General features: G+C 45.0%; 4 protein-coding genes across 4 annotated transcripts in view; 2 read left to right on the plus strand and 2 right to left on the minus strand.

Moving 5' to 3' along the window:
- LOC309351951 (olfactory receptor 13H1-like) overlaps positions 1-3,256 on the plus strand; it is a 13,322-nt gene extending 10,066 nt beyond the window's left edge. The window contains exon 2 of the mRNA XM_081880174.1: positions 1,913-3,256. Coding sequence (XP_081736300.1) covers positions 1,922-2,854 — 933 coding nt within the window. The 5' untranslated portion in view covers positions 1,913-1,921 and the 3' untranslated portion in view covers positions 2,855-3,256. The remainder of the gene's footprint in view (positions 1-1,912) is intronic.
- Positions 3,257-11,951: 8,695 nt separating this feature from the next.
- On the minus strand, positions 11,952-12,887 carry LOC309351151 (olfactory receptor 13H1-like; the record flags this gene model as incomplete). Its single annotated transcript, XM_081878519.1, has 1 exon — positions 11,952-12,887. One exon carries the CDS (start codon positions 12,885-12,887, stop codon positions 11,952-11,954), a length of 936 nt encoding a protein of 311 aa, XP_081734645.1.
- A 16,637-nt stretch (positions 12,888-29,524) lies between these two features.
- Positions 29,525-30,448, minus strand: LOC309351037 (olfactory receptor 10R2-like; the record flags this gene model as incomplete). The annotated part of the gene is made up of 1 exon (XM_081878349.1): positions 29,525-30,448. The coding sequence occupies one exon, from the start codon at positions 30,446-30,448 to the stop codon at positions 29,525-29,527; it is 924 nt and encodes a 307-aa protein (XP_081734475.1).
- A 4,817-nt stretch (positions 30,449-35,265) lies between these two features.
- On the plus strand, positions 35,266-47,512 carry LOC309352014 (lysozyme C, milk isozyme-like). The gene is made up of 4 exons (XM_081880271.1): positions 35,266-35,459; positions 38,874-39,035; positions 41,573-41,651; positions 47,198-47,512. The coding sequence occupies exons 1-4, from the start codon at positions 35,324-35,326 to the stop codon at positions 47,262-47,264; spliced, it is 444 nt and encodes a 147-aa protein (XP_081736397.1). The 5' UTR covers positions 35,266-35,323; the 3' UTR covers positions 47,265-47,512.
- Positions 47,513-71,504: the final 23,992 nt, after the last annotated feature.

Below are 71,504 nucleotides of genomic sequence, written 5' to 3' on the forward strand. Positions count from 1 at the left end.
GAACAGGAGAGTGGGAGAGGACATCCAGGTGGGGGACTGGGTATGGTTAGCGGCCCAAGCGATGCCAGCCAGGTCGTTGGCTAAGAAGAAGCTGGGACACAGGCAGCTAGGGCCATACCAGGTGGAGGCTAGGATTAACCCTGTAGCTTTTCGACTGGCCCTCCCCGAAGGTTCCAGAGTGCACCCGGTCTTTCATAGGTCGGTGCTCACTCCCTACAAGACCCCGCACAGGTTTCAGGAGTCTGAAACAGTACCGCACGCACGCACTCAGTCACCCGAGAGGGAGGGGGTGCCCAGGGCCGAACCACTCAACGAGGTCACTGAGATCCTGGACTCAAGATGGGGGGTAGAGGGAGTAGAATACTTTCTAGCCAGAGAGGGTACCCCGGCCAGTGCCAATATTTGGGTGCCGGACTAAGCTTTAGACGAACCTCTTCTGAAAGACGAGTTCCATGCACTTTTCCCGCATAGACCCATGCCAGCCGAGTATTTTGATGACTGGCTCTTTACGCCCACACTTTCAGACAGTACTTTCAGGGGCTTTTCTTCCGCCGAGGAGAGAACGCCAGACTCAAGCCCGCCCAGGGGATCGTGTTCGGGGGTAGACACAGAACCCTCTTACTGGTGGGACGAGCAACCAGAGGACGACTGGCGCAAGAAATGGCTGACGGGGCCTTGGCAGGCAGCACCAGACGAAGTAGCAATGGAAGAGGGAGCCGAGAACACCTTGGGTGAAGAACCCGCATTCGAACACACATACACCGAGCTGCTAGCAGAGGACATTGAAGCAAACGAACTGTATCCTGCATCTACCTCCGAGGAGCTGCGGCTCCCACGACCTGCCTCCGAGGGCCGGGAGGGGGGAAGGGGGGGCTTCGAGGGGGGGATGGATGTCAGGGGTTCAGGGAGAGAGACGCAGAGTGAGGGGGAAGGATTCCAGACTGACGAGGAAGAGGATGACAATGACCCAAGATTGTCCATGAGTCCATCCAGTGAATCGGAGGACTCCCAAAAGGGAGCCCCTCTGGTCAAGCCAAGGGGAGCTAGAGGGGGAAGCAGTCAGGAGCAGGGGAACGAAGGGGGAACCCCCAGTGGGAGTTGGAGAGCGAGACCGGCTGCTCCGCTGGAACGGAGTGAGGGGGGAGGAGTGACCAGTGTGTCAGAAGGAGCAGAACAGGAAGCAGAGAGGGGAAGGAGATCAGGGCAAAACGTCCTGCCGGAAGGGGAGGAAAGTAGTATTGAGGGCAGTGTAACTGTCGAAAGGAAGGTCAGGAGCAACGTACACGCGCCAAGTTCAAAATGGGAGGCGCGCGGAAATGAAGAGAGTTCTGGGGAGGAGCCTGGTCCCAAAGCCCGAAGGAGGGGGGAGGAGGCGGCAGAGGATTCAGCCTCTGGAGAGTCCCGAAGGGAGAGAACACAGGGGGGCAGAAAGACCCTGCGGAAAAGGAAAGAGAGAAAGAGGTGGACCAGTACAAGCCTCTTAAACTGGTGTCGAGGCGGGAGTGACTCAGAGGGGACTTCAGCGGTCTAAGGGTAACAGACGTAGGGTCACGGACCTCGGATGTAAAGCTACTAATGTTCTTCAATAAAAGCTTTTGTACATAAGCTGGAGTGGACTTTGGTCTCTTGTGAGCTGGGACCACGGGTGACTCTGACAGTAGTAGTCGTAGCAGTCATTGTTATCATCTTCTTAGGGCAATATACCATAAAAACAGCATAAGAAAAATTGAACAACACACAGCAGATATCTTCAAAACTCAAAGCAAAGCAAAGCAAAATAGGCACCCATGGTCCATACATTTGTCTTGGCTAGGTCTTCTGTCTTGGATAGAGCAGTTTTTTAGGAATGACCAAAACTGCATACCTCCCGCTGTGACATGTTTCTAATTATTTCATTCTTTTCACCCTGCAGGAAAATGTTATGGCTGCTGAAAATGAGACTGTGGTGACTGAGTTCATCTTGATTGGATTATCCGAATACCCCAGAGCTCAGGCTGTATTCTTTTGGTTCCTCTTGCTTGCCTACCTCATTAGTGTGCTTGGCAATGGACTTATTATTCTGCTGAGTATAAAGGATCCTGACCTTCATACTCCCATGTATTTCTTTCTTTGTGTCCTCTCATCACTTGACCTTATCCTTACTAACAATGCACTTCCAAATATCTTGGCCAACTGCTTCATTTACATGCCCACAATTTCCTTCTCCGGATGCCTGACGCAGATGTACATTGGTTTGTTAGTTGTCGCAACAGAATGCATCATCCTGGCCATCATGGCATATGACCGCTTGGTGGCTATATGCCAACCCTTATACTACATGCAGATCATGAGCTGGAGAGTTTGCATAGCCCTGGTGGCTGTCTCTGTAACACTTTGCTTCTTCTGCACCGTAGCCACAGCCCTGTTGCGGCCTACTGACTTCTGTGGCCGACACATCATCAACCACTTTGCATGTGAGTTACAGTCATTCCTCAAATTGGCTTGCTCAAATACACGTATCAGTGAGTTATTTATGCATATTTCCAGCCTTTTTCTCCTAATACCACCCTTTGGTTTCATAGTTGTGACATATGGGCGCATAGGTCTGGCTGTACTGCGCATCCGTTCAGCACAGGGTCGCAAGAAAGCCTTTTCCACCTGCAGCTCTCACCTTGTTGTTGTCAGTGTCTTCTATGGCACAATCATGATCATGTACTTGAACCCACAAGGGAAATCAGTTTCTGAAAAGGACAAGCTCATATCTCTAATGTATGGAGCTTTGACACCTATGCTCAACCCTTTGATCTACAGCCTGAGAAACAAGGATGTGAAGGGTGCCTTTTGGAAACTGGTTGGAAGGAAAATATCAGAATAAGTATCAAAACATGATGATAAGGCCATAGCTTTCAATTACTTTTATTAGCATAGGTCTGATCTGAAGATACTCGAGGGAAAACGATGTCCTTCACCCATATTTTTTTGTTAATGACATTTAACCAGCCCCTGTTCCATTATAGCTTTCAGTTCTGTTAACCAGTTTCCCTCCCAGAGATTCATGTCCTCTAGAAGTGCCCCCCCCCCACATCTACATCCTGAATTGAAGGAAACTGCAGCAAGCGGTGACAGCTCTGGACTTGACCTAATTTGAAACCTTTTCCAAATCATATAAATGTTTGGAGTGACAGAGTTTCATTAAAAAACTGTATGTTCTCTCCTATTTTTATGCCATAGGGATTTTTTTATTTCAGCAGGTGAACCATTTTGTTTTATTTTTGTTGACAGCAAATTTTGCAAACCATTTTTTTATATTCTGAGCATGGCTGTGTTGTAATAGCATTATACTGTATGTTAGGAAATATCAAACCACCTGATATTTGTTGACAAAATGTTTTTGATGTAATTCTGAGTTTCCTGCATGCCCATAAAAAACTTAGATATTCCAAAAATAGAGTGCGAGATTGGCTTCATTATTACCAGATAATGGAGGCATATAATTTGGACAAAAAAAAAAAATGGCTTCCAGGTGGAAAAATCAAAATTGGAAACAGAACTGCTAGATCCTAAAATTAAGAACTTGTCAGGAATGCATAACTTGCTGTTGAAATGGAATACTCAGGATGAAATGGTGAAATCTGTTATGATTAAATGGGCACAAGACATTGGACATAATATTATGATGGCTGACTGGGAACAGTTATGGACCACAGGTATGAAATTCACGGCATGTAAGCCTTAAGAGAGAATATAATGAAAATGATATACAGGTGGTACATGACACCAGTCAAGCTTGCAAAAATCTATCATCTGCCCGATAATAAATGTTGGAAATGTAAAGAGACCGAAGGTACATTCTTTCACCTTTGGTGGACGTGCCCAAGGATTAAGACCTTCTGGGAGATGATCTATAATGAAATGAAAAAGGTATTTAAATATACCTTTCTGAAGAAATCAGAGGCCTTTCTCCTGGGCATGGTGGGCCAATTGGTGCCAAAGAAGGACAGAACTTTCTTTATGTATGCTACAACAGCAGCAAGAATACTTATTGCAAAGTACTGGAAGACACAAGATCTACCCATCCGGGAAGAATGGCAGATGAAGGTGATGGACTATATGGAACTGGCGGAAATGACTGACAGAATCCGAGACCAGGGAGAAGAGTTGGTGGAGGAAGATTGGAGGAAATTTAAAGACTATTTACAGAAACATTGTAAAATTAATATCTGTTAGAAGGATGTTGGAATAATATTATATGATTTTAGCAGGAATGATATAAAGGATTTGGGAATAACTGACTGTTAATAGGTGAAAGGAGGAAAAGTAAAATTACATTATATTAAGACAATTTACAGGACAAAAATTTTAAAAGAGGGAAAGGATTTGCTGAAATAGATAATCGACCTAGAATACAAAAAAGGGAGGTGTGAGGAGGTCAAGGAAATAAGCTAATGAAAGAATAGTAATGAGGAGATCTGATGCATTTTCTTTTTTGCATTTTTGTTTAATGGGTTTTATTTTTATTTATTTTTTTCTTTTTTATATATTGTGGTGTGTTGTTTTGTTTTTGTTTAACGTGGTGTGTTTATTTTTTCTTTCTGTAATTGTTGAAACTTTAATAAATATTATTTTTTAAAAAACTTAGATATTCCTATTTTCCATTCATTTGTCACTCCTTGTCAGGGGAGTGCCATTGGGACAGGGGAGGGAGGGAGGCAGGGGGATGCAGAGAGCCTCCAACGCTTCTGAGGAGCAGCTCCTTGTCCAGCGGTGGGGAAAGCCAGACCTCCAGTGGAGCAGAGGGGGAAGGGGGAAGCCAACGGAGAGCCCAAGCGCCTCACCTAGCCTGGCCAGCCAGGAAACAGGCACTCCCTTTCCGTCGCCCAGTTTGAGCAGAGGGGTGAAGTGTAAGGAGGGGAGGCAGAGGTTGGGGTGTCTAAGTATTTACGCTGAGGGAGAAACCAGAAGGGGCCACTCCCGGAATCTGCAATAGACTAAGACGGACATGAACTTTCGGGTTCTGCACTGTAAATAGTTGCACAAATAAAAACCTGCAAAAGACAGGTTGGAATCCTGCCTGGTTACTCGTGAGCAACCACATCACCATCTGACACTCCTGTTTAATATAATAGTATTAGAAACAGAATATCTTTATTTTTTTATAAAAGAGCTTCTTCCTGCCCCTGAGAAATTTAAACGTTCCCAGTTTGATAGATCTATTTTTATTTCTCTAATTGATTTGGAATGATTGACTTGACTTAGATCTTCCAAATCTCCAGATTCTCAGATATCCAGCTGGGGTCTCCTTTAATCTACGCTTTCCCATGTGTGTTACAAAGCTAACTGGCTGGCGCTGTCCACCTCCAGCCACATCAGGCCCCCAGGGAACAGTGGGCAGTGCCCACTTAGCCAATTGGAGGCAGGGGCTTGGGGGTTGCAAGCAGTCTGCCCCTACCCTACTTAAGAGGGCGGCCAGGTGTGAGGATCGTCGTGGGATTTTTCCACCCACCCACCTAGTCTTTAAGGGCCCGTCCATGGGGGGGGGGGAGTGGGCACGTTGCCTATGAGCCTTGCTATGGTTTATTCAGTCGCCATATCCAGGGCCAAGGGAATTTTCTCCTGCAAGCAAATAGGCCAGCTTGCAGGTTTTTGCCTAGCTCACATCAGCTTTCACAACTTTGGCAAATAAGGCATTGGTCTGGATACTTAATCACAGGGGTCCTACTTCCGGGTTGATGCGATCGGTGTAATGGCGGATTCCCTCCGAGCTCCGGAGGGAATCGGCTCCTCTGAGGACGGGTCTTGCCGCGCCGGCGACGCGGGGACCCTTAGAAACCACAGGTGCGGATACCTGTGGACCTGGTGACTCGGTGGGCACCTTAAGCGCCCCCCCTGACAGTCGAAGAGCCTTTTTAAAGGCTGCGGAGAAGGTACGGGGGGTGGCGTGGTGCTGAGAGTAAACCGCTACCTCAGTGGAGTGAAGCCGCAAGCCATTCACCGGAGAGCGTCAACTTTCTACCTGAAAACTCGATTGGATACAAACACCCCGTGAGTAGAAGAAAATTTGGACTTTTAAAAAAACCGTTATCCTTAAATCGGGCAAACGGGGGGATGTGCTAAAGGGAAGTCCGCACCCCCCCTTCATACAGGCAATTGGAAGCAAGGAGCGAAAATCTAAGATCGGGAAAAAGATTTTACGTTTACGGAAACTGGTAAGAGACTTTAATAACTTTTAAGAACAAGTTTTATCTTGTCAAGTTGTGCTGGAGGGAAGAAACGAACTTTGGAAACTTTTGTGACCCCCCCCCTTGGACCTGGGAGCGTCCTGCACCAATCTAGCCTTAAGGAATCGGAGTTTGACAGCTGTCAACTGAGCTGTCAAACAGCTGAACAAAGGACAAAACTGTATTACTATATATCTCTTTGGTTTAAAGGTGTTACATATAAACAGACGTGTTTTGAAACAAAGTAAATAAACAATAGGGTAAAGGATTGCTGGCGTAGAACTGTGAACAATGGAAATCCCCCTAGGGGAAACCAGTGACACTACAATGGCTGCAGAAGGAAAATTACTAGCACAAATTGAGAGAGCTTCTTTTCTCGTGGGAATCTTACAAGAACAATACACGACCTTGATTTTCAAAACAAACAATCTTGCTGACGGAACTAGAGACTTGTTCTTGAGAGACTCTGTAGCTCAACCAAATATGACATCTTTGGAGGGAGTGAAGGAGGAAGTCGGAGAAGAGAAAGTGTGGAAACCTATGGTGCCAGAGAACAAAGAAATCGTTTGGATTACAAAGTATGAAGACATGAGACTGAGGAGAAAAGTGAAGGAGGAAGCCCTTGGAAACTGTGGAATTATGAAAATTAAAGGAGTAAAGAAATATAACTGGGACTTCCTCCTCTTTTCTGGCCTTTATTATCTGCAACCTGGAGGACTTTTGGAAGAACCCTGGCAACAAGTTTTCTCAATTAGGTTTGAACTGGGAGAAGAGGAAGTAACTGTAACAGACACCCTTCGAGACCTGGAAACCAGCAAAAAGGAATATCAACAGAAAAACCGGAGAGAGACTGAAATAGACTTGAGGGCTGGAGATGTGAGGAATCCTGGCTAGGAATTTTATGGAAGGATAACTACTTGGGAAGGGACAGATACCCGGGCAGGGAGGGAGGGGGGAAAACAGATTTTTGAAAAACTTTATGATTTTTGGCTATTGTAAATTCGATTTATACTTTAATATAAAAAAAGGGGAGATTGGTATATAAATTTTGATTGATCTTAGAAACAAGGATTTATTGCATATAAGAAGATAGGGTAATATTATGGGGTTTAATAAGATGAACTAAGTTGGAGAATAAAGAGATTAAGTTTAGAGAGAGGAATAAGAACTTGCTGAATTAAATGGGGGAAGTGGGATGTATGTGGGGGGGTGGGGGGAAGTCATATATGTTGTGTGTTGTTAAAAAATTTGAAAACCCAATAAAAATTTAATAAAAAAAAAAATAAAAAAAAAAAAATCACAGGGGTCCTGTGAGAGGGGTCCAGGAGGGGTGACTCTGTCCGAGAGTCCACTGGGGGACCAAGGAACCAAAACACCCCTCCCAATGGCAGCCTGTGCAGGGTGGGGGCATCCAATCCATGTTGGGGGGTGTCTCCCCAGAATAAGTTCCACCCCACCAGGTTCCTATCAGGAATTTGGATGCTAAGTTCAATACCTTTTCCTGTTTAGTGCTGATAGATTGTAGTCTTAGCACACTTAATAGGCACAACTCAGACAGTAGATCTGCTTCATGTTCAAAAGGTACAGCAGTACCTCAGGTTACAGACGCTTCAGGTTACAGACTCCGCTAACCCAGAAATAGTGCTTCAGGTTAAGAACTTTGCTTCAGGATGAGAACAGAAATCGTGCTCCAGAGGCATGGCAGCAGCATGAGGCCCCATTAGCTAAAGTGGTCTTCAGGTTAAGAACAGTTTCAGGTTAAGTACGGACCTCTGGAAAGAATTAAGTACTTAACCCGAGGTACCACTGTATTGGCTTGTCCACGGGAGGTGAATCAACAAGGCTTCATGGTAACATAGTGGCTTCAATGTTCTCTTGTTGAGTTGCCCTCACCTCTTGAGTTGCCCACTACTCTGCCAGAAGTCTTCTTCTTTGGTGATCCCTCATAGCCGAGTAAGATTGTCTTCCATAAACATGGTTTTAACAACGAGTCCATAAGTGATTGTGGAGGCCAATTCTGGATCCACACGTCCTTCCACAGTGGGGACATCGGTTTCCAGGCGGGCGTTGATCACAGTGTGGATTTGCCAAGCGTGCCTTCCTCTTGGCATAGTTCTCCCTTGCGTCCTGAGTTCGAGCATCTTCAAAGCCCATGACACCTTTGGTGAAGGCTGTTCTCCAACTGGAGTGCTCACAGGCCAGTGTTTCCCAGGATTGATAATTTTGGCATCCCTAAAATCTGCTGGGATCGCTTCTCTTTCCCAGATTTTTTTGATTAGCTTGTGAAGTTGTTGTGCAAGTTCAATTCCACCCACTTTGAAGATTTTAGCAGGTATCCCATCAGGTCCACTGGCTTTGTTGTTTTTCATTTGGTTAATAGCTGTACACAACTGTCAGGGGCTCAGGAGCAGAGGCACAGGGAAGAGAGGGAATGGAGAGCGAAGGGGAAGAATCTGAGGGCAGCGTGGGAGAAGATGACAGTGGCCCGAGAGATTCCATGAGCCTCTCCAGCGAATCAGAAGATTCCCAGAGGGGGGCGCCGATGGCCAGGGCGAGGGGGGTCCCAGGGGGGACACGCCAGAAGCAAGGGGCCAGCGGGGACTCCCAGAGCAGCGGCTGGAGATCAGGACCAGCTTCCCCACCAGAGCGCAGTGGGGGGGAAGAATCCCAGGTATCAGGGACAGCGTCTCCTCCAGGAGGGAGAGAAGATGAGTTAGGGTTGACCACGCCTCCATCGGAGAGCGAGGGAACGGTCAAGAGGAAGGTTGCCGGCTGGGCGCGCGCGCCAAGTTCAAATGTACAGGCGAGCGGCACAGCAGGTAGCCCGGATAGGGAACCAGGTCCTAAAGCCCGCCGGAGGGAGGGGCAAGAATCAGGGGAGTCAGCATCAGAAGAGTCCAGAAAGGGTGAAACCCCAGCGAGCAGGAGGGCCCAGAGGAGGAAGGAGCTAAGGAAGAGGTGGAGCAAGGCTAGAGTCTTAAACTGGTGTGGAAGGGGAGGAGATTCAGACGGAGCTTCGGCGGTCTAGGGTTTAAGACGTAGAGCTGCGCGCTACGGCTTTGAAATGGAAACTGAACTTCAATAAAGACTTTTGTATATAACGACGACCTGGCATTGGTCCTCTGTGAGCTGGGACCTCGGGGCAGCTCTGACAACAACTCTCCTAGATTCTGCAAGCTCGTCTCTAATTTGTTTTTGTGGAATTTGTGAGAGGACCTCAGCAGCAACGGGGGAGATGCAGTTAAGGAGGTGTTGGTAGTGTTCTTTCCAGAGCAATGCAACAGCTTCTTTATCTTTTAGAAGTGTGGTACTATCTGCTGAGTGTAGGGGGCATATGCCATGATTTATTGGCCCATAGATGGTCTTTGTGGCTTTAAAGAAACTCTGTACATCATGAGTGTTGGCTAAGTGCTGGATCTCTTGAGCACTTAGGTAAAGGTAAAAGGATCCCTGATCATTAGGTCCAGTCGTGGCCGACTCTGGGGTTGCATGCTCATCTCACTTTACTGGCCGAGGGTCATGGCGAACCAGAGCAGCGCACGGAAACGACATTTACCTTCCCGCTGGAGCAGTACCTATTTATCTACTTGCACTTTGATGTGCTTTCGAACTGCTAGGTTGTCAGAAGCAGGGACCGAGCAACGGGAGCTCACCCAGTCGTGGGGATTCGAACTGCTGACCTTCCAATTGGCAAGTCCTAGGCTCTGTGGTTTAACCCACAGCGCCACCCGTGTCCCCTTGAGCACTTAGTATAAGTATTACCTATTGGATATAGGTAACCCAGATCAGAGGAAAGGTGTCCCACAATGAAGTCATCTAATCTGCTTTTTTTGGAATTGGGCAGATTACTCAAGCTCTGTGATGAAGCAATCCTTTCCCTCCTTTTGATCATATTAGGGAACAAACAAATGCAGTGGCAGAGCAGTAAAACAGTAAAATTAAGCAAGAAAACAATAAAACACCAAAACCAGTCCATAAAACAATAAAACTTAACTATAAAATCGGAAACTCATTTGGGGCTGCTGGCGCTGTCACCATCTGACTGGAAGTCTTGCATTTTATGATTCTAATGGCAGAGGTTCACACACACACACACACACAGAGAGAGAGAGAGAGAGAGAGAGAGAGAGAGAGAGAGTGTTATATAGATAGATACTGTAGATTAATTGATATTTCTTTCTTTGATGGTGTCTGTATGGTTCTGTCATGGCCTTGGGCTAGTAAAATAAAGCTTATCTTCTGAAAGGTTCTTATCAATATTGATCGATATTGATCCAGAGTAGATTCCAATGTATAGCTAGCAGAGTAAAAACTTAAACACACTGCAGGAGTCCCAAAAAAATAGACCAGAGGCAATTATATTTCATTCAGCAGAGCTTTACTGCTACTGAAGGCAAATGAGCATCATGGTCACAAATTCAGTACAATCAGGATTGGCCCTGTCCATAAGAAATCCAGTTGCAGCAGACTTAACTTAAATTTACAACTTAACTTATAATAAGACTAAAGCTAAGCATACTATATACAGAACACTACACCAGAAGGAAAGAGAGGTAGAAAGTGAAACCCAGACTCTTTCTGGCCTTATTATTATAGTCAACATGACCTTGACAGAAAGAGATAACAGAACTAATCTAACCCACTTGTACTCAGCTTCTTTGAAGGAATAACCCAAACATCATGAACCTTCTGCTTGCTTCTTTCACACAGAGAAGCTTCCAGTAGCTTCCAGAACCATCTCTACACATCAGATCAATACTTTCTGTACTAAGAAATGCAAAGTGACAAATTCAACCCAATGACAGTCTCCTTGTGGCATTCTTGTGGCCCTCCCTTCATGCTGTGACCATTATGCACCTGTGCGGGAAATACTGGATAAGTCTCACACAGTGCTGTTGGGGACTTCAATATCCATGTCAAGGATGCCTCAAATGGGCTGGTTCAGGACTTCATGGCCTCCATGACAATGATGGGGCTGACTCAGGGCATCGATGGTCCAACGCATGTAGCTGGGCTTACCCTCAACCTGGTCTTTGCCTTAGAGGGGATTGGTAATACTCCATTGACTGTTTTAAAACCATTGTACTGGCTGCCAGTTTGTTTCTGGGCCCCATTCAAGGTGCTCACATTATTCTTTAAAGCCCTAACTGATTTAGGCCCCAAATATCTGAAAGACCACCTCCTTCCCAGCCAGTGTGGTGTAGTGGTTAAGAGCGGTAGTCTCGTAATCTGGGGAACCGGGATCGCATCTCTGCTCCTCCACATGCAGCTGCTGGGTGACCTTGGGCCAGTCACACTTCTCTGAAGTCTCTCAGCCCCACTCACCCCACAGAGTGTTTGTTGTGGGGGAGGAAGGGAAAGGAGAATGTGAGCCACTTTGAGACTCCTTAAAGGGAGTGAAAGGCGGGATATCAAATCCAAACTCTTCTTCTTCTTCTTCCCTACTGACCCTCTTAGGTCCTTAAATGGCAGCTCCTCCTCCACCCCACTCTGCATGGCCCCTAGTGAGAGATGAGGGGAGCTGATTTGTTTATGCTTATTTTACAAATTTATAAACCACATCACAGCCTAAGGCTACAAAAGCAGTGTCTGTGACAAGATTTTAAAAAGATGAAATACAAAAAAAGAAATAAGCATTCCAAAAACTGAACCATTTCTACAAATTTTATTTCTAAAATACGAAGTATTACATTAAAGGAATTCAAAAGAGCATTCAGGCACTCAAGAGGTGTATTCAGATATATTTAAAGGGGGCTAGGGATCCATTTTCCTGCCCATTACCCTCCACAAGGCTCCTTTCACATCCTTGTTCCTCAAACTATAGATCAGAGGGTTCAGCATTGGAGTGACCACACCATAGAAGACAGCAACAAATTTGTCCTGGTTTGAAGATCTGCCTGGCGACCTCAAGTACATGGCCATAGCTGTGCCATAAAAGATCCCAACCACTGTAAGATGGGAGCCACAGGTAGAAAGAGCCTTGCTCCAACGCTGAGCTGAGCGAATCCTCAGCACTGCCAGACTAATGCGAACGTAAGTCAGCAAAATGAAGGCAAAGGGTACTAAGAGAGTGAAAACACTGCTGCCTAGTGAGAAACCTGCATTGGCTGAGATATCAGAACATGCTAGTTTCACAACAGCCTGAACTTCACATGCAAAATGGTTGATGACATTGTGCCCACATAGTTTGATCTTCATGGTGAAGGATGGTACAAGGGTCAACAGGGAGGCCAAGACCCACGAGGAGACAGCCAGACAGCCACACAGCCTTCTGTTCATGATCAGCGTATAGTGGAGTGGCATGCATATCGCCACAAAGCGGTCATAAGCCATGACAGCCAACAGAATGCATTCCGTCGTCCCAAGGAAGAGCGAGATACACATCTGGGCAAAACATCTGGCATTGGAGATAGTGGGCCTCTCCGTGAAGCTGTGGGCCAGCATCTGTGGGACTGTGCTGGTAGTATAACAGATGTCAAGAAGGGAGAGGTTGCCTAGAAAGAAATACATGGGGGTGTGGAGGTGAGGATCTGCTATGATCAAGAGGACAATAAGGCCATTCCCAAGAAGAGTCATTAGATAGAGGAAGAGAAACACGACAAAGAGCATCCTGCGCATGAGTGGCTGGCTGGAGAGCCCAGTCAGGAGGAAGATCTCTGGTGTCGTTTCATTATCATCTTCAGGAACCATGGCGTTGTAAATCCTTCCCAAGATGTGGAATTATCTGCCGGGATAGTAAAGATGCCCCCAAACTATATTAATTGGAGTGTGACTCAATCCCATTACCATTATTGTTGGTGAAATGATAATTTTATAATGGTGAAATGCTTATTTTATAATGTTATCAAATAATTCATGTTTCTTTGAACAAGGGATGGATGAATATTTCAGATTCAATTTCTCACTGTTTCTAAACCTTTTCAGTTTTAAATTCAGTTCTCCATATATCAACATTAGTTTGTGATTGATTGATTGATTGATTGATTGATTGATTGATTTAAAAGCCCTTGTGAAATTTCATTAGCATCTTGGCTCTAATTTTTCCTAATATACACATTTTCTATGTGAAGAAAATTACACTCTGTGTGGAAAATGTATCCTTGGAGCAGAGCTATGAAACCCCAATCTTGCTACATACAAATCCACCCCCTATGCAAATATCATATATACAGTGTATTTAAATGTTCTAGAGAAATCTGTGACTCTCCAGATGTTGCTGGACTACAACTCCCATCATCCCTGACCATCCTGGCTAGGGCTGATTTCCAACCATATGCAGGAGGGCCATGCATTTGTGCCACCACTGTAAGTAAACTGTGCCAGTGCTCCTTGCAAATTGAAGTGACCCAGAAAGGAGTTAAGTGCTAAGAACTTAACATCTGAAGGAGGATTCCCACTCCTTTGCTGTTTTATATTACCCTTCTCCTAGAGCAGCATTCATTGCTTTCTCTCCAAACATGTTGGTACCATCAGATGTAACAAGCATGATATTTGACGAATGTGTTCTTGTTAATTGTCCTGTTTTATGTTGTACTCCACATGTAGCAGTGGACATACCATTCTCTAAGTTTTATTTGCTGCCACAAAAATTCTTAGAGTCATAGGGGTCACATCCAAATACAGATGGAAGAAATTGTCATGTTTGGTTCTCTCAGGTTCTCATTTTCCCCATCTTAAAGTCAGTTCTCCACATGTCTGCTACAATTTGCATTATTATTATTTTAACAATCCTCAGGAAAAAAAATTCAGCATTTTAGTTTGAATTTCTCCTAAAAAATAAATTTTATATGCAGTTTTGACTGACGTTCACATTTGTGCAAGCACCTTCCCTATATATAATGCATTTTTGTATGTTATTATCAGTTCCATATTCTTTTTACATATATTTTCTCCTAATATATGCATTTTTGTGAACATTGCTTGCTTAGAGAACTGCACCATAAAATTTGGATAAGTGCAAGTTCTGGAAGATGGCTGTGTTTCAGTTCTCATATTGATTCAGAAAGTGCAAATTTTTTGGGGGGGGGGTATAGCCAGGTGGCGCTGTGGGTAAAACCTCAGTGCCTAGGACTTGCCGATCGCATGGTCGGCGGTTCGAATCCCTGTGGCGGGGTGAGCTCCCGTCTTTCGGTCCCAGCTCCTGCCCACCTAGCAGTTCGAAAGCACCCTTAAGTGCAAGTAGATAAATAGGTACCGCTTTATAGCGGGAAGGTAAACGGCGTTTCCGTGTGCTGCGCTGGTGCTGGCTCGCCAGAGCAGCTTTGTCACACTGGGCACGTGACCCGGAAGTGTCCTCGGACAGCGCTGGCCCCCAGCCTCTTAAGTGAGATGGGCGCACAACCCTAGAGTCGGACACGACTGGCCTGTACGGGCAGGGGTACCTTTACCTTTATAGCCAGGTACTTTAAATGTATGCTGTGGGTGTGACTATAGTATGATATTGTGTGGTATTAATAGGATGGTGAACATCTCTAATGGAAAAAAAATATGGGTGTTCTCCTAAAAGAATCAATTACTAAAGTCAGCTTGCTATATTACAGTTTAAATTTTTGACAAAAAATGTAAAATACATACAAAAGAAACTTGAAATATTTACCTTATGGGGTGTCCTGTTGGATAACATTTGTTGAAAGGGAAAATAGGTTGCCTGATGGATCTGAAACAAATAGCCTTGTGCAGCCTAATCTCACACACATTTCCTTACAATTAAGTTCCATTAACCTCCATGCGGCTTCCTCCCAAGTAAATGTGCCTATAATTGCAGCTTTAGGAACACTTCTAAAAGAACATAAGAAGATCTAATCCACTAACATCGTGAGGGGATTTCAAATGTTTTGATTAAATTAAAGAATAAATAAAACACCTTTCTGGTTATGACACCAGTCTAAGAAACAGCAAATGTTTGATAAAACCATGAAAACCCAAAACGCTTCTTATATCATCTGACTTAATTAGGCTGTTAACAATTTTTTTTTTGGGGGGGGGACCAGAATATCTCTGCTGATTCAAATGGCAACAATGGAAAGTTGAATCAATCTTCTCAACCAAGCTTCTGATCACAAGTGGTTAATTCTTGTCTTCATGGCCTGAGGAACCATCAGGTCTAGGCCCCCATCTGAACAGAATAAAATCCAATCTCTGTGTGTGACTAGAAAATAACAATTTTTATAATTAAAGCTTGAAAACTCATTATCATGAGTCTTTAGATCCCTGAGAGATTTCAAAAGTTATCTGTACAGACTTCATACCTCTGAGAATATATTAAGAGCAAACTTAGCATGGGTTATTTATTTATTTATTTGAATGGATTTTTAAAGACATATTTTTGTCCATATGGCATCGAAAGCAGCATACAACAAAGCAGTAATAGAGCAGAACACAAAAAATGGCACCTCATAACATTGAAATTGGGCATATTTATAAAAATTATACCAGTTCATATATGTAAAAAGAAATCTTTAAGCAGTTTACACAAGATATAACCAGGAAAGAAAAAGTCAATATGAATTCATATAAAAATAAAAGCAAAGTGTCATTTTGTTGTTGACATTTAAAGCCCTTGAGTAACTTGAGACCAAAATACTGTACAATGGTACCTCAGGTACTTAATTCGTTCCGGAGGTCCGTTCTTAACCTGAAACTGTTCTTAACCTAAAGCACCACATTAGCTAATGGGGCCTCCTGCTGCCGCCGCGCCGCCGGAGCATGATTTCTGTCCTCATCCTGAAGCAAAGTTCTTAACCTGAAGCACTATTTCTGGGTTAGCGGAGTCTGTAACCTGAAGTGTATGTAACCTGAGGTACCACTGTATTGGAAAATCATGAAAGACCATTGTTATCTTGGGGAGATTTGAGTCAAGCCCAGCGATTGCCCCTCACACGCCCAGACAATTCCTAGGCATGAGTCAACTAAGCAATTCATTCTGTTTCTTGTTGTCAGCATGATTCTGTGAAAGAGAGTACCGCTTAGTACCACCTGTCAAATTCTGGGCTATTCTTTATGCAGAGTCTGACACTAACACACTGGATGGCACCAGATGCTTGTCAGGCATTTAAGAGCATCTAGATGGAGAGCCAGAGAGGGATCTCCTTTGGCCCTTGCCGCCTCCTCTGGCCTTGCCCTCCAAAAGGGGCTCTCAGGCAACCATGTTACCTTACAAACAGCCATAAACACAATCTGATTTCCCTAACTCTAGTTATAACCCTAAAGTCAAAGTTTTTTATTAGAATTACTTGTAACTTTTAAGAGATCACATATATCTATAGTTTTAATTCTATTAATGTTTAATTGCTTTTAATGATTGCTTCCCCACTATGCTTTTAGTTGTTTCTATTTTATCTGTAAAGCCATCTTGAGTCCCTGTCAGAGAAAAGGGGGGGATATAAATCACAATAATTATTATTATAGAGTCACTGACCTATGTCCATTTACCCATAAAATACACCTTCCAGCAAAGTTGATTTTGTACCCTAAGATCTCACCTTGCTCTGCACATCCTTTGTGTGAGTTCCTCTGCTCATCTGTACATGCCAACTGTTACATCTTCAATTCATCTTTGTTGGTATTTGGTTAATATTATTGCAGGGCAGCAGCTGAAGAAGGAGCAAAAAGGGTTTTCTCGTGTGTGTGTTTCTTTGTGTTTGATCCATCTTTTAGATTTAGGGGAGCTAGTCTCAAACGTTTGTTGGGGGAGACCTAGGGGTTTTTTTGGGGGGGAGTTATTTGTCCTGTCTGCACGCTTCTTATGATGGAGGACCGCTGTAGCCACCCCCAATGACACGTTCTCAAGATGGAGAGTGAGGGAACAGCTGCAGTCGCCTGCGGTTCCTGCGCAATGTTTGCCATCTTGCCAAAGGTGGCAGGCAGCTTTACCTGCAGCAATTGCATGTTGATTGCCCTCTTAAAAGACAAAGTCCAGCAACTGGAGGAACGTGTAGCTACACTCCAAAGAATTAGAGAGCTGGAGCTCTTCTTGGAAGCAACAGAGCACACCGTCTCCACCAAGGAGGAGACAGGGGACTCCCCTGAGAAGGAGGCTAGTTCACCAACACAGGAGCCAGATATATGGAGAAACGTGACTCAAAGAAGTAGGAGGCCCAGGGTTCGCTCTGATTGTTTAGAAATACACAATCGCTTTGAGGTCCTCTCCCCTAGCATGGAAGACAAAGAGCAGACTCCATTTGAGGATCTCTCCCTCATTACAGTTGATCAGGTATATGAAGACGAGCAGCAAAGTCAGTCCTCAGGGAATGTGCAGGCGACCTTGGAACGGACAGCTCATGGAAGAACCCCGACCAAACCTAAGAGGAGGCGTGTAGTGGTGATAGGGGATTCCCTACTGAGGGGAACAGAAGCAGTGATCTGTGGGCCTGACAAGATGTCTCGGGAAGTGTGCTGTCTCCCCGGGGCTAAGATCCAAGATGTAACTGAACGACTGCAAGGAATCATAAAACCCACTGACAAATACCCCTTCCTCTTGGTTCATGTGGGAACCAATGACACTGCAAGCAATAGCCTCCAGAAGATCAAAAGAGACTATGAGGCTCTGGGCAGGAAATTGAAACTGTCAGACCTGACAGAAACAATTAAATGCACAAATTGTCATCTCATCTGTCCTCCCAGCTGAAAGACGTGGCCCAGGGAGAGAGGGAAAAATAGTGGAAGTGAACAGCTGGCTTCGCAAATGGTGTAAACAGGAACGGTTTGGATTCTTAGATCAAGGACTGCAGTTTCTTGAAGATGGACTTCTGGCAAGCGATGGGTTGGGAGGAATGTTCTGGCAAGCGATGGGTTGGGAGGAATGGTTTTGCCAAAAATCTCAGAAACCTCATCAGGAGTGCTTTAAACTGACTAATGTGGGGGAGGGAGACAGTGCTCCTGAAGGTAGGAGTCTATCAATTGATGAAGATGATCATCCAAATGTCATAGACCAAATGGAGCAAACAGCACGCAGACCTAGTGGTGGGAGGAAAAAATCCTTAAATATGAGACATGGGGGAATGATTAATGGACTTCAATGTCTGTACACTAATGTGCAAAGCATGGGAAATAAACAAGATGAGCTTGAGCTCTTGGTACAGCAAACTAAATATGACATAATAGGCATCACTGAAACCTGGTGGGATAAGTCCCATGACTGGAATGTAATAATGGAGGGATACAATCTATTTCAGAGAAACAGACCAGACAAGAAAGGAGGAGGAGTGGCGTTATATGTCAGGGATGTGTATACCTGTGAAGAGATCCAAGATTTAGAACCTCAAAGCCAAAGTGAGAGCATTTGGGTCAAAATTAAGGGAGAGAAGAATAACAGTGACCTCATTGTGGGAGTTTACTATAGATCCCCAAGCCAAACGGAGGACATAGATGATGCCTTCCTGGAACAGATGGCCAAGCATGCAAAAGGAAGGGAGATAGTAGTAATGGGGGACTTCAATTACCCAGATATTTGTTGGATGTCAAACTCAGCCAAGAGCATAAGGTCAAACAGATTCCTCACTGGCCTTGCATACAACTTCATTGTCCAGAAAGTGGGAGAAGCAACAAGAGGAACAGCCATTTTAGATCTGGTCCTAACCAATGTTGATGACCTGGTTAGTGGGGTAGAAGTGGAAGGATCATTAGGCGCGAGTGATCATGCTCTTCTGAAGTTTACTATACAGCGGAAAGGAGCAGCCAAGCATACTAGGACTCAATTTCTTGACTTTAAGAAAGCTGACTTCATAAAACTTAGGGAAGTGCTGGGTGAGATCCCATGGACAGTAATACTAAAAGGAAAGGGAGTTCATGATGGCTGGGAGTTTGTTAAGAGGGAGATAGTAAAAGCACAACTTCAGGCAATACCAATGAGACGGAAACATGGAAGGTGCCTAAAGAAGCCAGGGTGGCTATCTAAAGAACTTTTAACTGAGTTAAGATTAAAAAAGGATGTGTACAAAAAATGGAAAAGGGGGGAAACCACCAAAGAGGAATTCAAACAAATAGCCAGCACATGTAGACACAAAGTCAGAAAAGCTAAAGCACAGAATGAACTCAGGCTTGCTAGAGAGGTTAAAAGCAACAAAAAAGGCTTTTATGGGTATGTTCGTAGCAAAAGGAAGAACAAAGAAATAGTGGGGTCACTCAGAGGAGAAGATGGTGAAATGCAAACAGGGGACACAGAAAGGGCTGAACTCCTCAATGCCTTCTTTGCCTCAGTCTTTTCCGATAAATAAAATAATGCCCGACCTGAAGAATTTGGAGCAAATGGTTCAGCAGAGGAAACACAGCCCAGAATAACTAAGGAGATAGTACAAGAATACTTGGCTAGTTTAGATGTATTCAAGTCTCCAGGGCCAGATGAACTGCATCCAAGAGTATTAAAAGAACTGGCAGATGTGATCTCAGAACCACTGGCAGTCATCTTTGAGAATTCCTGGAGAACAGGCGAAGTCCCAGCAGACTGGAGGAGGGCAAATGTTGTCCCTATTTTCAAAAAGGGGAAAAGAGAGGACCCAAATAATTACCGCCCAGTCAGTCTGACATCAATACCAGGGAAGATTCTGGAGCAGATCATTAAGCAAACAGTCTGTGAGCACCTAGAAAGGAATACTGTGATCACCAATAGTCAGCATGGATTTCTGAAAAATAAGTCATGTCAGACTAACCTGACCTCATTTTTTGACAGAATTACAAGCCTGGTAGATGAAGGGAACACAGTGGATGTAGCCTACCTTGATTTCAGCAAGGCATTTGACAAGGTGCCCCATGATATTCTTGTAAAGAAGCTGGTAAAATGCAGACTTGACTATGCTACCACTCAGTGGATTTGTAACTGGCTGACTGACCGAACCCAAAGGGTGCTCATCAATGGTTCCTCTTCATCCTGGAGAAGAGTGACTAGTGGGGTGCCACAGGGTTCTGTCTTGGGCCCGGTCTTATTCAACATCTTTATCAACGACTTGGATGATGGACTCAAGGGCATCCTGATCAAATTTGCAGATGACACCTGTCAGAACTGCCCTAGGTCCCAGCTCACAGAGGACCAACGCCAGGTCGTTGTCATATATACAAAAGTCTTTATTGAAGTTCAGTTTCCATTCCAAAACCTTGGCGCGCAGCTCTACGTCTTAAGCCCTAGACCGCCGAAGCTCCATCTGAATCTCCTCCCCTTCCACACCAGTTTAAGACTCTAGCCTTGCTCCACCTCTTCCTTAGCTCCTTCCTCCTCTGGGCCCTCCTGCCCGCTGGGGTTTCACCCTTTCTGGACTCTTCTGACGCTGACTCCCCTGATTCTTCCCCCTCCCTCCGGCGGGCTTTAGGACCTGGTTCCCTATCCGGGCTACCTGCTGTGCCGCTCGCCTGTACATTTGAACTTGGCGTGCGAGCCCAGCCGGCAACCTTCCTCTTGACCGTTCCCTCGCTCTCCGATGGAGGCGTGGTCAACCCTAACTCATCTTCTCTCCCTCCTGGAGGAGACGCTGTCCCTGATACCTGGGATTCTTCCCCCCCACTGCGCTCTGGTGGGGAAGCTGGTCCTGATCTCCAGCCACTGCTCTGGGAGTCCCCACTGGCCCCTTGCTTCTGGCGCGTCCCCCCTGGGACCCCCCTCGCCCTGGCCATCGGCGCCCCCCTCTGGGAATCTTCTGATTCGCTGGATAGGCTCATGGAATCTCTCGGGCCACTGTCACCTTCTCCCACGCTGCCCTCAGATTCTTCCCCTTCGCTCTCCATTCCCTCTCTTCCCTGTGCCTCTGCTCCTGAGCCCCTGACAACACCAATCTGGGAGGGGTGGCTAACACCCCAGAGGACAGGATCACACTTCAAAACGACCTTGACAGATTAGAGAACTGGGCCAAAACAAACAAGATGAATTTTAACAGGGAGAAATGTAAAGTATTGCACTTGGGCAAAAAAAATGAGAGGCACAAATACAAGATGGGTGACACCTGGCTTGAGAGCAGTACATGTGAAAAGGATCTAGGAGTCTTGGTTGACCACAAACTTGACATGAGCCAACAGTGTGACGCAGCAGCTAAAAAAGCCAATGCAATTCTGGGCTGCATCAATAGGAGTATAGCATCTAGATCAAGGGAAGTAATAGTGCCACTGTATTCTGCTCTGGTCAGACCTCACCTGGAGTACTGTGTCCAGTTCTGGGCACCACAGTTCAAGAAGGACACTGACAAACTGGAACGTGTCCAGAGGAGGGCAACCAAAATGGTCAAAGGCCTGGAAACGATGCCTTATGAGGAACGGCTAAGGGAGCTGGGCATGTTTAGCCTGGAGAAGAGGAGGTTAAGGGGGGATATGATAGCCATGTTCAAATATATAAAAGGATGTCACATAGAGGAGGGAGAAAGGTTGTTTTCTGCTGCTCCAGAGAAGCGGACATGGAGCAATGGTTCCAAACTACACGAAAGAAGATTCCACCTAAACATTAGGAAGAACTTCCTGACAGTAAGAGCTGTTCGACAGTGGAATTTGCTGCCAAGGAGTGTGGTGGAGTCTCCTTCTTTGGAGGTCTTTAAGCAGAGGCTTGACAACCATATGTCAGGAGTGCTCTGATGGTGTTTCCTGCTTGGCAGGGGGTTGGACTCGATGGCCCTTGTGGTCTTTTCCAACTCTATGATTCTATGATTCTATGAAAAAGAATTTCCCAGAAATCTTAAATCACAAAAGCAAACAGCAAAGAGAAGTGACTTAACATGACTAAGTTAGGTCCATTAATTTCAGTGGGTCTACTCTGAGTAACAGTTGAATACCACCCATATTCTTCCCACTTGCCCTTCTCCCCATTGTATTCAAGTATACATTATGAGCCCCTCTGAGCAGAGACCTGACATTGAAGAGTCTGTAAGCAACATGTAGCAATTAAAATTTTAAAAGCCCAATCATGCTGCTCCACTTACAGTGTAGTTTAAGACTAAGTCCAACATGCCATGTAAAAAAATTACCCTGGATGTTCTATGGCTATTTTATTTTTCCCCCTGCACTGTCATGTATTTGTATATGATTAAACATTAGAACCGTAACCTATTTATTTGTTTAGAATATTCATATAATGTGGGGGACGCGGGTGGCGCTGTGGGTAAAAGCCTCAGCGCCTAGGGCTTGCCGATCGAAAGGTCGGCGGTTCGAATCCCCGCGGCGGGGTGCGCTCCCGCTGCTCGGTCCCAGCGCCTGCCAACCTAGCAGTTCGAAAGCACCCCCGGGTGCAAGTAGATAAATAGGGACCGCTTACTGGCGGGAAGGTAAACGGCGTTTCCGTGTGTGCTGCGCTGGCTCGCCAGATGCAGCTTTGTCACGCTGGCCACGTGACCCGGAAGTGTCTCCGGACAGCGCTGGCCCCCGGCCTCTTGAGTGAGATGGGTGCACCAACCCCAGAGTCTGTCAAGACTGGCCCGTACGGGCAGGGGTACCTTTACCTTTACCTTAAATATTAGAACCGTAACCTATTTATTTGTTTAGAATATTCATATAACTACTTTTCAACAAAAAGTGTTCCAAGTGGCTTATATCGTAGAACAGAGGGACTTTGGAAACATTCCAAAAGAGGTTTCACCTACATGATGTCCACTCCCAGTTGGGGCTGGACTACATCTCCCTCCAGCTCTCACTCTTACCCATACTGGCTAGGGCTGATGGGAGTTGTAGTCCAAAATAGCCGGAGAGCAGCAGGCTGAGGAAGGCTGTTTTAAAACATTTTAATCTTAATTATAGTTCCCTCTAGTGTCTCACTCTACCTTGAGCCTTGTGGATTTCATGGAGCAGATGGTATCAACCACTTACGCCTCACGAAACTAGGCAGAGGAGGTAGTGGGAAGTGTTATGTACTGAAGTTCTCACCCTGGGCCAGCAGGGGGATACTGTAGATAGTTATGAAGGATCGAAAGTGACGTTCAGTGATTAGATAGTTTTAGAAAATGGCAACAGTTACATTGTTCTGGAGCTCTATATAAGCAGGCTGACCGAGCTCCTCAGTCAGTTCTGTTCCAGCTTACAAATAAAGAGCTGCTTTTGGAAGAATCGCTGTGTTGTCTGATATGTTCGCCCACAACTTAACACTGGCGACGAGGGTGGGATCGATGGACATCAGAGCACAGCCAGATGCGGCCATCCTCTGAACTGAGCTGAATCACTGAGCTGAATCACTGAACAGAACCAATTCAGAGCTGACTGTTCTGGCTAGAGCACTGTGTTCCATCCATCGCCCTTCACGCCAGCATCGGAATCATGGCTTCACTTGTGCCTCTACCGCCGTTTGCACCAGCCTCTGAATCATGGGACTCCTACCTAGCTCGGTTCAACTGCTACCTCCAAGCCAACAAGCTGACAGCAGTATCAAAGGAACGGAAGAGGGGCCTATTCCTCAGCCTCTGTGGGCCTGAGGTGTTTGAGATGGCCTGAGCATTGGTTGCGCCTGAAACAGTCCAGGCAACACCATGGGACACGATCCAAGAGAAGCTCCGCAACCACTACGCAATCGAATCATCTGCGGGGTCCGGGACATCCATCTGCAACGGCGTCTCCTCGCCAAGCCAGACCTCACGCTGCAGAAAGCCATTGAGGAGGCTGTGGCCTCAGAAGCTGCTGAACGCTCCGCCCAGGAGATCCGCAAGGCCAGCAGCCCGCGTCTTGCTAGGAAGCCAGTTCCAGTGCATCACGAAGAGGCCAGCAGTGATGAGGCATCCTCCAGTGAAGACGATGACGTGCACCAGACAAAGCGGGAGTGCAGGAAGTTCCAGCAGAAGTCCAAGGGCCAACCGGAATGTGCCGGCTGCAGAGGCAACCATTCCCGTACCAAGTGTCGATTCAGAGATGCCATCTGTCGGACGTGTTCCAGAAGGGGCCACATCGATAAGATCTGCCGATTGTCCCCGTCTGACAACCCCCCTTCACCGACTCGCAAGTCCAAGTCTTTACTCCAGTCTGCCAAGGAAAGCTGTTTCGCTCTCACCAACTGCCGCTGCCCGTCTGGAACCACGATTGGCCAAATTGACTCGCCTACAGGACGCAAGCTGAACATCACGGTGCTCATCGAAGGAGCTCCATGTGACATGGAGATCGACACCGGGTCTGTCCTGTCCATCGTGTCTTGGAGCACCATCAAAAGACTGGTACCCAGAGTGCCCAAAAGGCAACTCGACTCTCACCGCGTACACCTGAGAGACTACCAGGGAAATGACATTCCCGTGGTAGGCGTTGGCCGGTTCCGGATCTCCTTCAAGGATTTTTCGGGCCTGCTCCAACTGGTGGTGGTCGAAGGTCAGCGGCCAAGCTTCCTAGGGCTAGACTGGTTTGATGCCCTCGGCCTGGAAGTCACCGGCATCAACTGCATCTCTAACGCAGAGACTGAGGATCTGGTCAAAGACTTTGCCGAGGTTTTTGACGGCACTTTGGGGCAATATACAGGTACGCCCATCTCCTTTAGCCTTGATCCACAAGTCGCCCCCATCAAGCTAAAGCCACGCCAGGTTCCCTTTGCTCTCAAGGCTAAAGTGGACGAACAACTGGACAAGCTGATTGCCCAAGGAGTTTTGGAGCCGGTTGACCACGCCAAGTGGGAAACCCCCATCGTCACACCTGTCAAGCCAGACGGGTCGGTGAGAATCTGCGCTGACTACAAGTGCACGATCAACAAGGCACTTCAGCAGCACGCTTATCCGGTTCCTGTTGTCCAACACCTGCTGAATTCCCTGGGTGAGGGTAAGGTCTTTGCTAAGCTGGACCTTGCCCAAGCCTATCAACAACTGCCCATCGATGATGCCACTGCTGAAGCCCAGACGATCGTCCCACCACGATCGATCGTCCGTTGCCGCCGGTTGCAGTTTGGGGTGAGTGTGGCTCCTGGCATCTTCCAAAGCCTTATGGAGCGTCTCCTGCAAGGGCTTCGGGGCATGGTACCATATTTTGATGACGTCTTGGTGTCCGCAGACTCACACCAGCAGCTGTTCGAGCGCCTCCGTACCGTGCTGACCAGGTTCCAGGAGGCCAGGCTCAAGGTAAAGAGGGAGAAGTGCCAGATCGCCGTTCCACAGGTGGAGTTCCTGGGCTATCTTATCGATGCCTCCGGCCTTCACCCAACCACATCCAAGATCCGCGCTATCCAGCAGGCCCCCATCCCAAAGAACAAGACAGAGTTGCAGGCGTTCCTGGGGCTGCTGAACTTTTATAACATGTTCCTGCCCCACAAAGCCACGGTGGCTGAGCCTCTTCACCGACTCCTCAGCACAAAGACGCCTTGGTCCTGGGGTTATCGGGAGACAGCGGCCTTCAACGTGGTCAAGGCTCTCCTTTCATCGGACAGTGTGCTGGTACAGTACAGTGAAGCCAGGCCGCTGGTCCTTGCCTGCGACGCCTCACCTTTTGGCATTGGCGCTGTCCTTAGTCACCGTTTTCCAGACGGAAGAGAAGCACCGCTCGCCTACTTTTCCAGGACACTATCTCTGACTGAACAGAATTACAGTCAGCTTGACAAGGAGGCACTGACACTTGTGGCTGGAGTGAAGAGGTTCCATGAATACCTCTACGGCAGGACTTTTGACCTCATCACTGACCACAAGCCGCTCCTGGGCCTCCTTGCCGGTGATCGTCCAACTCCACTGGTCCTCTCGCCGCACATGCTGCAATGGACTGTTTTCCTGGCTGCTTACCACTACCGGCTCGTCCATCGCCCGGGGAAATCGATGGGCCATGCCGACGCCCTCAGCCGTTGCCCTCTTCCAGCATTTGTGGAAGACCCGGCTCCTGCTTCATTGCTCCTCCTGATTGAGGATCTTCCGGCAGCACCTGTATCGGCTGCCACGGTGGCCTCCAGATCACACCATCAGCCGTGTGCTCAACTGGGCGTGGAGGGGGTGGCCACAAGGGCCTTTTGCATCAGATTTCCAACCGTTCGCAACCAGACAACATGAACTCTCGGCTCATCGCGGCTGTCTGCTGTGGGAAGACCGTGTCGTGATTCCCCAAAGACTCCGTCAACGTGTCCTGAAGGCTCTGCACGTTGGCCACCCGGGAATCGTCAAAATGAAGGCGTTGGCTTGGTGTTATGTCTGGTGGCCTAACATGGACGATGCCATCACTGCCTGGGTGTCCGCCTGTCAAGCACGCCAAGAATCGAGGCCTGCACCACCGGCAGCTAAGGGACACACCTGGGAGACGCCCAAGACACCCTGGTCGAGGGTGCACATCGATCTGGCCGGCACCTTTCACGGCCAGACCTTTATGGTAGTGGTGGACGCCTATTCCAAATGGCTGGAGGTGGCCCTGATGCCCTCCACCACTCCCGAGGCTGTCATCCGGGTGCTGCAAGGCCTCTTTGCGACGCATGGGTGTCCTGATGTCCTTGTCTCCGACAACGGACCGCAGTTCACATCAGGCACTTTTGAGCAGTATCTTTTGGGACTGGGCATCCGCCATGCCCTAACGGCACCATTTCATCCATCCAGCAACGGGCAAGCGGAGAGAATGGTGCACTCGGCAAAAGAGGCACTGGCGCACCTGGACCGGGGACACTGGCACGAGCGGGTCACCGAATACTTGTTCGTGCAACACATCACCCCCTCATGTGGCCACAGGGCGGAGTCCTGCTGAACTGCTTATGGGCCGCTGCCTCAGGTCCCCGCTTGACCAGCTGCACCTGCACTTTGCCGTGGCCGAACCCCCAGGTTGTGCCAATGCACCACGGTCATTTGTTCCAGGAAACCAGGTCTTTGCCCGGAACTATATGGGGGACATTCCTTGGGTGCCAGCCACAGTAGTGGGAGTCACTGGACCTCGCTCGTACCAGGTGGCACTCGAAGACGGACGCTTGTGGCGCCGGCACATAGACCAGCTTAGGCGTAGGGTTGGGGACTTGGACACTACCGTGGTGCCCCCAACTGCACTCATGGCTCCGGAAGAGACACTTACAGATGGTGAGGCTCCATCTACACCTCTCTCACAAACTGCCAGAGTGGAGCCAAACCAAGCCACTTCAGAGGGTCTGCCAGAATTACCACAGGCTCAGACCACTCCACTTGCGGAGCCTCCACCCACAGCAGCGGATCCAGGGGACTTGGTTTCAATGCCACCTAGGGTCGCACCACAGTCTCAGCAAGAATTGGGTGGCCCCCGGTCTTGGCTGAGGCAAGGAAGAAGGGCTACCCCTATGCTATTCATATAATCAGTTATCAGAAATCAATATATTCATATATGCTCACACGTAATCGAGGCTTACAGTGTTTGAAAATCCATTTTGAATCAAAGGGAAGCTGTGCCTTAGCTAACTGCATATTGCTTGGAACAGCAAGATTTAGAACCGACCTTTCCCCTACTACTTCTGTGAACCCTGGACATGGGGAAGACGTGAATCAGAGATTCTGGTACAAAACCCCCTCAGATACAGGCTAAATTAGTCCACAGAACAGGAAGAGCAAAACCACAAAAACTCCAAACTCCCTGTCCTGTCATAACTAGGGGAGAGGTTAGACAGAGCGTCATTACAGGCATCGGAAAGCAGAACTTGAACTCGGTGTTTGACCAGTGCTTGTCCAGGTGCTGGACGCATGGCCAGAAGCTTGCTAATTGGTTATTCCTTGCTGACAATATCGTGACTGTCTCATGATTGTCTCATGATCTATGATTTGCTGTGATCTACTCAGGTATAAAGATCTCTGGATTTCTGTCAATCGGGGTCCCAGTTCTTTTGGAAGAGATTCCAACTGGGTCCTTATTGCCTGGCAATAAACTTCACCTTCTTTTTCTCCTATTACTGAGTCTGCCTGATCCTTATTTTGCACCTAGTGAGTTCCTGCTCACGCTCACCTGCAACATGGCTACCAGTCCCCGGCGGTCTGACAGAGTTTCCAAGCGTCCAACTTAGCTAAAGGACTATGTTGTTGGACATGTATCACTGTTGGTCTAAGTATGTAAAAAGTAACGATATGCTTTTGTGCCTAATTGAACCATTACGTGTAGTGCTGTATATAAGGAAACCATTACGATTGTAACTAACGCCTTATCTCGGTGGGGAGGGGTGTTATGTACCGAAGTTCTCACCCTGGGCCAGCAGGGGGATACTGTAGATAGTTATGCAAATGAAGGATTGAAAGTGACGTTCAGTGATTGGATAGTTTTAGAAAATGGCAACAGTTACATTGTTCTGGAGCTCTATCTAAGCAGGCTGACTGAGCTCCTTAGTCAGTTCTGTTCCAGCTTACAAATAAAGAGCTGCTTTTGGAAGAATCGCTGTGTCGTCTGATATGTTCGCCCACAACTTAACAGGAAGTGTTTGGCAAGTATTTGTTCCAAAAGTCCTCTCCTCAGCCCTCATCTTCCTGCCGTCTTCTTGCTGGGCCACAGGGCTTTGCACCCTGGAAGCACATAACCAAGCACCAGACCCAGGCAATGCATGATGATAGTTGTCAAGAACACCACTAAGACAAGCTTTTTATTTGTATTTTTTATTTGTTTTATTTGTCCCCACACCCCATGAGCTCAAGGTGGTGTACATGGTTAGACTACGAGATGGTGAAAGGCCTAAGGTCACCCAGTGAGCTTCATGGCTGAAGGGGGTTCGAACCCTGGTCTCCCAGGTAATAGTCCAACACTCTGTCAAACAACAGGATAGCAGCTTCCCGTGGAAAAATATCAGACCAGTTCACAAAGGCATTAGAAACTATCAAAAACAGATAGTAAAACACAATCACACTTTTAACCCCACACCAGTACAGTAGCAGCTTATTTCTTTCAAGCAAGTTTTCAAGCCATCATGATAAATAAATAAACCATTTCCCTCCAGACTTTGTTAAAGTTATCCAAATTCAGTTTATGCATTAAAAACACAAAACTTTCTTGAAATATAATCCCTGCATCTTGCTCACCACACATTAAGAACCACACACTCCTGCTCACCTTTCTGTAAAAGCATCTGAGGTGAGCAGCCAGAGGGGTGATCCTAGCCTTGTCTGTTCATTTTGTGAAAGAGCAGAACAGCATTTTTATATGTTTTAAGAACATGAAGTGGTTAATGCATTTTTCAGATGAATAAGTAAGATAAAATAGTGGTTGGATCCCCAAGGATCGTCAGAGAAGCATCTTCACGCTGGAACCAAGTTGTATCTTTCTCTTCTCCAGTTGGGCTGTGACAGGAGAGCAGGCTCTGTGTCTCAGCCAGGCTTTCTTTAGTTCTTATAAATACCATCTGTGAAACACTGAATTATTATACATATTTCTGCGAAGCAATGCACTTGGAAACTACTTCACAATGTATATTATAGAAATGGAACTGAACTGAAACACAAAAAGACAGGGTAGGGAAATGCAGAACTGTCCATCTGGAGTCCATTTTCAGTAGAACGTTTCATCTATCCCTTAGGAAGAAGGCAACCCCGACACATCATCTTCCTAAGTGCTCCCTTCACTTCATTGTTCCTTAGAGTGTAGATCAGAGGGTTGAGCATGGGAATGAGAACAGTGTAAGACACCGCAAGGATATGGTCCTGGCCTTCAATATAGCTGCCTTTAGGTCTGGCATATGAGAAGATGGCACAGCCATAGTGAAGAAAGACCACTGTCAAGTGGGCTCCACAGGTGGAGAAGGCCTTGCGACAGTACTGAGACGAGCTCATGTTCAGGGAAGCCATCAAAATGCACCCGTAAGACAGCATGATGAAGGAGAAAGGGACGATGAGGATCATGGCAACCAAGGCTGTAACAGTAACTTCAATAGTTCCATAGCCAGGACATATCCTGCTCAGCACAGGAGGGATGTCACAGAAGAAATGGGGGATATGGTTGGGCGCACAAAATGGCAAAGAGAAAATCACTCCAGTGAGGAAGGAAGAAAGAATGAAACCACCACAGACAGACCCCATCACTAGGCCCCAACAAATCCGTTGGCTCATGAAGGTCCCATAGTGTAGTGGGTGGCAAATGGCCACATAGCGGTCCCATGCCATGGCTGTCAACAGCAGACAGTCAGCCACACCTAAGGCCACAAAGAAGAACATCTGAGCAGCACACGATGCCAAGGGAAGGGGCTTATGGGGAGCCAGCAGGTCACAAAGCATTTGTGGTATGACCACCAAAGTGTAGGCTGTCTCAGAGCATGAAAGGCTGCCCAGGAAGAGGTACATGGGTGTATGGAGGAGAGGATCAGTCCACACCACAGTCATAATCAGCCCGTTGCCTGCCAAGGTCACTGCATACATCAGGAGGAAGAGTCCAAACAGCAGTCGGGCCAAGCCTGGGTGACTAGTGAAGCCCAACAGGACAAACTCAGTCACCATGGTACAGTTGATAGAAGGATCATGAACCATCCCTGAGCTGTAGTGGAAGTAACACAGAGTGACATATACCTACATCAGTTATGAATGCCAATAGCAGAAATATGCAAGAGGATTGGTAAACCTGAACTGTCATTGTGGGTTTGACCCTCTAGTCCAGGAGTCACCAATTTTGAGGGGCCTAGGTGCACATTAGAATTCTGTGAAACTATCATGTTTCCTGCTTGGCAGGGGGTTGGACTCGATGGCCCTTGTGGTCTCTTCCAACTCTATGATTCTATGATTCATGAGAACCACAAATTACCCATGTTATGGAAGAAAAACCAAGGACATTCTCACACACACAAACCCAGTCAAAACAGCTAGCTATAACATCAGCCAATTAGAATACAATAAAAAATAAGGCCAAACCTGCCAAAAAAATAAGCCAACTAATTTGTGTTTGGCAATATTCTCTCATGCACCACAGTAGTTATAATTGTAGTATATAACTCTGGTGTGCTTTATCATATAAAACAAGCTATGACCTGGGTTAGTAGTGTAGCAGAGGCGAAGCAAGGTTTCACACAGCAGACAAATGCTTTGCAGCTATGGAAAACTCTCATTTACCAGATTCAGTCCAGTGTTCACCACTTGGTAACTGTTCATATAACCCCTATGAGCAATCACCTTGTGGAAGATTTTTTCTGCACATGAGCAAAAATAGCCTCCAAAATTATCCATCCTGCTTGTGAGCAGCAAACTGGTATATGTGTGCATGTTCCCTGTTGACCAGTGGAATTTTGAAAGAGTTGGGGAGGAGGCAAAAAAGAAAATTATCTTCTAAGAAATTTCAGCTCAGTTAATAAGGAGGGGTACTATTTACTATTTTGTGAATTCATGCTATTAGATGAATGAAGCAATGGGCTAAGGAAGAAAGGGATAGGAGCCAAACCCATTCTTCCTGTCAAAAACAAGAGTAAGCAATATTTACGCAGGATCCCTATTCTCCACTTTTGGGGGGAAATTGGTGTGGGCCATTTTGCTAAATATTCTCAGGATGATGGTGGCATGTGGCTGAAATTTTCCATCAGTTCAACAAGAACCTCCAAAAGAAAACTCTCAGAAAAATGGAAATGCTTTTCTGAGCAGATTTAAGCCCAGCTCTGGGTGGATGTGCATTCACCAAACTGGAGCTCATATTAGTATGAACTTTGCTAGCAGCATTAGAGCATGGGGGAAATGATGGTATGCTAGAGAGATATAGAACCTGTGCACCACAAGGTTGCCAGGGGCTCAGCTAGGACTTTTTACTGGACTCTGTTCCTGTGCCTCTAGCTCTTATTCAGAAGTATTCTGGCTTCATTTCACACCAGGACTCTCTGCCAGGCCCCTCACTGCCCATGCTTTGCACCCTCCTTGAGTGCTTTGACCTGGCTGGAATGTGTCCTCAAAGTCTGAAAATGACTCTTGCTTCCTTGAATGGGGCATAGAGGGGGGTGAGTGTGTGTAGAAACTAATCTGTACAAATGTAAAATGTATAGTCACTGTTCTCCTGCTTTTGCTTCTGGCTTCACCCACCCTCAGAAGGGAATGTGACCCTTCATCCGAGAAACACCCCCCACTGTCTCCTCAGTTCAGGACAGATGGAGAAGTTGTCCTTTTGCAATTTCCCATATGAACTGACCTGACCGGCTCTGACCCAACCTGCAGCTCCTGGGCTAATGGGCAGATCCTTCCGATTTCACCCTTCTCCAAATGTTGCAATGCAGGTCTCCACTCAAGAAGGCATTTTCAATTGCGCACTACAGAATAAAATGCATAGATTTGCTATAAAAGTAGTCTAGAAAAGGACTGGTGAAGGAACAGGTGGGAAGCACAACAGTCGTTGGATTCAGACATGGGTTAGGAATACTTTCATATTTTCACTCTTTTCAGGTGGAATTCAATCATATACCAACATATTCAGGTTTTGCAATTTTTTATTTGGCAAAAGTTGATTGGGCATTATTGTTCAAAAAAATAATTTCCTCTTCCCGCCCCCCACCCCGCCACCACCAAAACCCCAGACGTTTTGCAATACAGAAAGTGGTAGAGAAATGCACTGGGAAATGGAGGGCAGCCACTGTTTGATGCAACCTCGAATAAGCTCCCCCAAAATTATTCAGAATGAACGTTCAGTGACTAGTTAATGTTATCTAATTTGCTCACAAATTTTGTGTAAAAAAACAACAACACAAAACCACTGGGATGTATAATCAATAAATAGGTCATTTTGCCTTTGGGGCAAAATATGTTTAGAATATATTTAAATATGAATGTTTGTGGAATTTTTTAAGGCAAATGAGGCAACAGGGCAGAAAGGATTTAGGAATGAACACATGCAAAAGTGGCACACGGGAAATAGACTGTTCATTCAGGTTTTCCAGGTTTTGCAACAATGCAAAAAACAAACAAACCTGCACAAGCTGGTGAAACTGGGTTTGGGGGGGGTTGCATATTACAATAAATGATCACTCTTTTGAAATGCCTTCAGCTTTCTTCGGGGAAATGTTACACACCCTTCAGCATTTCTCTGATGAAAATAGAGATGTCCTATTCAATTATTATTATTATTATTATTATTATTATTATTATTATTATTATTATTATACTATTTATACCCCACCCAACTGACTGGGTTGCCACTTTGGGCAGCTTCCAACACATATAAAAACATAATAAAACATTAAACATTTTTTAAAATTCCCTATACTATTCAGATGGCTCAGCAGTTGAATAACTCCATACCCTTCAACATTTCTCTGATAAAATAGGGACATTGTAAGGGAAAACGGGACAGTCTAGGATCAAATCAGAAACTGGGACGGCTTCTGTAAATCTGGGACATCCCTGGAAAATAGGGACACTTGGAGGGTTTGATGTTAGTAGTCTCCAGTAGGAATGGTGGAAGGTTGTCAATTCCATTAGCATTTTAAAGACAAATCTATTCACACTTTATGACACAGTACACAAATGGAAAAACAGGTATCCTTTGAAATCTGCTCTTACCTGAATGTTGTGCTGCACTTCTCCAACCAATGTTTGCAAAAATGCATATATTAAAGAAAGTGTGCATAAAGATTAATGTATTAGTGAAAATAACATACAAAACTACCTTCTATTAGAGGAAATTGCTTTCAAAAATGTGTACATAATTTCAAAGTGCATACCAAAATGTGTTTTTATGAGAAATCCACAGTAAAATACTAATGAATTTTCATTAGGAATTTATTATTATTATTATTATTATTATTATTATTATTATTATTGCAAATTGCTGAAGAAGTGTCATGAACTGAATTTGAGGTTGCAAAATGTGAAACTGAAGAAACCAAAATGGACAAATCCTTCTACTCCTAGTCTCCTTCAATCACTAGAACAGTGGATCTCAAATATGATGATGGTACATCCAGAAAGTAGAAAACAATGCAGCTACATAAGAACATGAATCCTTCCCCAAATATAATATTGTCCTTGAATCGTCCCACCCCAGTTGCCATCCTCTGCCACCACACCCTTTGAGAGCCTCTGCACTAGAATAACAGAGCAGAGCCCTAAAAGCAGAAAGCAGCTGGCCAAGAATGACATTGTTCATGGCTGAAATATATATATATTTTTTTTATTATTATTATTTTGTCCAGTAGCATCTTAGAGACCAACTAAGTTTGTTCTGGGCATAAGCTTTCGTGTGCATGCACACCTCTTCAGATACACACATTATTCATGGCTGTGATATTAAAGTTCTGTACTGGTCCCTTTTTCGTCTCCAAAAGCTTCTATTTTTTCTCTGTCTATTGGTCACCTTACAATAATTTCCATCCCCAGACTCCCTTCTGCCAGCCCCTTAGCCTCAAATCCCCTAAATGTGCAGCTCAGGATGTTTGGGTGGCCGAGGAGAGTGACAGATGAACATATACATGTTGTTGGTCCTTACCTCCAAGTATCTTGGGAAATAGTACATAAGATCTGTGCAGAAAATGAGAAATTGTCCAGCTACAAAGTATACCCTCCAACATTTATCTGATGAAAATAGGAACGTCCCATTCCATAACGATAATTTTGCTATTTATACCCCACAAATCTTACTGGGTTGCCCCAGTCACTCTGGGCAGCTTCCAACATATATAAAAACACAATAAAACATTAAATGTAAGAAACTTCCCTGTACAGGATTGCCTTCAGACGGCTTGGGGGGGTCAGATAACTCCATACCCTCCAACATTTCTCCAATGAAAATAGGGACATCCTAAGGGAAAGTGGGACATTCCAGGGTCAAATAAAAAACCGGGATGGCTTCTCTAAATCAGGGACATCCCTGGAAAATAGGGACACTTGGAGGGTCTGGTAATGTATCTATTTTTAAAATAATTATTCATATGTTCTAAGATAAGTCATCTAACCTTGTGTGAAGCCTCCAAGCTGGTTGGTTGTATATATCACCTCTGGGGCCACAGCAGTTCAGCCCTTAAACTGTAGTTGCTGGGAGGGGAAATTATAGCTGGAGTATTCTGGGATTCCAGCCTCTGGGAATATAAATATGAGATTGTATCAGTTCTCATGTAATATGTGGCAATGGATGATTAAATGATTTGTTGATTAAGGCACTATTAAAACTTGTGATTCTGTGTTTAGTTTTTCTGCCTATTTTAATTTTATTCCATGATGAGTACCGGTAAATGTTGAATTTTGTTTTGTGTGCAGGTCAACTCAGAACTGCAACATTTTTTGCTATTGCCACACATGCACATATCGCAATCACCATCCTGTTTACCGTTTGGACACTCCAGGAACTCTGGACTATAAAAGCCACTGGGAATCCAAGGGAACCCAAACATCACTCTCCAGGGACTTGCAGAGATGAAGGTTCTGGCCCTCACTCTCTTCTGCCTCCTCATTTCGGTGAATGAAGCCAAAGTATTTGAGAAATGTGAACTGGCTGCACTTCTGAAACAGCATGGGCTGGATGGATACCATGGCATTAGCCTGGCCGACTGTGAGTTTGCTCTTCCTTTCCCTCCATCTTTGCTTTTTTAGGTGTTTGGGGACAAATCCTGCCCAACCAAGATCCAGGCCAGAATCATTTTCAGTATGAGGCTAATGTTTAACTAGAGTTTTTGAAACCCTGATTAAACAGACTAGTGGGGTGGGAGAGTGGGAAATAATGCCAATATAAAAAAGAAGAAGTAAAGGACCCCTGGATGGTCAAGACCAGTCTAAGGCAATTCTGGGGTTGTGGTGCTCATCTCTCTTCAGGCCGAGGGAGCCAGCGTTTCTCCACAGTCAGCTTTCCAAGTCATGTGGCTAGCATGACGAAACCACTTCTGGCGCAACAGGACACCGTGACGGAAATGCTGTTTACTTTCCTGCCACAGTGGTACCTATTTATCTACTTTCACTGGTGTGCTTTCGAACTCCTAGGTTGGCAGGAGCTGGGACAGAGCAACAGGAGCTCACCTCGTTGAAGGGATTTGAACCATCGACCTTCTGGTCGGCAAGCTCAAGAGGCTCAGTGGTTTAGACCACAGCGCCACCCACGTAGCCAATATATTTCACTCCTGGCAACAAATGCACCCCTTTGCTTTCAGATAGCATATGGGTAGATGAGCCTAAAAAGCCTGGGACATAAATTTTCATGGCCCTCTTGCAGCTATGGAGGCTCACTTAGCAGAAGCAATGTATTTAGCATTAACTCTGGAAGTGTACACTCGATTCCAACCTAACTAAGGCTCCTGGTGTATATTTTGCTCTAAAAGGCTGAGTTTTGTCAGAATCGAGCATACATTTCCAGAGTTAATGCTAAATAAATTTTTTCTGGTAAATAGGCCACCATAGATGCTTGAGGCCATAAAAAATTGTGTCCTGGGCTTTTTAGATTCATCTACCCATGTACTATCTGAAAGCAAAGGGAAGCACTGATTGCCAGATGCGATTTCCCCCCCCCTTACCCAACTAGTATACCCCATTGTGTCCAGCTCTAGGCAGCACAATTTACGAAGGATATTCACAAGCTGGATATTCATGAGTAAGATTACCAAGGATCTGGAAACCAAGCTTTATGAGGAATGGTTGAGGGAGTTGGGTATATTTGGCCTGGATAAGAGGAGACTGAGAGGAGATATGATAGCTGTCAGGGACGCAGCGGGAGCACAGGGAGGGGAGGAGATGGAGAGCGAGGGGGAGCAATCCGAGGGCAGCGTAGGAGAAGATGACAGTAGCCCGAGAGATTCCAGAGCCTCTCCAGCGAATCAGAAGATTCACAGAAGGGGGCGCCAATGGCCAGGGCAAGGGGGGCCCCAAGGGGGACACCCCAGAAGCAAGGGGCCAGCGGGGACTCCCAGAGCAGCAGTTGGAAATCAGGACCAGCTTCCCCACCAGAGCGTAGTGGGGGGGAGGAGTCCCAGGTATCAGGGCCAGCGTATTCACCACCAGCGAGAGAAGATGAGTCAGGGCTGACCACGCCTCCGTCGGAGAGCGAGGGAACGGTCAAGAGGAAGGTTGCCGGCTGGGCGCGCGCGCCAAGTTCAAATGTACAGGCGAGCGGCACAGCAGGTAGCCCGGATAGGGAACCAGGTCCTAAAGCCCGCCGGAAGGAGGGGCAAGAATCAGGGGGGTCAGCGTCAGAAGAGTCCAGAAAGGATGAAACCCCAGCGGGCAGGAGGGCCCAGAGGAGGAAGGAGCTAAGGAAGAGGTGGAGCAAGGCTAGAGTCTTAAACTGGTGTGGAAGGGGAGGAGATTCAGATGGTACTTCGCCGGTCTAGACTTTAAGGCGTGGAGCTGCGGCTTTGAAATGGAAACTGAACTTCAATAAAGACTTTTGTACATAACTACAGCCGGGCGTTGGTCCTTTGTGAGCTGGGACCTAGGGGCGGCTCTGACAATAGCTATCTTCAAATATCTAAAGGGCTGTCACAGGGAAGATGGAGCAAGCTTGTTTCCTCCTGCTCCAGAGAGTAGAACCCAAACCAATGGATTCAAGTTACAAGGAAGGAGATTCCAACTAAACATCAGGCAGTGCTTCCTGATGGGAAGAGCTGTTTGACAGTGGAACAGTCTCCCTCAGAAGGTAGAGGACTCTCCTTTGTAGGGAGTTTTTAAGCAGAGGTTGGATGGCCAGAGATACAATAGCACTGCAGGAGGTTGGACTAGATCAGGGGTCTGCAACCCGCGGCTTCGGAGCCGCATGTGGCTCTTTTACACCTTTGCCGCGGCTCCGGGGTGGATACTAGCGAGGGGAGGAGGCGCATTGTGCGCCCCGACACTCCCCACTGTGGCGGGCGCTGTACTGGCTGTGGTGTCGCATGGGGGCGGTGCGTGCATTAGTCACGCACCGTCCCAACGTCACCTTCCCGCCCGCCCGCCCGCTACATTGTAAGGGGCATGTACGCTGGTCACTGTTTTGAAGGGGAGTGAAGAACACACACACACAAAAAGTTAACTTGTTAATTTAACGTTCATTTCTATGTAGAGGAGTAATTCTGAGGGGTCAAACAAAGAAATAATAAAAAAGTGACAAAAAAGTTATTTTTATAATGACGAGTTTTGCGGCTCCCTTTTTTTTTTCCTTCGGAAACGGGTCCAAGTGGCTCTTTTTGCCTTAAAGGTTGCAGACCCCTGGACTAGATGACTCTTCCAACTCTACAGTTCTATCATTCTGTGATTCTAAGAGCTGTGTCTCCTCCCCGCTGCCACCTTCACTGAGGATTCGGGGGGGGGGGCTGCTTTGCAAAGCACATCACTCCAGGGCACAGTAGCATCAAATCCTTTGCTCATCAGCTGGTAAACGGAGGATTCGTTCCTCCTGGGTACTGGTTTACAAGTGCTAGGGTATGGGTAGGCAACCTAAGACACGGGGACCGGATGTGGCCCAATCGCCTTCTCAATCCGGCTCACAGACAGTCCAGGAATCAGTTTTTTTTACAGGAGTAGAATGTGTCCTTTTATTTAAAATGCACCTCTGGGTTATTTGTGGGGCATAGGAATTCGTTCATTATTTTTTCTCCAAAATACAGCCCGGCCCCCCACAAGATCTGAGGGACAGTGGACCAGCCCACGGTTGAAAAAGGTTGCTGACCCCTGTGCTAGGGTTACCCGCCTCTCCCTCTCCCTGCTTGATGCCCCACCCAATAGCCCCATATATGCAGCAGTCCAGGGCTGCCTCCACTCATCTTGGCAAAAGCCCAGATCATTCGGGTTCAGTTCAGGCAGTGCCTGAATCCGATGCACAACCCTAAACGTTTCTTTTCAATGCTGGTTTTTTTAAAGTCACACACATTTGCTACAGTTAACTGACAGAATGTTTTAAAGTTACCTTGTTTCAAGTTATTGCAACTTTGAAGGGGGGGAAATAATCTCCCTCTCTCCTCTGCCCCCTCACACGATGGCCCTTTTCCTTTTCACTTTGTTCCAGGGATCTGCACAGCTTATCATGAAAGCAAATACGAAAGTAGCGCTGTGGGGCCACCAAACACAGATGGCAGCCAGGACTATGGGGTTTTTCAAATAAACAGTCGCTATTGGTGTGACAATCAACAGGGCGAAACAGCCAATGGATGCAGAATCTCCTGCAGTGGTAAGCAACTTGGTGCCATACAGATGGCCAGCAAAAGGCCTCTGCAATTTTCCAGAGAGGATGGGTTGTGTTTTTGAAGGAAGCACCCAATTTGTCTCCCTTCAGTTACCATTCTCCCTCTGCAATCCACATGCTCACTTAGAAACCTCATTCCCCACCTTATCACTACATTTCTATTGCCACCCACCCCCAAGACATCCCAGCTTGTGCCTCTATTCTAATAAGCAAAGACCAGGGACAGGCCTAGCCTTGCTTTGTCCACCTCAACAACCTCGGGCTTCTCTCTTGTTGCCCTGGCCCACCATCTATCTTGAGGGCCCAGGCTCCCTGCAGTTCAGAAGGTGAGGCCAGCCTGCTTGGGAGACCAGCCTCGTCACAGGTTCACAGAAGCAACGACGAGGGAGGACAAATCCGTCAATTCCAGTCATTATTATTGTTAATACTATTATTGTTAATATTATAACATTATTATTCTTTAAAAGGCTCTAGATTGTTTAATCAGCCAAAGGGGGTGGGCAGGTGTGAGGGACTCCCTGGTCCTGAATAGGGTCACTGTGTCCCTGAAGGACCAGGTGCAGAGCTTAGGAGTCATTCTGGACTCACGGCTTTCCATGGAAGCGCAGGTCAATTCTGTGTCCAGGGCAGCTGTTTATCAGCTCCATCTGGTACGCAGGATGAGACTCTCCCTGCCCACAGACTGTCTTGCCAGAGTGGTGTATGCCAGATGGGTGGGGTATAAATAAATTATTATTATTATTATTATTATTATTATTATTATTATTATGGCAGCAGTGAAATCTTCTTGCTGAATGGCAGGAGATGCTGTCATACCCAGTCCCCCCCCCCCCCCGCCATACAGTGATAGTAACTAATGCATGGCTATTGTCTTGCTTATTCCTGGTGTCTGTGGTGCCCTATAGAGGTCTCATCTGTTGCTCATACATCCTGCCCCTGTGTCCTTTGCCTCACCCTTGCAACTCCACCACCACAGCAATGGCCTTTTAGAAATAGCCTTACAGTAAGGCAGTTTATCATTTTCCCTGACGAAAGTTCAGTTCTCCATATTTCTGCCTAAAATTGTTTTGTTTTTTTAAGAGTAGCACATTCCTTTGCATTTTTGGTTGCATTGGTATGCAACTGTAACTAATGTAATGCATCTTTCTATGTTGTTCTCATTAATATATGGGTTTTCCCCTACCATGCATATTATTTGGCTGGAGAACTGCATTGAAAGATTAGGAATGATAACTGGATTTAGAGATTTTGAAACTGTGTTTTGAAAGGCATCTGTCTTTAAGATTGCATATTATTTCAGGAAGTGCAAATACGTTCACCCCCTGTTCCTTGCCAACAGCTGTGTCTTGCTGGAGAAGCAAATAAAAACCATTACCTATCCCTCTCCGATGAATAGTTCTGAAGAATTGCTCCTCTTTGCCCCCAGATCCAGTTCTTGAACTTAGATGGGAAAGCATCATCAACACAGTGGCTCCTTCTGCTCCCCTTTCTCCAAGCGTCAGCCAAGAATGGAAGAGGAGGCAGTATCTTGAATGCCCCCCCCCATTAAAAAACCCACTACCTATTCCCAGACACACTCTTTAGCCCCCCATGATTCTAATGTAAGAAAATACATTTTCAGGCTTTCACCCATCCATAATGACAGCCAGAATGCTTTGAGTAAGGTGAATTAATTGTGTGAATAAGTAGCGCTGTTAGGATTCCTACAGCTGTTACTGAGTAGCTAGCACAGGGTGGAATCTAACACAGCCCTAAATGAATGTTCCATAAGCCAAGGATTTCTGTTTCCACATTGGAACATTATGCCCCTCTCCTCTCCCAGCACAAGCCCTCAATCTGTTCTAAGGGTCCCCCTGACCCTCTGAAGCAGATTTGGCAAGGGCATGGGGCACATAAGATGAGGGGGGAAGGGAAAGCTTTCTCTTGAACTTGCAGTCACTATAATTAACCCCCACACAGGGAGGGAGAACTTCAGGGCAAATGTGGCCTTCCAGACCTATCTGTCCACCTCGCATGACTTTCCCTTGACCATGCCCTCTCTCATGGCCCTGTTCTGTGTGCAGCCCAAGTGCTTCACCTGAATGTGCCCTTGAACTGTGATGAGACCCCCTTACTTGCCTGCCTGGAGGATAAAGAGACAAGATGGGGGTTGAAAACTCTGACTGTTCTGTGGCTACTGTAGCTGGTTGCATAAAGAGTCCTATCCTTTGACCCACCCACTTTTGCCTCTGCACTAGCATATGGCCCCCATAAGACTTCCCAAGAGGAATTGTGGCCCTCAGGCTGAAACATACTCTCCAGCCCTGCCCCAATATCTGAAGGCCAGTTCAAAGGGGAAATGCTCTAAATGCTCCCCCAAAGTATTCCGGCTTTGAGTCTGAAGGGAAAAGCACTTCCACATTTCTGAGGCAACCCAATGTATCCTTCCTGAGTGCAAAGGCAGGATGTGCTTTATGGGGTTGGAAAAAAGCTCTTTAGAAAACCAAATTCCCTCCTTTTCTTTCTGCTAATTTTGTCAACAGCTTTCACAAATGACGACATCACAGATGACATTGAGTGCGCTAAGACAGTTGTTCGTGACCCTCAAGGGATGGATGCCTGGTGAGTCTTGCTAACTTCTCACTGCTGGCAAGACTCAAAAGCAGCTGAGATTTCAATTGTTGTGACTGCATAGAGACATGTCTTTCACTAGGCTTTGTTGCAGCTAGTAGCTAAAGATGCTTCCTCCCTAGGCACTGGTGGTGCCTCCAAGATGCTTCCTTAAACGTACAGCAATGGCTTTTGGTGGCTCTTGCCTGTTGGGCGCTGTAAGTACCCAGGTGTGAGTTTAAGGGAACAGTCTAACAACTGAGCCACTGTAAAGCAGTGATCAAAAGTGATGGACCTGGGAGGCCTGAGTTCAAATCCCAGCTTACAGTGGTGTAGCATGGGTTGCCAGCACCCTGGCTGTGCAGAGGGGTCAGTGGGAGGGAGGGAAACGGATGAAGTACACATGCGCACTGCCTAACAGTGTTGGTGTCACGCTGGAGATCGCAGCTGCAGAGATTAGAAGAGTTGTTCCGCACTTCCGGGTTAGCGCCATCGGCAATGGCGGCGATCCTCTGACTGAGAGGAACCCACTCCGTGGAATTCGGGTCGTGCCGCTGCGGCGAAGGCGGAGACCCTTTAGAAATTCCAGGCGGATGAAGCCTGGGAACGTGGGATTCAGCTGACACCAGGAGCGCCCCCCTACCCACAGGGAAACCCCTCTTCGGGGGTTCCGAAGTGATGTGGGGTGAGCGGCGCGGTGTTTTGAATCGACCGCTATTTTTACGGAGTGAAGCCGCGTAGCCGTTGCCGGAGAGCGCTGACTTTTTCTTGTGGACAATTGGATTTCAAACAACAACCCGTGAGTAGAACGGAAATTGGATTTTCAAAGTATTTTTAAATTGGCACCGATCGGGGAAGGTCTAAACAGGAAGTCCACCTCCCTTTCTGTAAATAAACTGAAGCAAAGAACCTGTTAACTAAGGTCGTGGAGAGTGTTATGTAAAGGATTTAAATTCCACTGATTAAAACTACCATCAATATTTTTGGGGGGAAGCAGGGGAGCCTGCAGGAGAAGGTTAAAATTCGTGAATTGAAGCGCCACTTCCCTAAACCCGGGAGTGGTCTGCAAGAGCCCGCTGATGGTGAATAGATAAATCTGACAGCTGTCAAGTTAGCTGTCAAGATACAAAAGAAGGACTTTGTTTCTACTGTCCGTTTCTGTTACAACCTTACGTTTAAAAAGAAGGAAGGAACTGTTACAATTTAACGTATGGGACCTTTGGGACTGTGCTGGAAGGAGTGAAAAGGAACTTGAATCCCTCTAGAGGGAGCTTTGAGATATTGTCGTAAGGACGCAGCTGGGAAATTGCTTTTAAATATAAAAGCTCTGAGAAACTAGTTTTTGACCTTGGATTGTTTAAGGATGGCGGTCGGGAAGGAAGTTGAGTGTGAACTGAACAGGACTTTTTATCTGTTGGGAAAGCTGCAAGACCAGATAAATGTTATGGCTACTAATGTTGCAATCTTGGGAACAAAAGTGGGCATTAGTAAAGAAGCTGACAAGAACTCGGCACAGGAACCTCTTCCAACTGAACAAATTGAACAAATTGAACAAACTGAACAAACTGAACAAATTGAACAAATTGAACAAATTGAAGAATTTGAGAAGGAGAAACTTGTTCTGGTTAAAGTGATGAAAGGGGGAGCCGTAACCCTACAGAGGCAAATGGTGGGCTACCACTTGAGGCCTTACATGATGGCAACTAGGAAAAGCAAATTTTTGGAGATGGAAGCTTGGCTTGATTTGGGAAATTAAAGGTGGAGAGATCACCCTACGTGGAGATCAAATGACCTTTGGGATACAAATCTGAGCCAGGTGGAGGTTGGATCTTTTGGGGCCTCTGGATTTGAAAGGAGTGTGAAACAAGATTTGGAATATCCTATAGGCCCTACTTTTAACTATGGAAGTCTGGCAGGAAGGAATATGATTGCCGTTGGGTTGGAGCATCCCCGAGATTTGGTTTTTAACACCAAAGACTACCAAAAAGACTAGCAGAGGGGACATGAAAGAGACTTAAGAGCCTCGGACTTAAGATCTCCGGGTTGATGGTTTACTGAGATTGTTGGAACTATTGCTAGGGGCGAAACCGGGGAGGGGAGCTGGTGAAAGAAAATTGGGAATTTAAAGTGTATATAATATAATTTGGGTTTTTTTCTTTTAATGAGAGATGGGAAAATCGTGGAATGGAATCTTTTTTTGACCCTAGGGGAAACGTCTTAAGAATGTTCAGATATATAAGTTTTAATGAGAAATAAGATTAAATAAAGTAAAAGTGGATGGTTAATTGGTGAAAGAAAGAATGGAAAATTACAGTATATTAAGATAAGATATAAGGATAAAAATAAGATGAAGGATTTGCTGAAATATCCATATGAATTAGAATACAAAGAGGGGAGGTGTGAGGAGGTCAAGGAGATAAGTTAAGAAAGGGAGTTATATTAAGGTTTAACTTGTTCTTTTGATTTTTCTTTTGGATTGTATTTTTTTCTTTTTTAGCTGTTTTTTCTTTTGCTATTTTTCTAAAAAAAAATTCTCTTTTTTCTCTTGGATAATGTTTTGTTTTTGTATACTGTGTTCTTTTATGTAATCTTTTAAAAGTTGAATAAATATTATTGGGGGGGGGGAATAGAAGAGTTGTTCCGTTGTCTGGAGAGGTCACTTCCTGGTTCACACGGATAAACCATTTCCAAGAGAGCCCTGCAACAGAAGGGCACAGCAGTATTGAGGCAGCACTTGAGGTGGTGCTTGAGGTATTGCAGTCTTGAGCCAGTGGGAGAGTCTGATTTCTTCTAAAGCAAAGTCCTAATAAATGCCTGGCAAAATGCTGGGGAACATGTTCTTACATTCAAGGCCACTACAAGGCATGGCATTGCACAGCACAGCAAGCGGTTCAGGATGCTGCCAGAGATGGTCCTTTCACCTGACCCAGCTGGGCTCTTATTAGGCTCATGTACTGCAGCTTTCCCATTTGCTCTTGGCCCTGGGGGTAAAATGTGGTTTATGAGAAAACTAGGAGAAGGGAAACAAAACCAAGGATCTTGAGCAGCTTTCCCCAGTCTGGCGCCTCCCAATAGTTTGAAACCTAATTTCCATCACCTTCAGCCAGTGTGGCCAATGGTCAGGGATGATGGGAGTTATGGTCCAAAATATACAGAAGGCACCAGGTTTGAGAAAGCTGGTTTTTAGCATGCTTAAAGTTCCATGACAAATAAGGTTTCATCAGGTAATTCTGGGGTGTGGATAGGTAGACTCTACATTGACCACCAGCACTGATCATTCTTCTGATGGAATTGCACCTCAATATGAAGGTTCTGGTCTAATATCCAAAGGGAACTGATTAGCATTGCAAGTGATAATATTGAATTTACTCCAGAATGTTTTTGGCTTTCTATGTTTACAGGGTATAATGAGCTTATCAAGTTTAAGAACTTAATTTTGCATTTTCTAATTGTAGCCAGATAAATCATCACCTGACAGGGGGAAAATCTGGGTAGCTTAAACATAACAGTATAGTACAGACCAGTTTGGATTTTAGCAATAGAAAGAAAATTGCCCTTAAAATGCAGATTATGAAGACCCCAAGGTGGTTATCACCTATGGAAGCTAAGGCTCTGAAAAAACTCAATATGGAGGCCAAGTGGCCGAAATATTGGGAGATATTGGAACAAGACGGAGACACATGGAGATTGCAGAGTTTTGAGAAACTAAAAGATAAAGTGCGAGATTGGTTACATTATTATCAAATTAGAGAGGCCTTTAATTTGGACAAAAAAACAGGCTTCCAGGTGGAAAAATCAAAATTAGAAACAGAGTTGTTAGAACCTAAAACTAAGATACTTTCGAGAATGTACAACTTGCTGTTAAAATGGAATACTCAGGATGAAACGGTCAAATCAGCTATGATTAAGTGGGCACAAGACATTGGTCATAATATTATGTTTGCTGACTGGGAACAGTTATGGACCACTGGTGTGAAATTTACTGCATGTAATGCTTTAAGAGAAAATATTATGAAAATGATATACAGGTGGTACATGACCCCAGTCAAGCTTGCAAAAATTTATCATTTGCCGGATAATAAATCCTGGGAATGTAAAGAAACTGAGGGAACATTCTTTCACCTTTGGTGGACGTGCCCAAGGATTAAGGCTTTCTGGGAAATGATCTATAACGAACTAAAAAAGGTATTTAAGTATACCTTCCTTAAGAAACCAGAGGCCTTTCTCCTGGGCATTGTCGGCCAATTGGTGCCAAAGAAAGATAGAACACTCTTTATGTATGCAACAACCACAGCAAGAATACTCATCGCAAAGTATTGGAAGACACAAGATTTACCCACTCTGGAAGAATGGCAGATGCAAGTGATAGACTATATGGAATTGGCAGAAATGACTGGCAGAATCCGAGACCTGGGAGAAGAGTCGGTGGAAGAGGACTGGAAGAAGTTCAAAGATTATCTCCAAAAACATTGTAAAATGTTTAAATGTTTAAATGATGTTGGATACAAGGTTAATATAGCATCAGTGACATAGTTAAAAAGAATACGCAAAAATGTTTTTAAAGAAAAGGGTGAAAAGACCAGAGTAAAATTATGTTGAAATTAAACAAAATGATATAAGGGAATAAGTTTTAAAGAATATGTAAAAATGGATCTAAAAGGAAAAGAAAAATCGGAGACATAATGGGTTGAAATGTATGATATTGAATAAGAGTTGAAAGAGGGTAAGGAATTGCTGAATTTGATTGTGTAAAGGGGAACACAGAAAAGGGAGATGCGAGGAAGTCAAGAAAAAGGGTTATAAAGATAATAAGTTAAAAACTAGATTTTCTTTGTTCTTTGTTTGTTTGTTTTTATTGCTTTCTTATGTTTTTTATTGTATTTTTTTGGTTTGTTGGATTGTGTTATTGTATAACGTCTTTTTGTATTGCTTTGTTGAATTGTTATTATATAAAATCTTAATAAATATCTTAAAAAAAATAAAATAAAATGCAGATTATGCAAGGAAAAGAGGAAAATAATCATTTTACACCACTGGAAGAACCTTGTTACACATGCATCTTGTAAGACTTACAAAAATACACCACAAGGGCAGTTATAGGCATTTGGCAACTTTAATGTATGTAACATGAACTTGGGAATGATTTATTTCTTGAAGAAGCCATGATGTGCCTTGTAAATTGCACCAGTCCCTTTGTTGTTAAGAAAAGAAAAGAAAAGAAAAGAAAAGAAAAGAAAAGAAAAGAAAAGAAAAGAAAAGAAAAGAAAAGGAAAGGAAAGGAAAGAGAAGAAAAGAGAAATCAGGGATGGGTTTGAAATAGATTGCAAGGGAGCAGGAGGGGGACCAGGGGGCAAAACATTATGTGATTCTGTGGTTAGTCTGGCCCAGTCAAGGTCACACAGTGAACAGGAAGAAGGAATGAGCAGCTGATGCTGAGGCCTCACTGGGAACATTTCTGAGGTTCTTAAAAGCAATCCATTTCACCCACTGCAGTGCAAAGAGCAGTCGCCTTACTCCCCACCATCCTCATTTTTTGCTTTCATTTTTCTTTCTTTCAGGGTTGCTTGGAAGAACCATTGCAAAGGAAAGGATCTCTCCGAGTGGACAGCTGGCTGCAGCCTTTGAGCTCCATAGTCCTGTATGAGATCCAGCATTTCTCTGGATTTTCCCTTTAGTGACAGTGATCTCTACAAGCAAAATCCAGCTGCTTCTTTCTATACAAGCATTTACATACTGTAACTCCCATGGTGCAGTAGAATAGCTTTCTTTCTACAGGAAGGAGAGAATGTATTTTTTTAAAATGTGTCTGGAGTGGGCAGCGATCTTGCTTGCCATTGTGGGTTTCTCTGCTTTAAGAACTTCAATAAATTGAGTCCAGTTAGAACTCTTTTCCTGTTTGATGGGTGAATGGGAGGGATAAGAAGCAAGAAGCAATCAAACATTGCTCTGTTCCCTGATTCCACTGAGTACTTATTGATTATTAAGGGAAACTATTATTATTATTATTATTATTATTATTATTATTATTATTATTATTATTTCATAATTGGGAGGCAAGGTAAAAAAAAAAAAAAGATAAAGGACCCCTGGGCGGTAAAGCGAATATGGGGTTGCAGTGCTCATCTTGCTTTCAGGCCGAGGGAGCCGGATTTTGTCCACAGACAGCTTTCTGGGTCATGGGACCGGCAGGACTAACCCACTTCTGGAGCAACGGAATACCGTGGCTGAAGCTAGAGCACACAGAAACACCATTTACCTCCCCACCGCAGCAGTACCTATTTATTTACTTGCTCTGGCATGTTTTTGAACTGCTAGGTTGGCAGCAAATTGAGAGGTAATTTGGGCTGCACCACAATACCTGTGCAATAGTATCCAATAACCAGCATGGACAAGCTGATTACTTTCATAACCATGCTAGTCTCTGGGAGGTACAACCTGTGTAGATACAGAGCACCTCCGCCTGACCCATGCCTGGAAAGCACAGGTCCGGAAGTTTTCTGCTTGTCCTGTGCTTTCTAGACACAGGTTTTGCCTTGGCCCTGCTGCTTTCCCCTGGGAAACCTGCTCTTTAGCTCTAAATCAGAACAAATAGCATTCCACAGAAAATCCCATTGCTGTTTGTTTCAATTCAGCACAGTTCTCTTTAGCTGATTGCAGTCTCTGGGAGCTCGAATCCAGGAGTTTGAGAGGGAGGGAGACCCAGAGTGCTATTTCACAGTGTGCATAGGACCAAGAGACATGAACAAAAAGGGAGCTGATGCAGTGGCCTGCAATATCTGTGCCATGTTTCATGGGTATAGCCAGGGTTTTTGTTGAGCTTTTTGGGATAGATTACTCCACCCACCCACCCCTTGGCTACGCTCATTCCATGTTTGTCCTCCTGCCTGTGAACATGCAAAACTACTCCTCCAGCAAGTGCAAGCTGCTTGTCTTGCTGGAAGAGAAGGTACAGCAACTTGAGGCCCATCTATCCACACTTTGAGCTAATGGGAAAGATGAGGAATTTCTCGATAGAACAGAGTGAACTGTCCTGGAACAGAGATGACAACAACAACAACAACAACAACAACAACAACAACAACTCCTTACACTTCCAACATTTATTATCGGGCAAATGATATATTTTTGCAAGCTTGACTGGGGTCATGTACCACCTATAAATCATTTTCATAATATTCTCTCTTAAGGCATTACATGCCGTAAACCTCAAACCGGTGGTCCATAACTGTTCCCAGTCAGCAAACATAATATTATGTCCAACATCTTGTGCCCATTTAATCATAGCAGACTTCACCGTTTCGTCCTGAGTATTCCATTTCAGCAGCAAATTATACATCTTTGACAAATTCTTTGTTTTAGGTTCTAACAATTCTGTTTCTAATTTTGATTTTTCCACCTGGAATCCAATTTTTTTACCCAATTTATAAGCCTCCATTATCTGATAATAATGAAGCCAGTCTCGTACTTTACTTTTTAGTTTCTCAAAACTCTGCAATTTCAATTTGTCTCCCTCTTGTTCCAAAATTTCACAATATTTTGGCCATTTGGACTCCATATTAAGTCTTTTGAAAGCTTTCGCTTCCATTGGTGACAACCACCTTGGGGTTTTATTTTCCAATAAATCTTTGTATCTTATCCAAACATTAAACAATGCTTTCCTGACAATATGATTTTTAAATGCTTTATGTACCTTGACCTTGTCGTACCACAAATATGCAGGCCACCCGAAGGCATTATTAAAACCTTCCAGATCCAAAATGTCTGTGTTCTCAAGAAGCAGCCAGTCTTTCAACCAGCAAAAAGCTGCTGATTCATAGTAAAGTTTAAAGTCCGGCAGGGCAAATCCCCCCCTTTCCTTTACATCAGTTAATATCTTAAATTTTATTCTGGGCTTTTGGCCCTGCCAGACAAATCTAGAAATATCTTTCTGCCACTTCTTGAAACAGTCCATCTTGTCCACAATTTGCAATGTCTGAAACAAAAACAACATTCTAGGCAATAGAACAACAACAAATTAAAATTAAACAACACAACAAAGCAACAAATACAGCAAATACGCAGAAGGAATTGTGGAATAACACCAGCAGATAATCCAGAAAGCTGATGCTACAACTTTTTTTTATTATTATTTAAAAAATCACTAACTTAATGGAAATTAATGGACTATCTTTTTATATCAGCTCATATATATCAGAGTGTGTGTGTGTGTGTAGTAGCCTTATGGATATATTTGGTGAGTTTTAAAATCTTACTTTATCAGAATAAGGTTCTCAGTCTCATTAGAAATTATAAAAACAACGTATTGAATTTGTAATGCAATTGGTCATCAATAGTTAGCCACTTGGCCAATCTTTATAGACAACATGGGGAGCTGACCTGGAATAAATACAAGTGGCCTTGACCACTGAGGAAGACTCCTGGGGGGGGGTGTCAAAAACACAATTGGCAAAACACAATTGACAATACATTTTTATAAAATGAATGTATTGCCTAGAATGTTGTTCTGAGGGATTATGGAGGACAGGGGAGGTGTGATGGAGTCCTAGAGAAATTGAGCAAATTGGCAGGTTGATTTTCTATGAGTTTTATAGATTTTAGTCCCTTTTGACATTGACAATTGGAAATAAATTGATATATTGTAGCGAAGAAGAAGGTGAAGAAGACATGCCCCCCCCCCTTCCGTATATTATGTACGCGACAACTGCAGCAAGAATTCTTATCGCAAAATACTGGAAGACACAAGACTTACCCACTCTGGAAGAATGGCAGATGAAGATGATCGATTACATGGGACTGGCAAAAATGACCGGCAGAATCCGAGACCAGGGAATAGAGTCAGCGGAAGAGGACTGGAGGAAATTTAATTATTTTTTTAAAAAATGATATTTTTTAAAATTTCCATTTATACACATAAACACATACCAACATACAAACATACACAAACAAAAAAAACAACAACAGGTATAATTACAGTTACAGATAGGTAGCCGTGTTGGTCTGCCATGGTCAAAACAAAATAAAAAAATTCCTTCCAGTAGCACCTTAAAGACCAACTGAGTTAGTTCTAGGTATGAGCTTTCGTGTGCATGCACACTTCTTCAGATATCTGAAGAAGTGTGCATGCACACGAAAGCTCATACCTAGAACTAACTCAGTTGGTCTTTAAGGTGCTACTGGAAGGAATTTTTTTCAGGTATCTGAAGAAGTGTGCATGCACACGAAAGCTCATACCTAGAACTAACTCAGTTGGTCTTTAAGGTGCTACTGGAAGGAATTTTTTTATTAGGTATAATTACAGTCCCTTTTTTTCTTAAACCTTATTTCCCCGACCTCCTCACACCTCCCCCTTCTGTATTATAATTTCATTATTATCCGCTCAACAAGTTCTTATCTTATTTCTCAACCTTAACTTAATAGTTTAATTAAATCGTGCTGTTATTTTCCTTTTCTTCTTTCTTTCATTCCTCAATTTATTTTTAGAACCTTATATCTATTTAATTTAAAAAACCCAATTTTAACTTAATCTTAAACCTTTTTCCTAAAGTCGACCCAAATTTCCCTTCCACGATTTTCCCACATTCCATAAAAATTACAAAAAATAAACATATAAACATGATCTAAACAGATTATATTTTAACACCCTTTGGATTCCCAGATCCCACCCTCCCTTTCCCGGTTTTGATCCCCAAACCAATGTCCATCAGTACATCTGTTCTCTGCCTGGATCCCAAACGCCTGAGGCTTTTAAACCTCTCTCAATTTCTCTCTGCCAGTCTTTTTGACAGTCCTTTATTTCCAACACCAACTCTCGAAGAAGCCCTGCCCCAATAATGTCCATTTTTCTTCCAAGCAGGCCTCTGTATTTAAAAGTGGAGTTCAAATTTTGTTTCTTAAATCTTTTGAATCTATATGTCCCAAAAGCTCCACTTTCCATCTTAATCAAATTTATGCTACCAGGCCTCTGGTCTAGCTTGATCTTCCACAACATTGTGGCTTCACCTTCAATTTCCAGCAAGTCCTCATGTGTCTCTTGGGATTTATCAAACTTCATTTCCCCAGCTGCAGCAGCTTCTGTTCCAACTTCAAGGGCTTTTGGTTCAGAAACAAAAACTTGTGTCAAGTCTCTTCCTGTTCCCATAAGATTGTTTACTGTATCATTCAATGCTGTTGCCCTTGTTGTCAAGATATCGCTCTGGTCCTGGAGCTTTCCCAGGAGATAGAAAGTCCTATTCAGCTCAGCGAGTATTTTTCCACTTACAGCCATTTCTTGCAATATCTCAAAAGTCCCCTCTAGGGGGATTCTGTTTACTTAGTGTCTTTCCAGTTTCAATCCAATAGACCAAATGTAACTTATTTTCCTTTACTCCCGACAATTTGTATCCAAATTAAAGAAAATCTAGCCAGCAGAGTCACCAAAAACAACGTTTCCTTTTATTTCCCAACTTTGACAGCTAGTTTGACAGCTGTCAAAGTCCGTATCTTTTCCAAACCCTTATAATATTTGGAGGTAAGTCCGTCAGGGCCTGGAGATTTGCCTAATTGGAGGTTCTGTATGGCACTCTCAATTTCCTGCTGTGAAACTTTAACATTCAGGGTTGTTCTCATTTCCTGGGAAATTTTTTGTAATCCGTTAGTTTGGATAAATTGATCTATCTCAGATTCTTTCTGCGGCCCTTGTGCATAAAGATCTTTGAAATATCTCTGGAAACATTTCCTGATTTCTTCAGGCTTCTGAACCATTCTTCCTTCAATCTCTAGATTTGTAACTGTATTTAGTTTTTGTCTTTTTTTCAACTGCCATGCTAGCAGTTTCCCACACTTATTTGCTGACTCGAAAGATCTTTGTCTCATTTGTTTAATTTTCCACTCCACTTCTTGGTTTATCAATTTCATGTATTGGGCCTGGAAAAATTTCACTTCTCTCAGCACTTCCTTAGACTTGGGCCTGGATCTTAATTTCCTTTCACCCTCACTTATTCTCTCCAATATCTTCTGCTTCTTTTCATTCCAGAGTCTTTTCTTTACAGTGTTTTGTTGTATGAGAAACCCTCTCATCACCGCTTTACTTGCGTCCCAGATTGTTCTTTTTTCCACCGTAGTGTTTAAGTTTATCTCAAAATAATCTTTTAAAGTTTTTTGGGCCTTCTTCACAATCTCCTGATCTCTGAATAAAGTGTCATTCATTTTCCATCGGAAGGATCCGGTTATGTTTAGTCTCAATTCCATTTTCAAAGCATTATGGTCGGAGCAAGTTTTTGGGCAGATTTCCACTTTTCTAGTTTTAGGTGCCAGTCCTTTAGTTATCCATATTTGGTCGATTCGTGTCCATGACTGATGAGCTTCAGAGAAGAAAGTTCCTTCTTTTCCTAGGGGGTTCTTGACTCTCCATATATCAATCAAATCCATATTGTCTGTCATTTCAAAAAAAGTTTTAGGTAGTCTGCCTTCTTTTGTTATATTTGCACTCTGCGACTTATCCATATTTACAGAGACAACCCCATTCATATCTCCCAACATAATGATGTTGTTATAGTCTAGATAGTCCAGTAAAGTCTCATGCAGCTTCTTAAAGAATTCCGATTTTCCATCGTTTGGTGCATAGATTCCTAATATCAAAATTTTTTCTCCATGTGTATAAATTTCAATAGCCAAAATTCTGCCTTGTTCATCTTTAAATAGAAATTTCGGTGACAGGCTCTCCTTTGCATAAATCACTACTCCTCTTTTCTTAACTCTGTCCGAAGAAATAAATTCTTGGCCTAACCTTTTATTAATTAGCACTTTCCGATGAAGCCTTGTCACATGTGTTTCTTGCAGGCAAATAATGTCCAATTGTTCTTTCTTCAATATATGAAATACTTTCCTTCTTTTTTCTGGAGAATTTCCGCCATTTATATTCCAACTAAGAAGTTGCAGAGACATCCTGAATCAATTTATGGGCCTTACAATGGGGTGTCTAGATCACCCGTTCCCGGCGGTGGCAGTGATGGTCCAGCTCCAGGCTGTTTGGTTTCTGGTGGTGGGGGTGGCCAAGACGCAACTGCTCCTTTCTGGAGGTCTTCCCCGTTGTCGTAAAGAAACTTCTGCTGGTCCTCTGGTGTTCTGATTCTTATTTTCCTTCCTTTATAGCTAAATGATAGTCCTTGCGGGAACTCCCACCTGTAAGGGATTGTGTTGTTTCTCAACAGCTTTGCCAATTCTAAGTATGAGGCTCTAAGATCCAATAACAATTTGGGTATGTCTCTGTAAATTTCAGCCTTTTTACCTTCTATCTCTAGGGATTTTTTGAAATGTAGGCCTAGTATCTTGTCTCTTTCTTCTCTTGATCTCAAAATAACCAAACAGTCTCTGGACTTGTCTTTCTTCACCGATCTGCCCAATCTAAATGCAGTCACAATTTTAAAGTCTTTATCTTCTTCTATTCCCCAAAATTTGGAGAATAAAAGTGTCAAAAATCCCTCCAAATTACCTTCCTCCAATTCTGGGACAGCTCTCAACCTAAGGTTATTCTCCTTGTTTCTCAATTCCACCATCGACAGGTAGGCCTGTTGTTCCCCTACCTGTCTTTGCAGAGGCTTGATTTCACCTTTAATCTCATCAACTTTTTTGCTTGCTTGCTCCGCTTTTTGATAGGCTTCCACAGCTAATTTATGGTTTTCAGCTGTAGCTCCTTGTAGATTCTCAATTGCCTGTGTATTCTGAGAGACCTTTTCAGATAATGCACCAATAGTAGTTGTTGCTTGGTCTATTTTTAGTGATTGATTGTCCACTTTTTGATTTAAAATTGCTAATTGTTCTAAAATTTGTTTCAAAACTGTGTCAGATCCTCCTGTTGCCATGTCCTCTTCAGCAGGCTGTTCAGCCTCCACCTCCTGTGCTGTCAGGACGGTTGGAACAGATGATCTGCGATGATGAGCTAAAGTTGTTTGGACAAGTTGCACAGGCTTCCTTTCTTTTTCTTTCTCTTTTTCTCTTTCTTTAGCTTTGGCTGCTCTTGTTTTCCCTGTGCCACTCATTCCACACCTGCCTCTTGTTCAAGGTCAAATTTTCCTTTATTCCATGAGAAAGCAAGTCCAGAGTACAAACAATTAAACCACAGAAATTCCAAACAAAATATGTTTCCCAGGCCTCTGTAACTCCACAATCCTCTAGGGGGAGTATCTTAAAGTTTCAGGGAAGGAGAGGATTTTTCCGCCATTTAAAGTTTCTATAATCTCTTTTTTTAATTTGTAATTCCAAGACAATAAGGAAGGTTCGCAGAGTCCTCTACTTCTTAAGCTAAAACCGCTAGGAGCCAGATTGGTAATTGCAACAGTGTTTTAAAGTCTCAATATATGTAGCAGCTTAAAATCTTGTTACTATAGTCCGCAGTTTGACAGCTCAGTTACGACTGACAGCCCGACGACTTGCGTTCTTGAAACAAAGTCCCAAATACAAGTCCCATAGGCAGAAATAAAGTCTCTCTTGGTCTTTTAAATAAGAAGACTGCAAATTCTGTAAATGCACAATAGTTCCACTTTACAAAGCTCCCATTAAGCGCCTCAGCGCTCCTCTGTGCCTTTGCTTTGATCTTGTAAGCAGTATCGGGAGACGGACTTCCTTTTACTCGTCACCCGTTTTCAAACCCGAAAAAAGATATTTTAAGTCCAAATTGTAGTTCACTTTACTCACGGGTATGTTACTTGCCAAATTGATGTTCACAGGAAGAAAGGTCGGCGCTCATCAGCAGCAGCTGCGCGGCTTCGCCTCCCGCAGAAAGAGCGATGAACTCACAGCGCCGCTCCCCCTTTCGCGCTCCGGAGCCCCTTACGGGGTCCCTTCCACACTTCTGGGGGAGTTCCTGGCGCCCGCCGAGTCCCACGGCCACGGGCTCCCTCTGCCCGTGGTTTTTTCTAACGGGTCGTCGCTATGCCGCAGCGAACGACCCTTTCCTGCGGAGCCCCTCTTCAGACAGTGAAGAGGACCGCCATCGCCGTTTCGCGCCGCCTCCGGAAGTCCACTATTTGTCCACTATTTGATACAACCCTTGATGGAGGTATGTAACCAGATCATGGAGGGTAAGAAGGCACCAGAAACGTGGAAAGAAGCCTTCATCACATTGATTCCTAAAACAGAAACTGAAAAGACTCAACTTAAGAACTACCGTCCCATCTCACTCCTAAATGTGGATTACAAAATTTTTGCAGATATTTTGGCAAATAGATTTAAAAAAGTACTGAACGAGGTGATTCACAAAGATCAAGCAGGCTTTCTCCCGGGTAGGCATTTGTTTGACAATACGAGAAACATTATTGACATTTTGGAACTCTTACAAACAAATATTAATACTAGAGCGGTTCTAATTTTTATTGATGCGGAGAAAGCCTTTGACAATATTTCTTGGATGTTCATGAAGAAAAATTTGGAAGGGATGGGAGTGGGACGGGGGTTTGAAAATGGTATAGAAGCAATATATTCAGATCAAAAAGCTAAATTGATAGTAAACAATGTGGTGACGGAGGAATTCAATATTGAAAAAGGGACACGACAAGGGTGCCCTCTATCCCCATTATTGTTTATCTCGGTCCTGGAGGTGCTTTTGAATATGATCAGAAGGGACCGGTCAGTTCGGGGCATTGAGGTTGGAGTGAAACAATACAAACTGAAAGCGTTTGCAGATGATTTGGTATTAACATTACAGGAGCCAGTTTCTAGCACAAAAAGAGTTTTGGATTTAATTTCCGATTATGGTCGGGTGGCGGGATTTAAGTTGAACAAGCAAAAGACTAAGGTCTTAGCAAAGAACCTAACGTCTACAGAAGCAGATGAGTTTTTGAAAGAGACAGGATTAAATGTGGTTAAAAAGGTAAAATACCTAGGGGTGTATCTGACTTCTAAAAACTTGAATTTGTTTAAGGACAACTATGAGAAATGCTGGTCAGAAATCAAAAGGGATTTGGAAACTTGGACAAGACTAAAACTTTCCTTGTTAGGCCGAATAGCAGCTATAAAGATGAATGTTTTGCCGAAAATGTTATTCTTGTTTCAGACCCTGCAGATTGTGGACAAAGTGGTATGTTTTGGAAAGTGGCAGAAGGATATCTCTAAGTTCGTTTGGCAGGGCAAAAAGCCCCGAATTAAGTTTAAAATACTAACAGATGCGAAAGAAAGGGGGGGATTTGCCCTGCCAGACTTGAGGTTATATTATGAATCTACAGCCTTCTGCTGGATGAAAGATTGGCTTTTGTTAGAGAACACTGATGTCCTAGATCTGGAAGGGTTTGATAACGCTTTTGGGTGGCATGCGTATTTGTGGTACGACAAGGTTAAAGTTCATAAAATGTTCAAAAATCATATTGTTAGAAGAGCAATTTTTATGGTCTGGACAAAATATAAAGACTTATTGGAGAGCAAAACACCAAGGTGGCTTTCACCGGCAGAGGCCAAGGCACGTAAGAGACTTAACATGGAGGCCTACTGGCCAAAATATTGGGAATTAATTGAAAAAGATGGTGACAATTGGAAGCTGCAGAGTTTTGAAAATGTAAAAAGCAAGGTGCGAGATTGGTTGCATTATGCTCAAATTCGGGAAGTTTTCAAAACAGATAAAAAGGTTGGGTTTCAGGTGGAAAAATCGAAATTAGAGACAGAATTGTTAGAACCTAAAGACAAATTACTATCAAGAATGTATAACTTGCTGCTTAAATGGAATACACAGGATGAGACAGTCAAATCCGCCATGATAAAGTGGGCACAGGATATTGGACATAACATTATGTTTGAGGACTGGGAAAGGTTATGGACCACCGGATTGAAATTCACGGCATGTAGTGCCCTGAAAGAAAATATTATGAAAATGATATACCGGTGGTACATGACCCCAGTCAAGCTTGCTAAGATATATCACCTGTCTGATAATAAATGTTGGAAGTGTAAAGAGGCGGAAGGGACGTTCTTTCATCTCTGGTGGACATGTCCGAAAGTGAAGGCCTTTTGGGAAATGATCTATAATGAGTTAAAAAAGGTATTTAGATATACCTTGCCTAAGAAACCGGAGGCCTTCCTTCTGGGCATTGTAGACCAGAATGTGTTAAAGAAGGATAGAACTTTTTTTATGTATGCTACAACAGCAGCAAGAATTCTCATCGCAAAGTGTTGGAAGACACAAGATTTACCCACACTGGAGGAATGGCAGACGCAGTTGATGGACTATATGGAACTGGCGGAAATGACTGGCAGAATCCGAGACTTGGGAGAAGAAAAAATGGAAGAGGACTGGAAAAAATTTAAGGACTATTTACAAAAATATTATAAGCTGTATGAATGTTAAGAAAATGCACTTTTTAGGAAATATTAGCCCCAGCAATGGTAATTAGGTGAAATGAAAATTAAGGCACAAGAAAAGAGAGGTGAAATTAAGAAAAAACTTTATTGCATTATGTTTTATTCACAATATATAAGATCATGGTTACAATAACTTTGACTTTGGTAACATGAAATTGAAAGATACAATAAGTAACGAATTGAAAGATACAATAATGAACTGAAAGATACAATAAGTAATGAAATAAGATAATAAATAGCTGAAGACTTTGTATTATGAATATTGGGTTACAAATATATTGAAATGGGTAATATGACAAAATGAAAGATACAATAAGCGACGAAATAAGATAACAAAATGCTGAAGTTGGTATTATAAATAATGCAGATTCGGGAAGAGGTGGGGAAGTCCAAAAGATTCTGTAAAAGAAATATGATTTATGAAACTCTTGTATTTTATTCTTTGTTCTTTATTATTCTGTAAAACTAATAAAAATATTTAAAAAAAAAAACAAAGTCCGTATCTTTTCAGCAGGCTCTCTCACAGATCACTCCCAGGTCCCGGGGGGTTGCACTTTAACTTAAACCGATTCTTATCCTCCAGCAAAATCAATTGTACTGTCCAATCGCGAAGATAGTAATTTTTCTTCCAAAAAGGCAAAGATGTTTCTCCCAACTTTAGTTATCTGGTCCTTGCTTTAGATTATCTACAAGGCGGGGGGGGCGGACTTCCTTTTTACACCTCCCCCGATCGTACCGAATTTAAAAGAAAGAATTTCCTTTTTAAGTCCAATTTCCGTATTACTCACGGGTTGTTGCTTTTAGTCCGAATGTTTAAAGGAAAAAGTCAGCGCTCTCCGTCCATGGCATGCGGCTTCACTCAGCAGGGGAAGCAGAGGACTCTCAGCACCGCGCCGCTCCCCGTCCCCCATTCCGTAGCCTTTAAAAAGGCTCCTTTGCGGGTCGGGGGGTGCTAATGGTGCCCGCCGAGTCACCACATCCACAGGCATCCACACCTGTGGTTTTTAAGGGTCCCCGCGTCGCGGCGCGGCAGAACCCGATCCCTACGGAGCCGATTCCCTCCGGAGATCAGAGGGAATCCGCCATTAGATGTTGGCGCTAACCTGGAAGTCCCCGAGGACTGGAGGAAATTTAGACTATTTACAGAAATATTGTAAAATTAATGAATGCTAGAATGATGTTGGACTGAAATTAAGTGGTTACCAGCTGTGATGCAAAGGTTGAGTAATAAGCTAAAATAAGATATAATAAGTTACAATAAGGATTTGCTGAAATAAGATTTGAACTGGAATACAAAAGGGAGAGGTGAGAGGAGGTCCGAGATATAAGGTAATGGAAATAAGTAATGGGAATTATATTTGTTTTGTTTTGTTTTAATTGTGTATTTTTGGTATTTCTGTACTTTTTGTGTGTGTATTACCTGTTTTTTGTGGTTTTTATGTTTATACTAAATTGGAAACTCTAATAAATATTTTTTTTAAAAAAATCAAAAACACAATTGGTCTCTAGTCATTGTTTGCCCCGTAGGGTTGATATATGACCATCATTCTAGACAGATATACAGCACTATGTTTCAATAATTTTATTCACATTTCAATTGTATGTTGATGTTTTTTGTGGGATTAAATGTTGTTGTTTTGTAGCCATTTTATCAACACTTTATATACAATTTTTGCTCTTGCCCAATTCTGTGTAAAGCTAGCAACTTCTATTTAACAATGACTCCCCTTTCCATGACTCTCAGTGTAGGAGTTCAAATATCCAGAGATGTAGTGATCAGGTGGGATTGCTATGAGGAATTATAACAAGTATAGAGTAAGCCAACTGTGTCAACAATGAAAGCATTGCGTTGACTGGGTTTAAGCTATTTTGATATGGTTCTTGATCAATCTACACCCCTGCATCCCTGTTTCATTTCTCTCTCTTCACCAGTCACCTACACTGCCAATTGCTTCGCCAGGCAGGCATCCTGGGCCATAAAGACAGTGGGCAAGTTTCTTTGATGTAGGATCTTAATCTTAGGGCCAGGAAACAGATCTCACATGAAGGTGATAATGATTGCTGTCCTCCTGGCCATCCTCCTTATCATATGTATTGATTGTTTATCACCTCTGGGGTTGCCAGATGCTCTTCTTTGTAGTTCTGTTTTTTGTTTACCCTGTGCTTAATTAGTTTTAGTAGTTTAACTTGTCCCCAGTGGGTTTGTGGAAATGCTCAGAAGAAATCTGATTGGTTCTTACGAACACTCTGTAAAAAGTTTTTTGTGTGGATAAAACTACCTGGGCCAGGGGCTGCACACGGGACAAGCACAGAGAGACACGATTATACGCACCCTTCCCGGAGTCTTGCTGGTTCAAGCCTCTGTGTGTTTTCTTATTAGAATCATAGAATAGAATCATATAGTTGGAAGAGACCACAAGGGCCATCGAGTCCAAGCCCCTGCCAAGCAGGAAACACCGTCAGAGCACTCCTGACATATGGTTGTCAAGCCTCTGCTTAAAGACCTCCAAAGAAGGAGACTCTGGAACGTGTCCAGAGGAGGACAACCAAAATGGTCAAAGGCCTGGAAACGATGCCTTATGAGGAACGGCTAAGGGAGCTCCTCCAAAGAAGGAGATTAATCAAAGTTCAATCCTTCCCTTACTTTGGGAATGCCTCAAGTAAATATCCTTCCTTTACTTTGTGAATGCAACATCTCAGTGTTCCTTAGGTACATAGAAAGCTGCTTTACTGTACTGAGTAAGACCATTGACCAATCTGCCTAAGTAAAATGGCTTTCCAGGGTTTCAGGCAAGTTAGAATCATAGAATCATAGAATCATAGAGTTGGAAGAGACCACAAGGGCCATCGAGTCCAACCCCCTGCCAAGCAGGAAACACCATCAGAGCACTCCTGACATATGGTTGTCAAGCCTCTGCTTAAAGACCTCCAAAGAAGGAGACTCCACCACACTCCTTGGCAGCAAACTCCACTGTCGAACAGCTCTTACTGTCTGGAACTTCTTCCTAATGTTTAGGTGGAATCTTCTTTCTTGTAGTTTGGAACCATTGCTTCTCTGGAGCAGCAGAAAACAACCTTTCTCCCTCCCCTATGTGACATCCTTTTATATATTTGAACATGGCTATCATATCACCCCTTAACCTCCTCTTCTCCAGGCTAAACATGCCCAGCTCCCTTAGCCGTTCCTCATAAGGCATCTGTCAGGGACGCAGCGGGAGTGCAGGGAGGGGAGGAGATGGAGAGCGAGGGGGAGCAATCCGAGGGCAGCGTAGGAGAAGATGACAGTAGCCCGAGAGATTCCATGAGCCTCTCCAGCGAATCGGAAGATTCACAGAAGGGGGCGCCGATGGCCAGGGCAAGGGGGGCCCCAAGGGGGACACCCCAGAAGCAAGGGGCCAGCGGGGACTCCCAGAGCAGCAGTTGGAAATCAGGACCAGCTTCCGCACCAGAGCGTAGTGGGGGGGAAGAGTCCCAGGTATCAGGGCCAGCGTATTCACCACCAGCGAGAGAAGATGAGTCAGGGTTGACCACGCCTCCATCGGAGAGCCAGGGAACGGTCAAGAGGAAGGTTGCCGGCTGGGCGCGCGCCAAGTTCCGGTTGGTGGAAGGAATTCAGGTCGGAGCGAAACAATATAAACTTAAAGCTTTTGCAGATGACCTAGTTTTGACCCTGCAGGAGCCAGAATCTAGTACGAAAAGAGTATTACAATTGATTCAGGACTTTGGTCGGGTGGCGGGATTTAAATTAAACAAACAGAAAACCAAGGTGTTGGAAAAAAACTTGACAGATACAGAGTCAGAACGGTTTCAGAGAGAGACAGAATTAAATGTGGTTAAAAAAGTAAAGTACCTAGGGGTAAATATAACAGCAAAAAATCTGAGTCTATTTAAGGATAACTATGAAAAATGTTGGTCAGAAATTAAGAGAGACTTAGACAGTTGGACAAAATTGAAACTTTCTTTGTTAGGCCGAATTGCTGCTATTAAGATGAATGTATTGCCAAAAATGTTGTTTTTGTTTCAAACACTACAGATTGTGGACAAGACGGAGTGCTTCCGGAATGGCAGAGAGATATCTCTAAGTTTGTCTGGCAGGGCAAAAAGCCCAGAATTAAGTTTAAGATATTAACTGATGCGAAAGAAAGAGGGGGCTTTGCCCTGCCAGACTTAAAGTTGTATTACGAGGCCGCAGCTTTCTGCTGGCTAAAAGATTGGCTACTTCTTGAAGACACTGATGTACTGGATTTGGAAGGTTTTAATAATGCTTTTGGTTGGCATGCATACTTATGGTACGATAAAGTTAAGATCAATAAGGCCTTTAAGAACCATATTGTCAGAAAAGCAGTGTTCAATGTCTGGACAAAATATAAAGACTTATTGGAAAACAAAACTCCAAGGTGGCTATCACCTCTGGAAGCTAAGGCCCGAAAAAGACCCAATATGGAGGCCAAATGGCCAAAATATTGGGAAATATTAGAAAAAGATGGAGACAATTGGAAATTGCAGAGTTTGGAGAAAATGAAGGATAAAGTGCGAGACTGGCTACACTACGCTCAGATTAAAGAAGTCTTTAAAAATGACAAAAAGTTAGGGTTCCAGGTGGAGAAATCGAAATTGGAAACAGAATTGTTAGAACCTAAGACTAAGGTAATCTCAAGAATGTATAACTTGCTGTTAAAATGGAACACACAAGACGAAATGGTTAAATCGGCTATGATAAAGTGGGCACAGGATATTGGCTATAACATTATGTTTGAGGACTGGGAAAGGTTGTGACCACTGGGTTGAACTTCACTGCATGTAATGCTTTGAAGGAAAATGTAATGAAAATGATATATAGATGGTACATGACCCCAGTTAAACTTGCCAAAATATACCATTTGTCTGACAACAAATGTTGGAAATGTAAAGGAAATGAAGGAACATTCTTTCACCTCTGGTGGACCTGCCCTAGAGTGAAGGCCTTCTGGGAAATGATATATAATGAGTTGAAAAAGGTATTTAAGTATACTTTCCCCAAGAAACCAGAGGCCTTCCTCCTGGGTATTGTCGGCCAGAGGGTGATAAAGAAGGACAGAACTTTTTTCCTGTACGCAACAACGGCAGCAAGGATACTCATCGCTAAGCATTGGAAAACCCAAGATCTACCCACCCTGGAAGAATGGCAGATGCAACTGATAGACTATATGGAACTGGCCGAGATGACCGGCAGAATCCGAGACCTGGGAGAGGAGAGGGTTGAAGAAGATTGGAAGAAATTTAAGATGTATTTGCAAAAATACTGTAATTTGGTTGAATGTTAAGAAGGATGCTAGATCATAAATAATTGAGCACCACTAAATTAGATGGAATTGGGATGACAAGTGAGAAATATAAATCTTCTGGAGAACTATTAGACTATATTTAAATGAATGGGGCACAAGAATGTAAACAAGATGATAAATTGCTGGTAAAAATTTACAATGATGTAAGTAGGAGCAGGAGACGTGAGGGAGTCCAAAGAAGTTATGAAACTATGCTACGATACATGTTATATTGGTTATTATGTTTATGCTTGTATTTAAAAATCTTAATAAATATTTAAAAAAAACAAAACAAATGTACAGGTGAGCGGCACAGCAGGTAGCCCGGATAGGGAACCAGGTCCTAAAGCCCGCCGGAAGGAGGGGCAAGAATCAGGGGGGTCAGCGTCAGAAGAGTCCAGAAAGGATGAAACCCCAGCGGGCAGGAGGGCCCAGAGGAGGAAGGAGCTAAGGAAGAGGTGGAGCAAGGCTAGAGTCTTAAACTGGTGTGGAAGGAGAGGAGATTCAGACGGAACATCGCCGGTCTAGACTTTAAGACGTAGAGCGGCACGCTGCGGCTTTGAAATGGAAACTGAACTTCAATAAAGACTTTTGTACATAACTACAGCCGGGCGTTGGTCCTTTGTGAGCTGGGACCTAGGGACGGCTCTGACAGTAAGTTCCGTCTCCTAAAAACCTTCGCAGCGTGAGAGACGCAGCGAGGGACAAAGCTTGGTGCTTTGCTAGCTCACGAAGATCGGGAAGGATGAGTACCGATGAAAGAATAAAAACCTTGCAAGATGCAGTCACGAGGCTTAACATGGAAATAGCAGCATCCAGAAAGAGGGAGGATGACGCAGCCGCTGCCTGCCGGGATCTGCAAACCAGGTTGGAAGTGTTGACCAAAGAGGGGCTACCGGGTGCCAGACCAGAGGGGATTGGTCTAGGAAAGAGGGGAGGCAGCCTCGTGTCTCATTTCGATGGGAGCCTGCAGCAGTATCCTAACTTCAGAGCAGACGTAGTTTTCGCGCTCAAGTTGCTGCAGAAGGATTTTAGAGATGAGGAAGAGAAAGTGGGCTTCATACTAACTCATCTCCATGGAGAAGCTAAAGCGTGGCTGCGCAATCTATGGCGCGATAATGACCCAGCCCTCTGAAATGCGGATGCCTTTATTAAGGCGATGGACGCTTGTTTTTTATCAGCGGTAGATGTAGATGTGGCCAGAAGGGAGATACATGGACTGAGACAAGGGAAAGCCACTGTGCGACAGTATCACTCCCGCTTTTTCGCATTGGTCAACGCGCTAGGGTGGGAAAAAGACTCAGCTGCCATCAAGGACCTGTTCTGGGAGGGGCTGAATGGGCCGGTTAATGATGAAATTGCGAGGGGGGAGAGACCCCAGACCACTAAAGATGTCGTCCAGAGAGCGCTGGCGATAGGAGTGAGGCTGGAAGAACGTCCTTGGAGCAAGGATGAAGGACGTTGGGGACGCACGCCAGCTAGATCACCTCCTTTCTTTCCCAGGGACACAGCGCGCGCCCAGTCCACGCCTCCACTGGGAGGGGGTGAAGAGCCGATGGAGATAGGTGGTGCCAGGGCTCAGACAGCAACCAGAGCCCAAACACCAGGAGCAGTCAAGGCGAAGCCTCCAAGAGGGAACAGGAAGTGTTACATCTGCGAAAGTGCTCAGCACATGGCGAAAGAGTGTCCCCAGAGGCTCCACAAGCACACTGCAGCCTCAGCAACAGTAACAGAAGCAGTTCAGCAGAGAGAACCACAGCAGGGAAACGACGGAGTCTGGCTGGAAGCGGAGGCACTGGGGCCCAGCCAGACGAGTCAGTGAAGCAGTCCCCAGGAATCTTACAGCCCACAGACCCCCTCCCACCCAAACCAGTGGTGCAGCTCACCGCATCACTCCAGCTTCCCAATGGGCTCACCATGGAAGTCCCTATTACCATTGACTCTGGTAGCAATGCAGACTTTATAGGAGTGGATTTCATCAAGCAACATAGCATAGCGCTCCTGCCAGCCACGATGCCCCTGAAAGTAGTCACAGTCGATGGAAGAGAATTGCTGGGGGGACAGGTGGTACAGCAAACGCCGCCAATGGTGATGGGAATTGGAAATCACCAGGAAGTCATCAGCTTCAATGTCACCCACCTGTCAAACACGCCCATAGTATTGGGCATGAGTTGGCTGGACAGGCACAGCCTGGCATTAGCATGGTACCAGCGTCAATTGACCTTCTGCTCCTCCTACTGCGCAGAACACTGCATCCTGACTAGCCAGGAAGACGAGGGGCAAGAGGATGACCCACAGCTACAACTGGGCATGCTGCAAGCGGTACCCGACAAGTACAAGGTGTTTTTGAAGGTCTTCTGTGAGAAGGAAGCGGACAAGCTGCCTCCCCACAGGCCCTACGACTGCAAGATTGACCTCCTGCCGGGGGCGACGCTGCCAACCGGGAAACTGTATTCTATGTCTGAGGATGAACTGCAGGAACTCAGGGAGTTCATAGATCACAACTTGAAGCGGGGATTCATCCGAGAATCAAAAGCAGTGGGGGGCAGTCCTGTGTTCTTCATGAAGAAAAAAGACACGCCCCAAAAGAGGCTTGTAGTTGATTACAGAATTTTAAATTCAAAAACTAAGCCCACGGCGTTCCCCATGCCCAAGATCGACGACCTGCTCGCGACGGTGAGGAAGGGACGCATCTTCACCAAGTTGGATCTACGTGGGGCGTACAATCTCATACGCATGCGGGAGGGCGACGAGTGGAAGACGGCCATGTTTACGCCCCTAGGCACCTATGAATATAGAGTTATGCCGTTTGGTTTACAAAATGGTTCCCACTGTTTTCAAGCCTTCATGCACCACGTCTTAGCAGGACTCCTCTACAAGAAGTGCGTCTGCTTCCTGGACGACATCCTGATCTTCTCGGAATCACAGGAGGCTCACGAGAGAGACGTGAAGGAGGTCCTGCAGAGACTACGGGAGCACAGACTTTACGCCAAACTGGAGAAGTGCCAGTTTGACATGACGGAGGTGGATTTCCTGGGCTACAAGCTATCCGACAAGGGACTCGCCATGGACAGCGCCAAGGTCCGCTCGGTGTTGGACTGGAAGAGCCCGCGCAATCGGAAGGAGGTCCAGAAGTTCGTCGGCTTTGCCAACTTTTATCGCAAGTTTATCAAGGGGTTCGCCATGCAAACGGCGGCCATCACGGACACCCTCAGCTCCAAGAAGAAGAAGTTCATCTGGACGGAGCAGGCGGAGCGGTCCTTTCAAACGCTCAAGCGTCTCTTCGCGTCCGAAGAGCAGCTGCTGCACGTAAACCCCAGCAAACCCATGAGGGTTGAAACGGACGCTTCAGACAGAGCCGTGGGGGCAGTCCTGTTGCAGCAAGACCCGCAAGGGGACTGGAGGCCGTGTGCTTTCTACTCCAGGAAACTCAGCAAGTCGGAGCAGAACTACACCATCTGGGACAGGGAGTTGCTGGCCATTCATGCAGCCTTCAAGGCGTGGCGGCACTTCCTCATCGGAGCCAAACACACAGTGCAGGTCCGCACGGACCATAAGAACCTGGAGTACTGGCGCACGGCGCGGTTCCTGAACCAGAGACACATCCGCTGGGTGGAGTTCTTTGCGGATTTCGACTTCAGGATAGAATACATCTCGGGAGACAACAACATCATGGCGGATGCGCTATCCAGGAAACCGCAGTATCTCGAGGAAGAGGCACCGGCGGCGGCCAAGCACATTTTCGCTCGGAAAGCGTGGGCATGCGCCTCAGCCACAGTGGACCTGGACGCGGTACGTCGCACGCTGCAGACGGACTCCTTCGCACGATCCAAGATGGAGGAGATGCGCAGCGGCACAGCGAAGGACGACGAGTTCCAGATACGCGACGGACTGCTCATGAGAAAAGGGGCCCTCTACGTGCCAGGAGACGACCTCCGCGCGAAAGTACTGCAGCAGTTACACGACGCGCCCAGCGCTGGGCACTTCGGCAAAGACAAGACGGTGGACTTAGTAGCCAGAGACTTTTGGTGGCCCAAGATGAGGGGGGAAGTCGCGGATTACGTCATGAGGTGCGACACATGCCAAAGGGCCAAGCCAGTACACAGGCCGCCGGCGGGACTGCTGGAACCGCTACAGACACCGCTCGAACCGTGGGAGAGGGTGGCCCTGGACTTTGTCACGGATCTGCCCAGTTCGTGGGGCAAAACAGCAGTACTCGTGGTAGTAGACTTGTTCACCAAGATGGCCCACTTCATTCCTTGCGCGAAGGTGGCCACAGCGGAACAGACCGCCAAGCTGTTCATAGACCACGTGTTCAAGGTGCACCGTCTACCACGATCTATCCTGTCCGACCGGGGGCGCCAGTTCATCTCGAACTTCTGGCAGAAGTTGATGGGCATCCTGAACGTCAAGATCAACCTAGCGTCGGCAAGACACCCGCAGACCAACGGACAAGCGGAGAGGGTCAACGCCATCATGCAGCAGTACCTCAGATGCTACGCGAATCAGCAGCCTTCGACATGGGTGAACTACCTACCGCTGGCCGAGTTCGCCTACAACAACATGAAGCACGTGTCCACGGGGGTGACACCGTTCTTCGCCAACAATGGGCGGCATCCCAGAACCTTCCCGGGATTAGAGAGAGTGGGGGAGGGGGAACCACAGGGAGCAGAGGCCTTGGCAACGGAGTTACAGGAGGTCCACGAGCAACTCCGGAGGCAGTTAGAACTAGAGCAATCCGAGGGCAGCGTAGGAGAAGATGACAGTAGCCCGAGAGATTCCATGAGCCTCTCCAGCGAATCGGAAGATTCACAGAAGGGGGCGCCGATGGCCAGGGCAAGGGGGGCCCCAAGGGGGACACCCCAGAAGCAAGGGGCCAGCGGGGACTCCCAGAGCAGCAGTTGGAAATCAGGACCAGCTTCCCCACCAGAGCGTAGTGGGGGGGGGAGGAGTCCCAGGTATTGAGGCCAGCGTATTCACCACCAGCGAGAGAAGATGAGTCAGGGTTGACCACGCCTCCATCGGAGAGCGAGGGAACGGTCAAGAGGAAGGTTGCCGGCTGGGCACGCGCGCCAAGTTCAAATGTACAGGCGAGCGGCACAGCAGGTAGCCCGGATAGGGAACCAGGTCCTAAAGCCCGCCGGAAGGAGGGGCAAGAATCAGGGGGGTCAGCGTCAGAAGAGTCCAGAAAGGATGAAACCCCAGCGGGCAGGAGGGCCCAGAGGAGGAAGGAGCTAAGGAAGAGGTGGAGCAAGGCTAGAGTTTTAAACTGGTGTGGAAGGGGAGGAGATTCAGACGGAACTTCGCCGGTCTAGGCTTTAAGACGTAGAGTTGCACGCTGCGGCTTTGAAATGGAAACTGAACTTCAATAAAGACTTTTGTACATAACTACAGCCGGGCGTTGGTCCTTTGTGAGCTGGGACCTTTGTGAGCTGGGACCTTTGTGAGCTGTGAGTTGGTCCTTTGTGAGCTGGGCTCTGACAGCATCGTTTCCAGGCCTTTGACCATTTTGGTTGCCCTCCTCTGGTCACGTTCCAGTTTGTCAGTGTCCTTCTTGAACTGTGGTGCCCAGAACTGGACACAGTACTCCAACTTCATTCTCTATAGCAGATGGCAGGGCTGTTCAAGGGGATCTTGACTGACCTCCTGGCAGTGGAGTTACTGATGCTTACCAGGAGCGAGAGGGAGAGGTGGCAAGGGCAGTCAGTGCAATGCAAACACAGCACTGGGAGTGCAGGATTGGCTCACTCATTGTGTTTTCAGCAGGCTCTCTCACAGATCACTCCCGGGTCCCGGGGGGTTGCACTTTAACTTAAACCGATTCTTATCCTCCAGCAAAATCAATTGTACTGTCCATACGCTTTCGGAAGGCAACCACTGGATAACCCCCAGACTCACACATGTGTGTGTGTGTGTGTGTGTGTGTGTGTGGAGTATCAGTTCATTAGGCTTCAGAAAAACTGAATTTTTAAAATGTCTCTACTTTTGATACATATAAAGACCTTCAAGCCAGGCTATCCTAATTTTGTACCATGAGCTGTTATCTTTGTCTCACAAAAACACTTTCCTAAACTCCCTCAAGGTAAACCCGTATAAGGAAAGGAATGCAAAAGGGATCACGTGCAGCCAGGTGCTGCTTAGAGAGAGTTCTTTGTGAGCTTGCTTAATGTATATGCAATTAAGGAAAGACCATAAGTGGTATGCTAATAGGGCAATGTAGCCTAGGATAGGAGGGATTTTGCCGCTGTGGGTTAAACCACACAGCCTAGGACCTGCTGATCAGAAGGTCGGCAGTTCAAATCCCCGCGACGGGGTGAGCTCCCGTTGCTCGGTCCCAGCTCCTGCCAACCTAGCAGTTCGAAAGCACGTCAAAGTGCAAGTAGATAAATAGGTACTGCTCCGGCGGGAAGGTAAACGGCGTTTCCGTGCGCTGTTCTGGTTCGCCAGAAGTAGCTTAGTCATGCTGGCTACATGACCCGGAAGCTGTACACCGGCTCCCTTGGCCAATAAAGCAAGATGAGCGCGCAACCCCAGAGTCGGTCACGACTGGACCTAATGGTCAGGGGTCCCCTTTACCTTTACCTTTATGCATAAGTAGTGCCTTAAGAGATAACAGAAATGTATATATGAAGAAGCCCCTCCCTTTGCTCAGGGCTCAGACTTTGGAACTGATTCTTCTGAGTCAGCTTGCTGGCTATCCAAGCAATAAACCTTTTGTTATTCTTCATTCACTGCGTGGAGTTTTCTTTCAGCCCAAACGCTGCTATTTTGCAACACTTTGTTAAGAATGTAATAATCTCAGAACGATCTACTGCTTCATAATAATCCAGTGAAAAGACACAGGGTCTAGAGGTCAGACTTAGATCTTATATGATAATGTATATTTCTCTCTTTTACTTTTTTCCTTTGTTGGTTGTATAATCCTTATCATGAAGCCATAATTACTTTTGTTTATGATTATCTACCTTATGATAGAATATAAAAATAAAACTAGACATACCGTACATAAAAAACTGTATTTTGTCAATGATTCTTAAAGGAATTGTATGCTTGTGAGGGGCATAGGTAAAGGTAAAGGTACCCCTGACCATTAGGTCCAGTCGCGGACGACTCTGGGGTTGCGCGCTCATCTCGCTTTATAGGCCGAGGGAGCCAGCGTTTGTCCTCGGACAGCTTCCGGGTCATGTGGCCAGCATGACTAAGCCACTTCTGGTGAACCAGAGCAGTGCACAGAAACATCGTTTAACTTCCCACCGGAGCGGTACCTATTTATCTACTTGAACTTGGACGTGCTTTCGAACTGCTAGGTGGGCAGGAGCTGGGACCAAACAACGGGAGCTCATCCCGTCGCGGGGATTTGAACCACTGACCTTCTGATTGGCAAGCCCTAGGCTCTGTAGTTTAGACCACAGCGCCACCCGCATCCCATTGTGAGGGGAATACGTTCCATCAAATGAAAGATTGGAAGAAAGAATAGTGAGGCAGAAGAAAAATAAATTTATGTTGCTAATATGTTGGTGGTGCTTACCATATAATTTCCCTCCTTCCTACACTGTTCACAATATAGTCTTATTTAGATTATGAAATAATAAAGTCCAAAATGTTAATGTGAAGTATGTTTCCCCTGGGTTCAATTACATACCATTACTTGTGGGATTCACCTCTGGGCTTACCTTACGTACTCCAGAAGGACCTATAATACAAATGCAGCTTACGAAAAAGGGAAAGAAAATGAGAGCAAAATACTTACCTTCTTTATCTCAAGGACTAAGCAGGACTCTTCCGTTTACATGGAAGTGAACTAGATTTCAATTCATTTCACTGACCTTAAAAACAAACATCACTCTCTTAACACCAACTTTCCCGCTACAACTTCTTTGTGTTCTGGGTCTGTGATGTATTGTAGAGAGCATATTGTTATAAACCTCTCAGATCAACATTAGAAGAAGTACCAGCAGGTAAGCATTTTAGCAAAAAGGGGATGACCATGCTTTGACTTTTCAGTAGTATTCATACTGTTTCCAACGCTTGGCCTGATAAAGAATCAGAGGCATAGCTATTCAGGGCTTTGGGAGTAAGTGAGCTTATTATCTGCATGTAAATGCTACATCTGTAGTTTAGATTCAGCAGCTCTATAGCAGGGACAGGGAACACTTGGCCCTCCAGATGCCGCTAAACTACAATACCCATCATCCCCAGCAAGTCAAGCTGGTTTGTGTGACTACCTACAATTGAGATG

The sequence above is a fragment of the Podarcis erhardii genome (assembly GCF_964252035.2).
Source record: "Podarcis erhardii genome assembly, chromosome: 10".
Classification (NCBI taxonomy): Eukaryota; Metazoa; Chordata; class Lepidosauria; order Squamata; family Lacertidae; genus Podarcis; species Podarcis erhardii.

Coding starts and splice junctions, on each gene's coding strand:
- LOC309352014 (XM_081880271.1), top strand. CDS start 35,324: ATGAAGGTTCTGGCCCTCACTCTCTTCTGCCTCCTCATTTCGGTGAAT. Junction 35,460..38,873: donor TGGCATTAGCCTGGCCGACT/GTGAGTTTGCTC, acceptor ACTTTGTTCCAG/GGATCTGCACAGCTTATCAT. Junction 39,036..41,572: donor ATGCAGAATCTCCTGCAGTG/GTAAGCAACTTG, acceptor TTTTGTCAACAG/CTTTCACAAATGACGACATC.